This window comes from Mesocricetus auratus, unplaced genomic scaffold (assembly GCF_017639785.1).
Source record: "Mesocricetus auratus isolate SY011 unplaced genomic scaffold, BCM_Maur_2.0 Super-Scaffold_100014, whole genome shotgun sequence".
Classification (NCBI taxonomy): domain Eukaryota; kingdom Metazoa; phylum Chordata; class Mammalia; order Rodentia; family Cricetidae; genus Mesocricetus; species Mesocricetus auratus.
The window spans coordinates 48,964,792-49,036,880 of NW_024429197.1; the positions used below are offsets into that span (position 1 = coordinate 48,964,792).

The 72,089-nt window shown below is 39.3% G+C and overlaps 1 protein-coding gene across 1 annotated transcript; it reads right to left on the bottom strand.

Moving 5' to 3' along the window:
- Positions 1-14,147: 14,147 nt before the first annotated feature.
- Positions 14,148-19,630, bottom strand: Dmrta1 (DMRT like family A1). Its single transcript, XM_005074291.4, has 2 exons — positions 18,821-19,630; positions 14,148-15,554 (listed from the first exon to the last, which is right to left on the bottom strand). The coding sequence occupies exons 1-2, from the start codon at positions 19,452-19,454 to the stop codon at positions 14,713-14,715; spliced, it is 1,476 nt and encodes a 491-aa protein (XP_005074348.1). The 5' UTR covers positions 19,455-19,630; the 3' UTR covers positions 14,148-14,712.
- Between the last annotated feature and the right edge of the window lie 52,459 nt (positions 19,631-72,089).

Below are 72,089 nucleotides of genomic sequence, written 5' to 3' on the forward strand. Positions count from 1 at the left end.
TTATATAGAGAGTCATATCTTCTGTGAATAAAGATACTTTGACTTCATCCTTTCCTATTTGTGTCCTTTTTGTCTACTTCATTTGTCTAATGGCTCTAAGACTTCAAGCACCATACTGAACAGTAACAATGAGAGTAGAAATCTTTGCCTTGATCCTGACTTTAGTGGAAATGCTTTCAATTTTTCTCACCTTAACATGATGTTGTCTGTGGGTGTATGTATATTGCCTTTATTATCTTGAAGTATATCCCCTTATTTTATGACTGCTGAGAGAAGGAGAATAAATTTGCCTTAGCAATGTGACCCTTGGTAGGTAGACCACACTTCAAGGCAGGCCCAAGAGTAGGTGAGCAACACGAATTGAACTCAATAGGAAAGAAGAAGAAAAAGAGGAGAAGGTAGAGGAAACAGGAGAAGGGCCTAGAAGAAGAGAAAGAAGAGAAAAGTTGGAAGAGAGGAAGAAGAGAGTAACTGCAAGTTCAGTGGGTAGAGAGGAAGGATCTGGGAGGAGTTAGAGAAGAGAGGTGAATACAAGCAAAATACATTGTATGAGTCTGTAGCTACTATTGGTTATTCAACCAAATAGTCAGACTGAAAGCATGTGTGTTAGTAGACTATACAGACTGAGGAGGTTGTGTTTAGGAATATATATGTATGTACATATAGAAACTGGATAACATAAAGGAAGTAATGTTCTCCAGACACAACAGAGTAGTTGCACATATGAACTCAAAGCTACTGTGAGATTATGACAACACCTGTACAAGCTCAAGCCAGACAAAATCACAATATGGGATAGGCAAGAAATCCCACCACTAGCTTTGGAGCTATTGGGATTTGATCGTTGTGTTAGAGGGAGAATGAGTTTTCCTATACATATGCATATACATATAGACATGTAAGAGGTCATGGATATAAAAGAGAGCAAGGAGGAGTATAAGAAAAGATACTGAGTGAGAAAAGAGAGGGAAGGAATGTAATTATATCATAATTTTAAAAATGAAAGAAAAAAATACATTGCATGAAATTTTCAAAGAATTAGTAAACATGTTATTAAAAATAACTGCAATGAACCAAAAATTGTTCATTTTTTCTTCTAGAGAAGGGAGAGAAAAGATTTTTATGTGCCTAAGGACTCTGTGAAAGAAAATACTTATTATAAAGATTTTAGACACCTCGAAAAGAGGTTTAAAACCTTAAATATCTATTTGAAATATTAAATATTTAATAATTTTCTATCATTCATCTCATTACAAAACTTAAAATGCCTTAATTAAAATTTTGATAGGTTAATGTGTGAGTATACCGAAAAAATATCAAAATTTTAATTAAGGCATTTTAAGTTTTGTAATGACATGACTCTTTATAGTAGCCCTACACCACAGACAAAACTCAGTGGTTTTCTTTGTATTTCTTATTATAGATAATGTCAAGGTTTTTTGTTTTAATTTTTGGTTTTGGAATGTTTTCTTTTTGAACAAAGACAAACAGAAGAGACAGAGGGGGAATAAAGAGCAAGAAAGAGAGAGAAGATGAGAGTTGAAGGAGGGGAAAGCATGGTAAAATATATTATATAATTTTTAAATAATAAACTGTACATCATAGCTGTTAAAAATGAAATCTGCCATTATGATTTTTCACCTTGTGTGGCTAAGTATGATGAAAGAAAGAGATGTTGAAGGAAAATATTTTGTTTCAGTTGAGAAACTTGCCTTCTCAATTTTCTGCTTCAGCTGTTCAGCAGTCTCCCTACTTTCTGAAGTGTGTCTTTCCATCCCTTAAACACAGTGTGGAAGGGAAAGTATGAAATTATATTCATATTGATGCCAACATCTACGAAGAAATTAAAATTTTTAACTTTATTGTTTTACTTTAGTGTTCGAGACAAGGTCTCAGTGTGTAGGTTGGGCTTACTGGGAACTCAGTATATATCCCAAGCTAGCCTAAAATTAAAGAAATCTTCTTGTCTCAGCCTTTCAAGTGCTATGATTACAGTTGTTAGACACCACACCAGAGCAGAAATAAAGGCTTTCTAATCCCAAATCAAAATGTTAGTGAAATTGTGCAAAACTAACTTATTTGTAGGTAGTGATTATAACATCTTGTACTATGACTGCCTAACACAAACTGAACAAGGACAACACTGATAAACATACCAAAATGGATGTAACCAGTTGACTAATGATTTTTCATAATGCTTCTGGGCAAAAGAATATTAGGGAATGTTGCCTAATTATTCACAGAAAGGGCAAGAAAGAATTCCATCTGAGTTATTCAGTCATATTCATTTCTCTTTTTTGCAATTCTTCTCCCTCCTTTATTCCTATTATTCCTTTTTTAATAATTTTATTTAAATTAGAAACAATCTTATTTTACATACCAATTCTAGTTCTCTCCCTCCCACTCCCCCAACCAGCCCCCTATCCCATTCCCCATCCACTTCCCAAGGAGGATGAGGTCTTCTATGAGGGATCATCAAACTCTGTCAAGTCATTTGGGGCAGGGCCTAGGCCCTCCCCTGTGTATCTAGGTTAAGAGAGTATCCCTCCGTGGGAAATGGACTCCCAAAGTCCTTTTGTGCACTAGGGATGCATCCTGGTTCCACTGCCAGAGACTCCATAGACTGCCCAGTGCTCCAGGCTGACACCCAAGTTCAGGGTGTCTGGTTTGGTCCTATGTTGGTTCCCCAGCTGTCAGACTGGGGTCCATGAGTTCCCACTTGCTGATGTCAGTTGTTTCTGTGGTATTTCCCAGCATGGTCTTGACCCCTTTGTTCATCACTCCCCCCTCTCTGAAACTGGATTCCAGGGGTTTGGCTCAGTGCTTGGCTGTGGATCTCTGCTTCTGCTTCCATCAGCTACTGGATGAAGGCTCTAGGATGGCATTTAAGGTAGTCATCAATCTCATTATAGGGGAAGGGCATTTAAAGTAGCCTCTCCATTATTACTTAGGGACCTAGTTGGAGTCATACTTGTGGAACTCTGTACAATTCCCTAGTGCCAGATTTCTCTTTAAACCTATAGTGGCTCCTTCTACTGATGTGTCTCTTTTCTTGCTCTCCTCTATTCATCTCCCCACTCAGTCTTCCTGATACCTTATGTTCTCCTCCCCCTCCTGTTCTCCCCTCCTGTTCTCCTACCTCTGCCTCGCCACATGCTCCCCATTTGTTCAAGGATTCTTGTCACTTTCTGTTTCACTAGAGGACCGTGTATGTGTTTCCTAGAGCCCTCCTTGTTACCTGAGCCTCTCTGGAGTTGTGGATCGTAGGCTGGTAATCCTTTTCTCTATGTTTAATATCCATGTGAGTACATACCATGTTTGCCTTTCTGTGACTGGGTTATCTCACTTAGGATGATTTCTTCTAGTTCCATCCATTTGCCTGCAAATTTCAAGATTCCATTGGGTTTTTTTCTGCTGTGTATTACTTCATTTTGTAAATGTACCACATTTTCTGTATCCATTCTTTGGTTGAGGGGCATCTAGGTTGCTTCTAGGTTCTGGCTATTACAAATAATGCAGCTATGAACAGAGTTGAACAGATGTCTTTGTTGTGTGAATGTGCATCCTTTGGGTAGTTGCCTAATAGTGAAACTGCTGGATCTTGAGGCCATCATATTCAGTTCAAATGCTATGTTACCCAATTATCTTGAAATAAATTTATTATAAAATAAATAGAATGAAAAATGGAACATTTTCCTTAAGTTATTAAGAAGGATTAATGAAATCTCCAATATGTGCTGGTCGCTGCCAATCAAGATGGCATCTGCTGGAATATATATAACAAGAAAAACTAACATATCCCCGGAATAAACTGAATATTGGCCAAGGTTTAACCACAGTTCTAAGGGTTGTGAAATCATTGTTCCCACAGAAGTAGACAGCGCCCTCAAGTGGAAATGTTTTAAAAATTCACTCTAGATTTTGCCCTTTCTGACCAAGATAGAAACACCCAGTAAAAGAAGGTAACCTCTGATGCTGCCAGATGCTGCCTGAGGCCTGTGACTACTTCCATTTATAATTGTGCTGTAGAGCCAGAAAAAAATAGTTGTATCAACTAAATTAAAAAATACATACATTTTATTTACAGAGCCTGAAGGTTGTTCTTCATTGAAATAACTAAGGTATATTTGGTGTTTCTTATTATTTAATCTATGTTCCCCTCAACCCAGCAATCTCTGTGCTCAACATAACTATCATCATTATTACTGTCAGGTAAAGAGAAAGACATTAAACACTCAGCTATGTCTCCAAAGATCAAACCAACAGCAGAAACATCTAGAGGTGAGCCTTAGACCTTGATTTTATTTCAGATTTCTGTCATCCTACATAAATTAAGAAAATCACAGAACTCAACAAGGAACAAAGGCCCAAGAAATAGAGCTATTTTTCTAGCAGAAAAATAACAAAGAAATTGAAAAGATAACATAAAAATATCTGAATGCTTCCAAAAAGCCTGCCCACGAGAGTTGTTTCTTTCCCTGAATTGAGTGACAAATTACCACTACAAATGCAAACACAGATGAGTTCAGTGTTGTAATCTAAAGATTAAATCCCCATTTGGAACATGAAAAATCTGGTTTTGTTAACAGATTTCTAATTAGCAAACTGAGTAATTATTAGCATCCAATTTCTAAGGCATAAGATTTGAAGGACTGCATCTATCCACCTGACTGTGCACTCAAACCCCTGTGCCTGGCACCAGAGGCCTCTGCTGAATGTTAATTTCCTTGCACCTGATTTTATCTTCCATGATCACGTCTTCATTTCTATGAAGCTCAGAATATTGCTTTGTGCATGTTGATAATTGAATTTTAAAAATCATTTAACATTTATGTAAGAATTAAATCCCCAACAAGCTGCTTAGTCTCAGAATTCTTGATAATATTTTTATTCCTTTAACCTCTGCTTTTTAACATTTTTGACAATTTCATTCGAAAGTACCATATTTGCACAGTTCTGACCACATACTCTTTCCCTCCAAAGATTCCTGTGCACTCCTAGTCTTTTCCACATTGTAACCTCTTCTTTATTGTTATTACATACATATACACAAACACACTCTCTCACATGTGTGTATACACATTCATGCACATGTGTGTGTATAGATACAACCTGCTGAGTCCATTTAGCATTGTTTATGTGTAAGTATATTTAAAGATGATCACTTAGGACTGAATAACCTATCAGAGGGCTTATACCTAGAGAAGCCTGATCCTACCTCTCTTAGCAGCCATTAATTGCCTATAGCCCTTTATCTAGGATTGGGAACTTGTAAGATTTCCCCTGCCACATTGGAGTGTTAATGGGTATTGTCATTGTGTAGGTCTTGTTTAGGCGAGCATATTATTCAGATCTAACGTATTAACATGCAACTCTGTCATACACAGAAGATGCTATCTGACAGTAGGCATCCTAATTCTCTGGTTCTTAAAAATCTTTCTGCCTCCTTTCCATGGTGTAGCAGAGGGGCAGCAAATGCATCCAATGGGAAAGGGTAAACCACAGTCAGTTGTCCTCTGCAGTGTGACCAGTAGTAGATTTCTACGATGGTCTCTGTCTACTGGAAAAAGAAGATTCTTTGATGAGAGAAGAAAGCTATATTTATCTGTGGATATAATGTTGAGCCTAATTGGAGGCCCCTGAGTCAATGGAGGTATTTTCTAGAAGAGTACTATGAAAGGGATCTTGACCTCCTTCATGAAGTGGTCATTTTTCTAGGCACATGTTCTCCACGATTGCCATGTAGCCTTCCAGTCATAGAACCAAAACAAGCGGCCTGATGATCTCAGGCTGTAATCCCTTAAACTATAAGTCAAAATAAACCCTAGTGAAATAAATGAATTATGTCATGTATTTCATTACAGTAAAGGTGATCTGACTATCAAATTTATTGAATGTATTTTCTAGGAATGATAAACTGAGAGGTACCTCTGCATGGAAGAAAGGAAGGAAGGAAGAAAGAAAGAAAGGAAGAAAGAAAGAAAGAAGTAAAGAAAGAAGGAAAGAGAGAAACAAAGAAGTGAAACCCTGTAGATATGCATCATGTTCAGGGGCTGAGTCAGAGTGCAAGTTCCAGGATGCTGCATACCATTCTATTGGCCCTATTCAGCAATGACATGATCCCCCTCTTGGATGCATCAGTACAGGCTCAGAACACTGTAAGTTCTCAGCAGAAAGGAGGTTTATTTGCCCCAGAGGGACAAATGGTAGGGAATAAGGAGGAAACACAGGAGAAAGAGGATGAGGGAGAAGGAAAAGGAGAGAAAAGAAAGGGAGCAAGGATGTTTGGCAGGAGCAGGGAGACAAAGGACTGTCTCTGGAAACAGGAGACAGATGTGGCCCATAGCAAATACAGGCTATAAAGGTAAAAGAAGGCCCTGTATTAGGATGAGGTGTTTAATTTTAATTGGGCAAGTTAATTAGGTGAGCCAAAGAGGGCTTTTGATTGGGAAACTTCAATACTTTGAGAGCTGGACCTTTATAGTCCACCATAGGAGAAGGAAGTAACCAAATAAGAGAATAGACCTTGGTGGCTAACTTTAAGACCATAATCTAATGGGTTTTAGCAAGGCAGAGAGAATGAGGAGAAGGGCAAGGCCTGACAGAGCCATGTTTGCTATGCTTGGGCTTGCTGGAGTTCCTTCATCTCTCACATCTAGCACCACCATTGAGCCTCTAATTCAGCCTCTCTCCTTCACTCACTCACCCACTCTGTTCCTTTTTCTTTTTGACCTCTTCACTGAATATTTGTTTGTCATAGTGGCACTGGAAATTGCAGTATGTCACATAGCATAGATAGATGATAGATAGATGATAGATAGATAGATAGATAGATAGATAGATAGATATAGACAGACAGATAGAAATGTATGTATTGTCCAGATGTGTGTGTGTTTTAACCAATATTTTTTAATTTCTCTTTATTAATTATAATACTTGCATTTTTCTCAATTCTTTAGATAGATAGATATAGACAGACAGATAGAAATGTATGTATTGTCCAGATGTGTGTGTGTTTTAACCAATATTTTTTAATTTCTCTTTATTAATTATAATACTTGCATTTTTCTCAATTCTTTAAGCCTTAACATGTGCAAATCTTAACCTGTTTTACCTTTTTCAAGCAAGTATTAATTACTTTCTTCTATTTCTACTATCTTACACTGGCTAGCACTTTAGTACACATTTCAACTGAAACAGCAAGTAACCATTCCCATCTTGTTTCTTGCATTATCATTTCTGTTTAGAGATAGTATCAAGTAAGATATTTTTGTATCAAATAAATGAGTTTTATTTATGGTATAAGTAATGTCTTACCTAATCAAAAGTCATCTCTTTGAAATATCACCTAAGGTGCATATGCATTCAATTAAAGAATATAGCTGTCCTACACTTATACTAAGTCATGTGATAGTGCCTTGGCCACTGAAGCACGAACAAATTTCTGCAGGATATTTTTGGAATAATTTGCTTTCCCTGACATTGACACCATCCAGGCAAATACTAGTGCCAGTCCTTGCTTGTCAAGAGAGCATACAGTGTACATTCTGTTCAAATCCATTTAGTGACATCAGCTTAGCAATTTGAAATCCATGATGGCTCAATAATTTGAACCATGGACCTAAAAGTTATTCCTCCCTTGGAGAAGTCTGTTAAACCTTTACCTGTATATGATTAGCACCATAGCTTTCCACTTGTCCTATCTTCTTTCATACTACCAAGAACATAGATGTGATGGCTGAAACCATGATAGACATTCAAACCTGAAAACTATGTCTTCTCTAACATGAGGCAGACCCGGAGTGTACAGGAGCATACCCTTGTGAGTAATTATGTTAACAAATTTAGTGACATGATACCTATTTATCCCCAGAAATAGCATTGATTTTGTGTTCTCCATTGAATATGATCTTTCCCTGGTTGGGGGTAACAAAGACTTAGATATATACCATTTCTTAACTCATTTCTATTTCTTTATTCAGCCTCTTGTATAACACCTGTCATTCATCACTCATTTCTACTGCCACCTTTGAGAAAGATGGTCATCCTCATATTATCATCTTAATTCTTAGCATTATGCATAAGTGAAGCTGCATTAAAAACTTGATCAAATTCCCGTGGTCTCTACTCATACCCACTGCTTCCTTTCTTCTGTGTGGAGTTGTCAATGACAGCAGAATAAGGAAGGACTATTTTATCTCTCTTCAAAGATGGAAACAGGCTGCAGCTTTCAGCTTTAAGGAATGACCTGGAAGCATTATTGTGGCATTCATCTCTCCAGTGGTAATACTGAAGGAGAGATTGATAGTGACATAGATCTGGAATGAGTCATGAACAATGGACAACAGTTCGGTTGGCTAATAAGGACATTGAACAAGAATATGATTAGATCTAGAAAAAAAGATCTGTGAGGAGACTTCTCCAAATGATCACAAGTATATGGGTGTACTGTCCCACATAAAGCTTCAGTGAAGAGCAACCTCTGAAAAGTAGCATTTTAATAACCATGTACAGCATAACCTACTATGAGGGTCAATAACAGAAAGTTCATGGAAGCAGAGATAAAGCTTATGCTCTATAAGCAACATGAACTTCCATTCACCAAGGCCAATTTGGCAAAGAGTAGACATCAACACAAAACTCCAGACATGGCATCATTTCCCAAGGAAAGCAGCCAGCCACCTGATGGCAGGTTGATTGCATTGGACCATTTTCATCACTGAGGGAGCAGCTCTTTGTTCTCACTGGGTGGGGACAGAGCATGGGGACTTTTGCTAGTAGGGTTTTTACCTTTTAGAATTCCTTCCTCTGAAATTCCTGATAAAACTATCATGATGGTATTATATACAGCATTACATGTGACAAAGAAATTCATATGATGTCAAATTTTGGGTTTATGCCCATGGAATTCACTGAACCATCCTGTTCCCCTCATGCAGAAACAGCTGGTCTAGTAAAATTGTGAATTGGCCTTTGGAAAGTTCTATTATGGTTCCAGCTGGTGAGAGCATCTTCAGGGCTGGAATCGTATCTTTCTGTGGCTTTAAATCCATGTAAATACACAGAAATGATTTTCCTCAACTTAAGATTCAAGAGTCTGAGAACCATGGGAATGGTATTTTTTCAAATTGCTCCTAATGAATTTTGGGTTGTTTTTGTTGTTGTTGCTGTGTTTGTTTTTGCAACTTTTGGCTTCTGTTGGTTTTTAGGTCTTACTTCCTAAAAGAGAAATTGTGATGTAAGAAAATATTATTTTTGTGGAACTGGAGACCACTATAGGTCATTTAAAACAACAGTGAAACCACAAGAACAAACTCCACTAAAGAGCTGCTCACTCTTCCAATATATTTTTGTTTGTTTGTTTTTCCAGATAGGGTTTCTCTGTATTGCTTTGGAGTCTGTCCTGGAACTCGCTCTGTAGACCACAGCTGGCTTCATACTCACAGAGATCCGCCTGCCTCTGCCTCCCAAGTGCTGGGATTAAAGGTGTGCACCAGCAATGCCCGGCCCAATATTTTGTTGTATAAGTTGATGACGACTTGCAAAAATCTTATGTAAGTACAACTGTTAATGATGCAGACTCTTCAGAAATGAGGATTTGGGTTACTGTCTATAGTAAGCAACCACTGTTAACTAATATACCAGCAGGAAACAGAACAAAGTGAAAGAAGTTATAAATGTAATCTATTACCCCATGGCCAGTTACAGTTCAGCCTGTAGCAGACAGTAGTGTTTATTACTTTCTTGCTTCAAAGAAACTGTGTGTGTGTGTGTGTGTGTGTGTATTAGATATGTTTGTGTGTATGTGTGTGAATCCATGTGCATACATGCATGTGTAAGTACTAATGCTCCTTGACTTACAGTGAAATATATCACAATAAACCCACTATATGTTGACAATATCATAAATCCAATATATATCTGACACCTAAAATACTAAACCCAATAGTTTAGAAAAACTGTAGTGTATTGAGTGTTTGGCATACAGCATTTGAGGCAGACTTGGGAACCACAACTAGCTGTCATCACTCAGCATCTCAAGAGGTTAACATATCACTAACCTGGGAAAAGATTAAAATTCAAAACACCACCTCTGCCACTGAATGCCTAATATGCTAGTACTCCCATGAAGCTGGAACAGCCTAAGACCCATTGGGATCAGGGATCATCCTTATATAGCAATGTCCTCTTCTACTCTAACAAAAAAGTAATAAAAACTGTATCTCGGGATTAATTTCATAGGATATTTAAATGTGTATTTGGCTAGATGAAGGAAAATTAAGCACCTTGTCTCAAAGGTGGAATAGGTGTATCCTCCTTGAGAGAAAAGAAGATTCCCAGATTTGTCAGTGTCCTCCTCCAGCAAGATCTTTCGTCATCAAGAGGATAATTACCCCCTGAATCTGGGTGTCAGTGAGGAGGCCTAGGTAATCCATTGAGCCTTGGTCAGCAGATCAATACCCATCCCAAGTATACACACGGACTTTGGACTCCCATAGAACAATGTGAGGTGCACTCTCACCCTGAACTTTTGGGGAAGGGTCTAGGCCCTGCCTTATATGAAATTACAGACTATGGACACCCCCATGGAGGACCTCACCCTCCCTGGGGGAATGAGGGGATAACGGGGGGGGGTTGGGGGGAGGGCACGGGAGGGAGGAAGTGAGGGAAAGTGAGAGGGACCTGGAACTGACTTGTGAAGCAACTTTGTTTCTTATCTAAATTTAAACTGGAAAATAAAATAAAAAATAAAATAAATAAAATAAAAAAAGAGGATAATTACCTCAGCTTCGGGTGGAAGATGTTTGTTTGCAGCCATTACTTGGAGGAAACATGGCAGATATGAGTGATTATAAAAGCTGTGTTGACCAGGACTACACAAGAGTACACTGTGCTAAGCTCAACTTGCCTAAAATAAGGGACTACATTTCCATATCATTCAGAGTGAAAGCTGACCCAGCATTCTATGGAATTATGGGTGAGGCTTGTCAGGGATAGGCAAAACAGGAGTCTTCAAATTTGGGCACCTACATGTGTTTCTAGATTGGACCCATTTTTCCTGACACCACATTTCTTTCCCTCTGCTGACCTCACTGACCCACCATCTAAAGTCTGCATAAGACCCAGAGAGTTCCCAGATGCTCAGACTCTGGCCCCACTTGAAAGCTCTGTGAGGGTGAGACACGCTAGACTTCAAACATTTTCGGAAAGTTCCAACTTGTCTATCCAAACAGTGCTTTAGCCAGATCAGTTAGTCATTCCCACATTTGCCAGTTTCCTCCAAAAATATGTGTTTCCAAGATTCCCCCTTGGGAGAATGTTCTGTAACTCCCTTATTTTTTCATGTACTCTTACAAGGGCTCTGTCTTCCTAACCAAATCTTAACCAATTAAAGGTAGTATGAACACAGAGCTGTAGTAGTTGTGTTGGTCACTTCCTTCAGGTCCTTAAAAGATTCCGAAGTACACACACAATCATATGCTCACCATGGCATGAAAACCAAACAGGAAGCCTGGATCTAAGCCTGGATATTTGCTGGTAATAACCGCTCTTCAGTTCTATATCCACTAAGTGGATTAAGCACAATTACAGAGCTCTGTGTTGAGCCACTGCCACCAGGGGGCAAAGATAATATCTTAATACAAAGCAGTAACAGTGAGAATTGTTTACCTAATACCAGGGTATAAGCATTACTATACTCTGCAGTTTATTCGAGCTACTTCTTGTCTCCATGAATCTTGCATGTTAAATATTACTATCCTTGTTTTACTGAGAAGAAACAGATGCCCACCACAACACCCATCTCAACAGTAAAGTAAGCAATCCTTCTAGGAAGACATATGGCTATATACTTCATAAACAGTCTATCCATGTTTGTCTCCAGGGCTCTCCAGTCTCCTATCTGAGTCCTCTTCTTTCTGGAACATGTGTCTTAACCAAACTCCACCCTGAATCCCTTGTTAGCCACACTATGTTCTGCCCCCTCCTTTTTACATTCTACTGGGAGGTTTTCACATAGATATATTTGTCACGAACAATGTTTATTGACAAATAATATCTGCACACTTTCATTATTGTGGTCTTAGAATTGGAACTTGTTCATTCATTTATTTAACAAATCGTTCCCATGTTTGTGGATAGCTGGTAAATGATTCCATCCCAATGCTGAGGCAACAATGAAAAACCTATCAGCAAGGCCCCTAGTGTTCTCTATACAGTAATCTCAATGGAAACATTATGCTACATTAGGTGATCACTAACTGTGAAAAAACCACTCCCTTTTCTTCTGAATTCTCTCCGTAGAACTGTTAATGTCTCTGACTTCTACAACACATGGAGTAGAGACAGTTCAGTTTGTATCTACTGTGTTCAACCATCATCTTCCTAACTCCTTAATAGCAAGTTAAGTGCCAAAGCCTCTAGTAGTTTATAGGCATAAATGTCATGATTATAACTAACTCATTGACAAACCAACATTGTCAAATGGTGCCAACCTTAGCAGATTGGTTGATTGTTCTTAGAACATATGGGAAAACCTACTGTGAGGAACTTGAGACTGGCTTGTCTCTTAGTCCTTCCTCGATCCCTACATTCTAAAGTAAGAAACCACTCCTAGTAACCCTTGCTACTGGTAGTACCAGAGCTGAGTTTCAGTTTCCTCGTTGTCTAGCTATAAATAGGAAGAATTACATATTTTGTAAAGTTATTTAGGTCTTCAGAGTCTTAGGAAGAGTAGACTATATGAAGCATCATGGAAATTAACTTCATATTTATATTGTTAAATTAGTATGTCCTGCGTGATCATGTTAACCTTATGAAGAATCCAGCAACACTAGAATTACTGTTCTTTCAATCTAGCTCTCTGCTGTTTACTGTAACTCTCTTTACAACATCATATTCTGCGTTTGACACCCTGTAGTTTATCTCAAAAGTAGAATGTAATAAATTCAAACAATAGAAACAACTCAAGGAGCATCAAGAATCCTGATCAGAGCAATATTCAAGAGACAGACAACCTCATGAAATTCTATTCAAAACTGTGTGTCAATAGGCCACTTTGTAGAATTCTTTGGTTGAAAGATTCCCTATCCAAAATCATTCTTATCTCACTGTGTGTTGACTGCATACCAATTAGTTGCCAAGCATTGCAGTGATTTAGGCTCTGAGTCTGAAAGGTTTCTTGATTTTTGTTTTATATCAAAAAATTAATATTGCATCCCTCTAAATTTTACAGGACTTTTGCTCATACCCTGTCACATTAAAATTAATGCATATCATTAAACAAATTTGCATTCTAAATCATCACCAGAAAGTCTCCCGTAGTGTATTATGATATTTGTAGGTAAAATACACCGTGAAAAACCTCATCAGCCTCATGAGAAACACACACAAACATAAAGAAAGAAACTTCTGGTAAGTCCTACTCCCCAGATTAAGATACCTCTAATTCCTATCACATCTGGGTTTTCACTATTCCTTACAATAACAATACAGCTATTGGTCTTTTAAAAGTGATGACATATGATGAAGACTTTGTACAGATGTTTTGTGAGCAGTTTTCCTGTACTTCCCAGTGACTGAAATAACAGCTTGATATATGTCTTTTAAATTCTCCAGGTGGAGAATGAAATATATGTCTAAAGACTCCACAACAGCTCTGAATTTCAAAGGTAGTTACTGACCTTTGAAATTTTTGTCTCTCCGAAGTGCATTAAATACACTTCATACAAAATCAGTAGATATTTGTCTAAGCAGATATTTAGAATTCTTAATAACTTTTTTAACCTATGAGAATGTGTAACATAATATCTCAAGCAAATAAAAAGGACTGTTTTCCCCAGATACAAGCATAAGATACTCAAAACTTAAAATCACCTTCCATAGAAATTTATTTCACATGAAAGCTGAATGCAGCGTGATCCAAAATGGTTATTTCATAAACTTGTTCGCCTGTAACAGAAAAGCTGGAGTTTCTAATTTCCTCAGAACTAAGTTGCAGTTTGTGATAGTGGCCAAAAGAGGGCAGAGTCTTGTTTCTTAGGACTCCCTACTTTGTGCAATTACAATGTTAGCTTTAAAGAGAATTGTTTGAAAACATTTAACTTTTTACAAACAGTAGCTAAAGAGTGAAAGTCAGACATTCCAAAAATGATATATTCAAGTTTATTGGATCTACTTACTAATGAACATTTGTCTCCAAATGTTGAAATAACTTCTGGTCACTTGTGGTGGTGGGGTGGGGTGGGGGACATGGAGAAGGAGAGGGAGTTGTTTTAGAACAATGCCCACATAGAATTAAACTCAGTTTTTAATCTCCCCTTGGTTCATTGTCTATCATATGATGTTTTTACAAGTTTTTTTACAACTATAAGCCCAGCTCTACAATAAAATAAAAATAGGTATGTCTTTATAATAGAAATGATAATTTATGGAGAAAAATCAATAGTTTAAAATAAGATTATTTCCTGAAATAGGTTTATTCAAGGCACATATAATGTCCAAATGTTTCTTAGCCTTAATAAATGCTCAAAAAAAAACTCTTCAAGTCTAAAGTCTATACATTGCTTAAAAATAGCATTTAAGGCTGGCAAGCCACTTTTATACTCAATGACGAACATCAATATGTGTGTGTGTGTGTGTGTGTGTGTGTGTGTGTGTGTGTGTGTGTGTGTGATGGTTTCTGAAACACCAAAGAATGGTGGAGTTGGTATGTTACACATGTTCCTGATTGGGCCTGAAATACAGTCTACCACCAGTTATTAAGTGCTTGCTGGGAAGATGGGACGGCTCCCTAATCATCCCTGGAAAGGCATAATCCAAAGCTGGCCGAAAAGGCAATGCTGGAACCAGCCCAGGTGTTAGGTAGGGCGACACCAAGCCAGACAGCGCTCTTCCTGGAGAATATGCCAGGCGCAGTGGGCTGAAAGCTAGTCTAGGATTGAAACTGTAGAGACCTGAATCTCCTCCATAAACAGCAGACGCAGCTTCAAGTGGAGAGAGAGCTGATTTATTACCCAGAGTTCCAAAGCCAATGCCAGCAAGAGTAAAATCTGAAGCTCTCTGAAAGGCTGCATTTTCCAAGTCTGCGTGTGCTGGGTCCCTGCAGTCTGGTTTATGTTCTTTCCCGTTTAAAATGTGTTCAATGGCTTGGACTACATCTCCCTTACAGAACTGTAGAATGCCTTCTAGGCGGCTACGCCTGTAACCTGGAAAAATCCTGGTAAGAATTCCGAGAGGGTCTCGAGGTCTTGAGGTCACCGTCGAAAGGCTGGCTCTGGTAGCAATGTAGTCTCTGATCCACTCTCTCTCATTCCCTGATTCTAGATCAGAGGAAGAGAAGGACCTGGGACTGTCTTCTCCTCCAGATTGCTCCGTGGGGCAAGGAGACTGGATTATGTTGGGTTTGTCCGAGTATTCTGAAATAGATGACATAAAGCCCCGTTTCTGGATGGTACCATTACACTTAGGAGATGATCCCACTGAACGGTGGTGGGTGTTGGAGACTAGTTCTTCATGTCTACTCTGGCATGACCCACAGTTATTCTCTTTTGGTTCTGCAGAAAAGAAAACAGAAAATAATCAGCCACATGAAAAGTTTGCCACAACATAGTAATGCCCACTCAAAGATGGTGATGGATGAAATAATTCACTTGCTCATTATACATATGTATGTATGTGCATGTGTGTATATACATATACACATATAAATACATAGCAATTTTGATTCACGCAAAAAGAGCTTCATGAAAGTCACATTTTAAAGATTCCTCAGAACTAACATGTGCTAGACAGGAGAGAACGCTGAACACTGTATACATAATAAATAAATAAATCTTTAAAAAAGAGAAAGCAAGAATGCTGTCACATGCATTTCAGGACATAAGAGATCAAAAGAAGAGAGTTGTTGTTATTCAAATGTGTCAATGTGTCACCATCTTGGAATTAAAGATTTTCCAAAAAGATCAAGTTTTGCTTTTGTCGAAGTGAAGTTCTTTTTTTTTTCCCAAGAAGACTCTCTATATAAAGAACTAAGTTAAACAGAAAGTTGTGGATACAAACTCATTAAAAAGAAAAAGCTTATCTTAAAGAAGAATATTCTATTTAAGCCTTGATGCTAACTTTCAATAAGTGCTTTTAACACTCACAATTAAAGTTTGTTGAGTAACCTGAATAATATGGGGAAATAAACTGCCAGTGGTATTTCAGATGAGACCAGTTGCCTTCAGGGTGATGTGGCTGTAAACAGTTTCAAAACAAAGCAGTAATCTTCCTGGAGCATCAATCTCAAATTGCATGAGACCTGGGTGCTTCATTTTATGAGAGAGTTAATAATAAAACACTATTTTTCTAACTCTTGGTGAAAGATACATTTTCTATTTCAGTCTACACAAACTGTTAAGAAAAGATTTTTAAAAACAACTTCTAATAGAAAATTACAAACTTCATGACTATAATCTGCAGGGACACTATAGACACAATTTATTAAGATATTTATTACCTATTACAACCCCCCATTTCAATATTAAGGGAAATTTTCTTTAAAAATGTATTTTTCAATCTCAACATATTGAGCATAAGAATAAAACAAGAATATTTCAGTTCTATACTGGCAAGCTAATACCAGAAAACTAATAACAGTGTACACACACACACACACACACACACACACACATAATGCTATCTGCCTTTTCATTTCCTTTTGTCATTTACATATACTTTAACTCTGAAAAGGTAAAACTGTCCAAGACTTTCAACAGTACTTCTCCCAAACTCCCTGTCTCTACCACATTTTTAATGGTAGCATAATAATAAATTAAAAAAAGAATGACAATCCGCAGTATTCTTTGACGTTTCCCTATGTCTTGAAGAAATCATCCTAAACATTGTCCATAATAGTCTATGGTCTACTTAAAATGTAAATAGTGTCTAATTTAGCACTACAGGGGTCAAAACGCTGTCAGTGCTCCAACTATTAGATGAAAGCAAAGTTGTGACTTTTGTAAGATTGTATACTGGTATTTTTTTAATTGGCCACATGGAAATAAGTTTTCATGGTTCTTTTGTTCCACTTGCTTATAAATGTGATTCACTGAAAATTGTTCCTGAAACACATTAGTATCAAAGTTACATCTCTTCCATTTTGTCTAAAGATAATTTATTACTTTTAGGTGGGACTCCAGGACAAATACATGTAAAGAAATATTGGCTGCAAGCTGCGTGTGAGGGCACACATCTGGGATCCCAGTACTCAGGAGGCTGAGGTAAGATGGCCAGGAGCTTGAGGGCAGCCTAAGCTACATAGTTCTAGGTCATCCTGGGATATAAATATGAAATCCTGTCTCAAAACAAACACAAAGGAGGGCGGGAGGAATACTGGTTGCATGTGACTATTTGGAAAATAAGGTTTCTTTTAAATACTTGGTATAATTCCTTTCATCTCTATGCTCTCAACCTCTGAAGATTTTTTTTATTCACTGTTGTAGTTTTAGATCCTTGATACCCTTTCTTCTTTGGAACTCAAGATTTTCTTACATAGGGAAATCCCTGAATCACTGTAGGTCTTTGTTTTGTGAATGAATAAGTTCAATACAATATCTTAGTATAGTTTATGCATCTTGTGTAAGACAAGGTAGTCAATTTAGAAAGCCAAAGAAGAAACCTTTGAAATACAGGTTTGCTTTTTATAAGTGACAGAATAATCTAACAAATCATCAGGCCTGTATAATGAACGCTTTAGTACCAATGATTGCATAAACCCAACCACCAACCAATCTCATTTCCAGCCTAGCTGAAGGAACGGTGGCATTTGCTTCTTTTTGGTGGCGGTATTGTTAAAGTCTATTGGTCTATTGAAATAATCTAGAGCATGTGTCAAAAGCTGACGTAAGTGAACGCAAAGTTTCAACGCAGAGACGGTCTTCTTTCGAAATTACACTCTGTTTTGCTAAGATCTGCAATTTTCACAACCAAGGAAACTCTCTAATTAATAACTTACCGCCCGGTTATAAAATAAGTTCGTACGGTACAACCTGCTTGGGACTTTTATCAAAAAGATTAAAATGAAATATTCCAGGCTCATGGGCCTTGTGGAAGGTTGTGAAATTCACAGACATTAACATTGCAGGAAAAAGGTTAATTCAGGGTCCTTAGGAGATACTGTTGCCAGAAACTGCAAGGCAAAATACGACAACTAGTCCGATGAGATTTCTCCGGCTGTAAACTGGCATTCTTGCTATCTGCTTTTGCTATCTGGAAGACTAAGCTCATTTCCAATGGAAACTAAACTGCAGATCTTAAAGCTCTCCATGCCTTTGAGAACTGTGCTTAAAGAATTAGAAGAGGATGGGGGAGGGGGCGGGGAGAAGCAGGTGAGTAATTTCAGTTTCTTTCTAAGTTTTAGCTGGTGAGAAAACTTTGTCCCCAAAGCAAAGAACTTCATAATAACCACAGCCAACCGGTTTCCTGTGCAAGATCAGAAGGCCGCGGTGGTTTTCACAGCTGTAAAGAGTGCCAGCACACTGGGTAAGATCCTCTCAAGCCCCTCTTAAGTTCTGCCCACACAAAGTCCTGGCAGACTGCGTCTCAATCCATTCCCAGGGTGAGCCTGCGGATGTGATCACCCACATGTCACTTTTTCATTATAGTTCTCTATCAGCAGGGAAACAAACAGCTCTTCTGTTTCTGAAAGCTTAAGTCCTATTCCCCCTTCTAACCCCATCCCTGAACTTCGTGGCGTCTTTCAAACATGCCCACCTGTAAGGAGCTGCTGTTCATTTCAAAGCATTTTCTCCCACGAAAAATCAAACCAAATCGGACTCACCCTGCTTTCCCTCGGCATAATCTTGCTGGAAAACCTGGAAAGTGGGGAGCGCCTGGCTCCTGGCGTGCCTTGAAGCACCCGCTCCCAGCACAGCCATAGCCTCAGACCTGAGCAGGGCCTGGGGACTCTCGTTTCTGCCGCTGGTCCCCGACGCCTGAGCCCCGGACCCCGAAGGCCCAGGGCACAGGAGACGGTGCAGCCCACCGCCCTCGCTCTCCTCCTGCGCCTGCTGCCTGCGCAGCGCCACCTGCGCGGCCATGACGCGCTGGCGCTCTGCGATCAAAGTGCACTTGGCACACGTGCAGTCCCGCCAGCGGCAGAAGCGCTTGTGGCCCTTGAGCGCGGACACCACGCCGTGGTTGCGACAGCGGGCACACTTCGGGGTCCGCGCGTAGCCGCAGCCCACCGCCCCCAGCGCCCCATCCAACCCCGGGCCGGGAGCGCATCCTCCCCGACCCGCGCTGGCAGCCGATCGCAGGAATAGGCCGGGCGGCCGTAGAAAAGCCGCGGACACCGGGATCCCCGACGGCACCGGCCGCGCGGGCGAAGCGGATGGAGCGGCCCGCAGTCCCGAGGCCAGGTGAGGTCGGCAGCCGCCGCTGCGGTCCCTACGGCCTAAAGGAAACTGCTCCATTCTGAGAAGTCACCTCTGAGGAGTAGCAAGGGCACTGCCTAGAGCTTTACACGTGGGGTTGCAGGTTGCGAACCCGCCTAGGTCCCTCTGTCCAGCTCCGCACACCGAGTTTACTCTCCTGGCCTACAGCAGGAAACCGCTGTGTCCCTCCTGAACCTGTAGTGAGACACAGAGTTCAGGCGCTGGGGTAGTTGTCCCGAGCTCTGCCACTCTCCTGAGCCCAGGAGGGGCAGGCTGGAGAGGCCACCCCGCCCACCCTGTTAGCTGGCCAAGGGAGAAGGCCAGGGGAGGGCCTGGGGCGGAGAGTGGGAACTTTCTGGGAGGTGACCTATGGGAGAGATTAGACACTGTCCTGATGGGACTGAAAGGCCCATTGTGAAAAAAGAAAGCTCTCACCCCCACGGCCTAACCCAATCAGTCAGTTCCTCGAGGAGTGGATTAGAAAATAATCTCCCCGCTATCTTCCCTTTCGCTGTCCTAATTTAAGCAAGATTTGAAGTTCTTTCTCAAGCTCCGTATTTCTACTAAGTAAATTGGAAGATCTGTGGGGTTTTGTTTTTTTTGTTTGTTTGTTTGTTTTTTTTTGGTTTGGTTTGTTTTTAATTCTTGTCTTTCCCTTTTCTAGATGAAGTCAAGAGACCAAGGTGACAAAGAGACAAGGGTGACAAAGAGAGCCAACACATCTTGGAAGACGGTGGACACCACGTAGGAAACTTACTCTGAATAGCTCCTGAGACAGCACACAGACAGTGGATAAACAGGAGAATTGATCCCTAGTCCAATGCTTTGCTCACAATATTTATTTACATGTGCATGCTCCCATTGTAGAAGGGAGTAGTAGGCTTGAAACACTTGCTGTCAAGGTCACTGTGAATCTCTTCTCTGGAACTATTTATGGGTAGTAATTGTGTTAAAGCTCTCTCAAAAAGACACTTCACATTTCTCTTGCGAAACAGTGAGGAAGGCTGTGAAGATGGATCTTGGTGCTGTCAGAATGCATTCTTGAACTACACGTCTAAGGGTCTGATTGTTAAGAGGCGATCACATCGCTTCGAAACCAAAGGAGGATCTGAAGCAGAGAATTCATGAGTGCAGTGAATGAAAGAAAGACTCAGCCAGGTTGTCACGAAAAAGTCCAACTGCTTTAACCGGTGAACACACTCTAGCTCTAAAATGGCAAATTATCATGATATTAATTATTCCGTGATACTTCCAGGTCAGACTGTCTGTTTGACTCCCACCTGCCCACTCCAAGTCTTCACCACCGCTGCCATAGCCTCCTGCCATACAAACAGAGACATACTACACTGCCTAATCGTTGGCATGACCTTGGGAACTTAAAAACATGTGATTATCCCAGACCAAATATTCGGTTTCTTTTGTAGTGAATCTTACTGTCAGGGTTAGGGACACCCACAATCAATGCCTGGAACTACCTGAGCCCTCTGGCATTTGTGATGAACAAGCGTTTTCAAATCTGCTTAAGGTCTAGTGGTTCTCAGCTGTGGAACTAATAACCAGCACATCAACAATGGGTTTTTAATGTTACTTGAGAGATAATAATTATAATATGAATTATAATAGGAAGCCACCTTTTCTTCTCATTTGAAGAATCAGTTACATAAAGAAAAATGTTTAGTTGGAAAAAGTGTCTTTGTGTTTTCCTTGCTTGTTGAGTATGCCTTGTAAGGTGCCTGCAAAAATGCCTCCACATCTAAAGTAGCTACTAAAATATAATGTTTTTCTCTTCCTACTAGGTCCTAATACTGTGTGACAATTATAATATGTGTTAGTAGTTTCTATTCAAGAAACTGAAACTAGTATATTTTTCTGGGTTTTTTGAGGCAGGGTTTCTCTGTGGCTTTGGAGGTTGTCCTTGAATTAGCTCTTGTAGACCAGGCTGGTCTCAAACTCACAGAGACCCACCTGCCTCTGCCTCTCAAGTGCTGGGATTAAAGGCATGCACCACCACTGCCCAGCTGAGGTAGTTTTTTAAGTAAGTGTATTAAAATAAAATTCAGGCAATTTGAAAGCAGAACAGAAGGGATGCAGATAAACACACAAAGTATGGAAGAAACATATAGTTCTATTTTCGATTTTCAAGTCAGCCAACAGACACTGTTGGCCCTCAGAAAACAGCAAGGCTAACTCTGAATGAGTAAAAGCATTCTCCCTAAGACCAGGAACAGAATAAAAGAAGGAGGCCTACTCTCAGTTCTTAGGTTCACTTCCGCTGGAAATGGTGGTCAACACAATCAGACAAGAAAAATCATTCTGAAGTCACTCAGGTCAGGGTGAATGTCATAAAATTCACTCTATCTGCAGGTGACATGAAATGACATGAAATACACACACAAGCAGACACACAAACACACACACACGTACATACATATGCAAGACAGTTTTGGAAATAAAATGTTCTAAATCTAAGAAGTAACTTTTGAAAGTTTGTCAAATATAAGATGAATATTCAAAATCATTGCATTTCTATATGTTGAAATAAAGCCAAATGGCCATTAAGTTAATGGAGGAAATGAACCTATTCATAGATTCATGGTAGCACTCAAATCACATTTGAACTATTTATAATGAAATGTATGAAAAATTGAAAATTAATAAAGCTTTGCTAATATAAACTAACAACACTGCATCCGTGAGTAGGAAAATAGTTAAGATAGTAAGCAAATTAATCTCTAAATGAGTTTTCAAAATAAAAATTCCAGCAGATTTTTTTTCACAGAAACTGTCAGACCGTTTCTTAACTTCACATCAAAATGCAGAGGAAAAACTGTATTAGAGCCCAAAATGCCATTAGACAAGGATAAAGTTTCAGGGGGAAAAATTACCTTGCTGCAAGAATTATCGCAAAGCCGTGGCAGTAAAAATGGTGATACTGGTGTAAAGAGGAAAGCCAACAGGACAGAACAGTTTAGAAACACACCTACACATAAAGACACAAGCAGAGCTTGGCAAACACACTGAGATAGCTCAGCTGAAAAGGACTGTTCTCCCAGCATGCTTTGCCAGAATAACTGGGTTTCTGCATGCAAAGCATTAACTTTGATTTGTATTTCAAATCACAGATAAAAGGATCTGAAAGTGCATTCTGTGGCATAATGGTCCTAAAAATAATTGTTATGTGGGAAAAAAGAAGGCGAAAAAGGTGATATATGGTACAGTTTGATTTATACAAAATTCTGGAAATCAATGTGAAACCTCACCAGAACATGTTTCCTAGGATAAGCAAGGGAGTAGGAAAATGGAGAGAAGAGATTGCAAAATATCAAAAGAAATAAAAGGGAGATCATCAGTGTAGTATCATTTTAATTGTTGTGATGGTTTTTTACTTGTACATACATGTATCTAGACTCATCTAATTATGTATGTTAACTATCACAAATTTATTATACATCGGTTGTACTCAGCCAAAGCTACTGCTCTAAGCAGAAAGCACAGACTAACATGAGGGCAAAGTGAACAAAATTAGCCGAACTTCAAATCCAAAGCTGGAGTCAGGATTCCCATATATTACTCAAATATACTGGAAAGACTGAATCTTTTTGTCTCCTCCTTCCTTTACCTTCCCTTTTGCCAGGACCCCCTGTCTCTCCTCATTTCTCTTCTTATAATAATACTATGTGCTCTCTTTCCCTCAAATTACATACTTTTTTTTCCTTTTTGGTTCATCAGACAGCAATTGAATACTGACTGTCTCCTGTCTGGTAAGTCTCACTAAGAAGATGTTAACAGCTACAATTTAACAGTAGCATCACTTTCATCAAGTGAAAAGGTGACATTTTTAATTAAACTGTGTATTACAACTATTTCATTTTCCAATGTGCCCTAAATAATCGTCTAATAAATGAAAACCAGTGGACTGTATCAGAAGCTAGGAAAAGTCGCTAATAAATACAATGTTTCCCAACTCAAAAGCCTTCTCTTCTTTTACTTAAAGATCAGTTATATTGCAGTTCTAATTTCCTAGCCACCCTGGAACCAGGAAGTCAACTGATATTTTGTTGTTGTTATCCCATGCCAACAAAGAACATGGAGGGACAGGAGATAGGTCTCCCTCTGACACTAGTAGGAAAGTCCTGGGTGTAGCCATGATGTATCCACTCAGCTTTACTCTCCCTCTAACACTAACAGGAAGTCCTCAGTGCAGCCATGTGTATATTAGCTTCTCTCTCCCTCTGATACTAACAAGAAGTCCTGGGTCCAGCCACAACATATCCACTCAGCTTTACTCTCCCCATTGACAGGTGAATACAAGTCAGTTCCAAAGGTGCTTTCAAAACTGTGGTTCATTTCATTTGTCAGTCTAGCCTGTAGTTATATTAACGTTCTTGACATATACAAAGCTCCATAACTACCTATCTACAGACCTTGTAAAATGTCTCTCATTAGAGCTGTCTGAACTTCACCTAGCTGTATCCCAGCTCTCACAAGGGAATTGCTTCAACTATGTTTATTTTTTTTCTTCCACAGGTTCTTTCCTTCTGAGAAATGAGTCCAGAACAGGACAAAACATCCCTACTCTCAATTTTTCTTTCAACCTTCGCGTTTTACTTGGGGTTTTCGTGCTAATTCTCCTAGTGCTTCTAAAATTGTTCTGCTTATATAATCTACAACACAAATTTACAAACAGCCTTTTATTTTCTTTTTTTGATTATTATTACACTTCCAGACATTTTTCCAAATAGTGCTTTGGGAAGATTTTAGGACAAAGTACAGATAATCTTGAAAAGGAGAAAATGAGCCTAACTGAGAGTCTTCTTATGAATATACAAAGTAGAAATCCACTGAAAAATGAGCAGAGACTGCAATTGACTAAAGCCCAGGAAAGAAAAAAGAGGATGCCCTGTTCTCAGATATTGATAAAGGAACTGCACTAGACTTATAGAAGGTTTCAGAAGAGGACCGGGAGCTTGAATGGGAAAGTTGTTCATGGCCTAGTTTTACATGCATTAAAACATACAATCCACTCCTTTGCTTTGGAATACAAGAGAGGGTACCTTATATGGTCCATTTAGCCCAAGGCTTTCCAACCCAGACTACATGTGGCCATGTCATGGTTTGTAAGGTGACCAGAGGAATAAGGTGAATAGCACTTGTCCTATCCTGGATTTGTCCAGGCTGTTTAATAGTGAATATTATCATTATTGAGAGGCTACATTGTGCAGGATGGCAGAAAAGCTGACCTGATTTTTCACATTTAATCTTCCCATACTTAATTATTCTACCTTGCAATACTGATATTATTTCATTTCTCCCTGGTTTAGTGACAATGAATATATATCCCTCAAAAAATTATTTGTAGATCAAATTATTCCTTTAGAGTAAATCTTCCTAGGTATAAGTCCTGAAATAAAAGTTGCAAAAACTTTTGGCTTGTGTCACAAAATTCCTTTCATGAAGTGTTCATGGTTCATTTGCTCATCATCCCATATGTGTTTCTTGCTAAGAAACTGATGCTTCACTCTCCTGAAGTAAGAGTTATAAACCTGAAATTCCAAGAAGATAATCCTATAAAATTTTACCTCATCAAAGGTGATCAATTTATTTTACGACTTTTTGCTCCACCTGAGCGTGTTCAAGAATGAAGGAGACTTTGTGTGCTGCTGTCAACACCGGCGCGATTGTACAGTCAGAATGAGAGTGAAGCAGGACCCTGCCTTCGGCTGGCCTGTGACTATATAGAGAGCCTCAGTTTCTTCATCTGCAGATTGGTATGGTTACAGTGCCTTTCTTTTTCTTTTTTAGTATAAGAGTTTGAATTTATTCTTAGAGGATTTCGTGCGATGTATTTTGATCAATGCCTGCCCCTCAAGCTCTTTCTGTACCTCTCCACAACACCGTGATGCCTTTCCTATAAAATGCTTTCAAGACGTAAATGCAAGCTCAGCGATGCAAACAAAAAGGTGATCAATTTTCAGATCCCTGGTAGACTGTGACTGGGTAACTAAAGCAAGCTGTAGCAAAATCTCCATTCATTATGACATACCCTGATAGTTCTGTAGGAAAGCTACACAAACTGGTACAAAATTGCTGAATTAGCCAATCCTCTACTGAAGAGTCTATTGACTTGCAGACTACCAAAAAAATTAGGGCTGTACAATGATGGCACATGCCTTTAATCCCAGCACGTTGGAGGCAGAGGCAGGCAGATTTTTGTGAGCTCAAGGCCAGCCTGGTCTACAAAGTGAATTCAGGACAACCAGCACTACACAGAGAAACCCTGTATTGAAAACAAAGCAGAAGAACTGCACTGTTAAAAAATTAGGTGACACTGTAGTTACTTGTAAACTCATGTATTTAAACTCTATCCTCTTTTAACTCCAAAAACTCTAAGCTTATTGTGTGAATAATGTAGATAACTCATGGCACTTTTTTTAAGTTTTCTTTTTTTTGAGATTATAATAGAATTACAACATTTTTCCCTCTGTTTCCTTCCTCCAAACCCTCCCACATTCCTCCTTGCTTTCTTTCATATTTGTGGCCTGCTTCTTTATTAATTGTTGTTACATATATACATATATGTGTACACACATACATTTGGGTTTTTCCCCTAAACAAACCCAGATAAGCCCTTATAATGCTACTTGTATATGTGTTTTCACGGCTGATCATTTGGCATTGGATAACCAGTTGGTTATCTGACCCCCTCAGCACTCATTAGTTGCCTATGACTCTTTGTGTAAGGTTGAGGCCCTGTGGCTTTTGCATGTCTATTGGTATTGTCCTTGTTTAGTTCATGTTCAGTCAGTCATGTGGGTGAGATTTTATGGGCGTAGTTTCTGACATTTTGAGGAGCCAGAGTCACACAGCAAACTCTCTGTCCCTCTGCCTCTTACAGTCTCTCTCCTCCTCTTCTGAAATAACCCCCAAGCCTAAGGAATAGATACTGTGTGTTATAGATGTATTCCCTGTGACTGAGCTCCATAATTCTGCATTTTAATTCATTGTGATGGTCCTTATCTGTTGCAAAGAGAAGTCTCCTTGACGAGGGGTGAGGACTACACTTATCAGTGGGTATAAGGACAACTGTTTATAATGTAGTTTTGTACCAGAAGGCTACACGAAAGCTCATACACCCATAAATCACAGCAAAGACCAGTGTGGCATGATAATCCTAAGGCTGTAGTAATAGTACAAATACCTTGACATCAACCAGAGACTCTAATTGGAATTAAGACCTGATCAACAAGAGGTAATCATACCTCCTGGAAGCCTAACCAACTGCCCATGGTAAGTACAGTCATGGGTCTTGGAAGAGAACCTACAAGCCTTGCTTTTTTTGAGACAGGATTTTTCTGTGTAGCTTTGGAGCCTATCCTGGCACTTGCTCTGTAGACCAGACTGTCCTAGAACTCACAGAGATCCACCTGCCTCTCCTGAGTGCTAGGATTAGAGACATGTGCCACCACCTCCAGGCTCAAGCCTTGAATTCTTAAGCTTAAGCTATCCTCTCAGCTTCCAAGTAGCTGGGAGCTCTGGGCTCCATGGCTAATTTTTAAGAGCTGTTCATTGTGTATGATACACTGTGCTCAAGGCTCCTTATCAGGGACATTTATATTACCCTTTTACAAAAAGAAAACCAATTTTCTGAGAAAACTAGTCCACAAGATAGTATAGTACTCAGACTCCTCGCTACGTTCAAAATTCTCTCCAAAATATGCCTGGTGCCCACTGCAGTGCAAGTTAGAACAACAGCCTGCTAGGTAGCCCTGTCTGTGACACAGTGACTCAGAGTTGGCACTTGAAGGCTTTCTCATCAGAATCCAATAGTCCCACTTAACCACAGTACCACTTAAAAAGCAAAGCATGGGGTTGGAGAAATACCTCCATATTAAGAGCCCATTCTGTTCTTGCAAAACGCCAGAGTTCAGAGCCCAGCATCCATTCAGACAGGTCAGAAATGCCTGTAATTTCAACTCCAGGGGATCCTATGTCCATTTCTAGGCTCCATAGACAGCTTCACTCACACTTACATGTGCACACTTACACACACACAAGTAAAAATGAAATAAAAATAAACCTTTTTGTTTTTTTTAAAGAAAGGTAAAACCTTTACAAATTAACCATGAAAGTCATGAAGTCTAATTTCCATCCCTTCTCCTAGTAAACTTCGGGAATGTTCTCCTACTATCTGTTTGCTTTTTTGGTTTTCTTTGCCACACCCCACCATGTAAACAGCAGTAAGTCAGAAGTCAAAGCAAGACTTTTTCTGGTACTTACCCAACCAGAAATTTGAAACATCTTTTCCTTTTACTCTGCACAATACAGGAAGCCAAATTAGATACGTTTTTATTCCTGTCAAGCTGATTTCAAAGGCAATCTTTCTCTCTCAATGTCACTGTTGTGAAGCCTTGCCAGTTGGCCTTGGAGAAACAGTTAAAAGCTTTCCCAGGGAGTTCCTATCTGCAGGTTTTGAGAACCAAAGTGATTACCTTAAAACAAGATAGATGCTAGTGTTTATTCTTAATACATTCTGCTGACTGAACACAAAGAAAATATGTAAATCAACCCCTCAGCTATAACAAAATACCTATTTACGCTTCAGGGGGAGTGCTATAAGAACCAGAAACATTCTGCTCATTTGGGGGACGAAACAAGCTAAAGCTGACTTTGAAAGTTTTATGTTAGTGCTCTCTGTCTTCTGTCTTTTGCCCTGCCAGTTTGTGGTGCCTGAAGTAGAGGTGTCCCAATTAAAAAGCCATGTGAGTAAGAGAAACGGCTTCTATTCACCACAAGGAGCCTAAACAAGGAAATTTGGTACATCGGTCCCTTGTTGGCTCCTTGCCATTTGCGCCTCCTGGTTTTGAAACCCACTTCTTTGTAAGCATCAGGTGGCTGTGACAAGGTGTCCTCAGGCCTGACAGGATTATTGTGCTGGGTAGAGGGTGGTGGGTTTTGATCAGTGTCTTCAAAGTCAAAGCAATAGCTGCACATCAGAACCCAGAGCCATAATGCAGCTAACATGGGACTCTTTCAGGTGGCCCCAGGGATCGACTTAACTCTCATATGCAGCTTTGCTGTAATTAGTCAGATACAATGGGGTGGGAAGGTGCACATGAAGACACATAGCTTGAGATTCATTATCAAATGTGATTCTGGGAAATAATCACCAGAGGGAGAATGGGAAAATCTCTTTCCTGTTTTGTCTTGCTTTTGTTTGTTCCGAGTCTGATTACCTTATTACTCTTATGACATCTCTTATTGGCTCGATATCTCTATAAGAATGATTATGCTTGGTTTCTAGGCTATAATGTCGCTATTTTATAATATCCAGGATGGCAAACAAATACTGTCCTTAGGCCTTTTTGTGGGTTTTTTCTGTATCCTTACTACTTTTCAAAAAAGCCATAAATACTTTACATTGCTTTAAAGCTAGAATATAGTTATGCTTATTTCAATTTTCTTCTCCAAGAAGTCATTGACAGAAAACTAAGAATAAAGAGACACTTCGTTTATATATCCATGAAAAAACACAATTGTCATGCTCACATCTACAGACTTGACCACATAGACATGTATACAAACACATGGGGTTTCTTAAAGAAATTGAAATCACAGGTGGAAAATACATGATAAAAAGTCAAATAAATCCACACTTAAACATTAACTGTGCCATATGCTTCTCTAATATTGAGACACAGTGGGGTGCCTTAAGAAACTCATTAAGTCCATGGAAGTAACAGCTGGGCTCTGTCAAGATGTCTATTCACTCCACTTACGAAAGAGAAAAAGAGTGAACATGTCCTCATTCTTCTTGGGTTTTCACTGATCGTGACAGGACAGGGTCAGTGCGATGAAAAATGCAAGCATACTTCTTTCTAGGCACCTAATTTGATAAATGGCTTTTTAGTAAACATTTGTTCATGGTTTTTGATAAAGGCAAATACGTCTTTTTGTTCCTTTTTTTTTAATTTTTATCATGAAAAAGTAAGAGTTTCCCAGAATAGGTAACTCATCCAATTCAACCACACAGCAAACAGAGCCTGATAAATTTTGTGGGCAGTAAAGGAAGCTTCTCTTGTCTGTTTTAACTTTATGGATGTCAAAGCAAAACGAATGTCCTAATAATATCCATCACTCCTCGTGCAGTTTTGCAGGGTTTGGAGAAAGGCCTGCATTCCCAAGGCAGCAGCTTTCTCGTCTGTAAGATATAGCTTTAGATACTCCATTTATGTCAGTCACATCAAGAATCTAGTGAATACAGAATTTTACAAAGAATTTCAAACCCAGTTTGAAACTGAGAGCCATGAAATAAAAGGCATCTAAATTCTCTTCCTGATTTAAAGTTCTATGATGCCTTTTTAATATCACTAAAAAACACCCTAGTTCATGAAGCACCAATGCCAAACTGAGATAGTCTCTCAGGTTTACAGGAGAAATTCACTATAGCACCGTGCAGTATAGGAGTTCAGAGCACACTGGGTAGTTAGTAGTTTTGTCTGTTGATAAGTTACAATCAATTCAATATCGCATTGATGTTTGTATAAGCAGAATTCAAATAAGTCTAAGAAATATATAAACCTGCCATTTGGGTCCAAAAACCATCATTCATCTCGTGAATGCTACACAGCTTCAACATTTTTTGTTGGTTTGAGAAATGGCTAACAAACAAGGGAGAAGTAAATGTTTTTCCTTAGTTGATAGTCAACACACTGTCAATACCAAATTCCTCCTTGCCGATGCCTCAGATCTCAAGTAAATAATTCCCAAGCCACAGATCTTTGCTCCTGAAAATGAAATTCACATTTTTAAAATCTATGATAGCTTAAACCAACCTGAGGTTTAGATATGACACCTACAATTCATATTCCGGAAACTTGGTCACCAGCATGACAGTGTTACAAGGTGGTCAAGTCTTCTGTCGCGCATGGAACCCAGTGGAAAATGGCTAGGTTACTTTGGGCACCAACTTTGGAAAGATTTAATGTTGTTCTGACGGGGGTTCAGTTAGTCCTCGTGAGAGTGGCTGGCTGAAACAGCACACATCTGCCTGTGAATCACTGTCTCTCTGCCATGATCTGAACATGTTCTCCTAACACAGGTACCATCTGTGGGGAAATTCAAGCTCATCGGAAAGCCTGAGCTTGGACTTTTGGACTCTGGACTTGTGACCTACAAATATAAAATAAAAATTTAAAAAAACTCATTTTAAAATACTGAGTCAGAACGGCAAAGATCAAGAAAGCAACTGACAAAAACATGCTGGAGAGGATGAGTGTGGAGAGAGGGGTTAAAACCCCTTTCACTTTTGTTGGGATTGTAAATTGATACAGGCACTATGGAAATCACTGTAGAGAATTCCCAAAAAGATAAATGTAGATCTGGTTTATGACCCATCTCTACTACTTGGCACACACATAAAGGACTCTGCTCCAGAGATACTTGCTCAGCCATGTCCATTGCCATTTTATTCACAATAGCTAGGAGGTGGGAAACAACCTAACTGCCCTGAAACTCATGAATGGATACTGAAAATGTGGTTCATATACACAGTGCGATGCTATTCAGGATCCCTTAGTTTACTGTAATTCTTTAGCCAGGTTCGGAGCTCTTATGAGAGTTCCTCTTTCCACACTGCCATGCCTATTAGTGTCGTCTTTGTTCAAGTCTTGTTTTGGTAGCTATGTTGTTGAGGTATAATAAGTGAAGCTTCCCTGTCAATGCTTTGAGACAAAACCCACAGCAGATTTGCTGGTCCTCTTGCTCTTACAATCTTTCTGCCCACTCTTTCCTGGTGCTTTCCAAGCCCTAGATGCAGGAGTTTTGTGATAGATGTGTCCACTGTGGGTGGGCGACCCACAAATAGACTCTGCATGCTAACTGGTTGTCGGTCTCTGTAAGGATCTCTGCGGCAAAGACAAGCTGCTTTGGTGAGTTAGGCACAACATTTATCTGTGGGTATAAGAATATATATTCATAATGCAGTTAGAAATTATGATGGTTTAGGAAAGTGACAGTAGTATGTTCTCCTCTAAGATACATGATCCCACTAGCCTAGAGTAATTGGTTCAGTTTCCAGTACCAATTGTGATTTCCACTCTGTTTGGCAGGCCTTTTGTCCAACTACACAAATACTGGTGACTGTCAATACATGAATGCCACTGTTGCTCCTTTAAAGATATCTTACTATGCTGATCATCATTGTGGTTCACAGGTTTCATAGCTGGGTAGAACAATAGGTTGTTTTCCTTCCTTGGAAACTTTCATAGTAATTTCTGGTGCTGTGAAAGTTAAACCAAATGGAGAAGGCTTTCAGGTCAGATGCAGCTCTGATCCTCAAGGTCCTGTGTCCTAAGGTCATGGTGTCTTCAGTAATAAAGATATACTTCAATCCCTGGGAGGCAAGCAATGGTATTGGTAATCTGTATTGTTTAGGAGTCTCTTGAACTACTCAGACCAACAATTCGATCACGAATTTCTTGTACCTGGTACTGGATTTTTTTAATTAGGTAGTCTGTGCTTTAGAGGGTAGCATTATGAACCCAATGTCTTAAATTCATTCAACATGTGTGTGTGTGTGTGTGTGTGTGTGTGTGTAATTTTGGATACATGAGAAAAAATAAAATTTTATGGCTTTTCCCAAACACCCTTGTTATTTTCCCCTCCTCCACCCCTCTCCTTCTGCTTGATGCCCGCTTTCCCTTCCCCAAATAAAGCCTCTTCTGATCTTCTGTCTCCCTTTAATCTCATTTGTACCCTGCTATTCTCTCTTCGCTCTTCTCCTCCCTCAGAGTACTTTTTCCCTTATCTGATCACTGACTAGTTCTTTCTTAAAACATCTTACGTGGGGCTAGAGAGTTAAATGGGCAGTTAAGAGTACTGGTTGCTCTTCAAGGGGACTCTGGCTTGATTCCCACATGGCATCTAATAGCTGTTTATAATCCTGTTCTAGGGCATCTGATGCCCACCCTCTAGCCTTCAGTAGCACTCCATGCATGTGAGGCACAGACATAAAACATCTATAATGTAATGTACAACTAAATAAAAATTTAAAAAATCATTTAAATCAGCAACAACCAGAAAAAAACTCTTAAATTATAGACCAAAATAGTAAGCTGCTTACTCAATGATTTTAGCAATTGTTTCAGGTACCTTAAAGCTGAATAAAAATTTTCTTCATTTGTATACAAACCTCTCACATATGTGTTTAATAAACATTTATTAAGTATTCTTTATCCAAACCCATTGTAGTTGACAGTGAAAGCATCATATCTTATCCCCAACTCATTCCTATGGAATATCTACCTCACAACTATTTACATTAAAAAAGACACATGAGATTGATCTGTAAATCTAGATTTGGTTTCACATGAAAATCCATATTCTTTCCATAGCCCCTGGATATTCAAGATTGTTATGGAAATAGAAACACTTAAGGTGACCATATATCAGCAAATACAAAGTCAAAAATGCTAGAAAGGTATATTTGTTTCTACATCTGTGCTTAGAAAACAAATCCTAGAAATAGAAAAGCATTCCTACTTGATGTCTCTTGCTCTTGGTCATATGAACCAAGTATCAAAAGAATGTTTATCAAGCAAATTTCCCAAGCAAGGTCTTTCAGAGCTCATAAAAATGTCAGCAAGGTCTTGTGTTTTGAAAGCAGAATAATGATTTCTACCTGAATCTTTTGCTTTGGAAAAAATAAAATTCAGCCCTTACAAAATTTTAGAGCAGCAATATTTTAACATGAAAATAAAGCTAATAGTAGCAATCTCTTTAACTGTTGCCATCTTGTAGGTCTCAAGTGGCTACATTTTAAGCTCTGATTTCATACTTCATTAGTTTCAAAATAACTTATATTTTTAACAAATTCAAGTGAGATCTGATGGCAAAAATATCAACCCACATTTATGTATTGTTTCATATTATCAGATACAGCAAGAAACATGTTCCTATATGAGTTAACATATTTTATTACTTTAAGTAAAAACAGATGTACCATTTTAAAAGCTAAAGATTATGTCATCTGGACCCCTTTGTTTTTCTGAATTCTTCTTAACCTTCTCATAGTCAACTATTACAGCTCACAAATCTCTGAGAATACATGGTATGTTGACAGGATAAAACAGTAGCAATTAAACACAAAGCAACAGTTTATCCTTCAGTAGTTAATTTCAACAAATAGTTGGGGTCAGTAAGAGTAGAATAATAATTCTACTCTCAGTGAGCTCATGTTATTAATATAGTTTTAGAGAAGTAGCTTTTACCACTCAGCTACCATTATAATTCTTCATTCTAATAATCATTTCCATATATAGGCATTTTAACAACCCCACCCAAACTCCTGTCTCTTTAGATTCTTATGAAATATCCTTTTCCTCTGGAAGGACAAATAAATAATAATTATTTTCACAAATGAAGAAAAAACAACACCCATATGTGTAGCTTGATTATCAACTGTAATATTATAAGTCATAAGAACCAATTTCAAACCAAATTCAGTCATCCTTCTACTGATTTTAAAAAACCCTTAGTTCCCTCATACTATGTCTATTTGTACAAAAATGGCACAGATATATGAAAAGAGATGGTAGTAGGTGAGTGTAATATGAAAGCAATAGGAGACAACTCTAAGGAGAAAGGAGACAACAAGGAGGGGACCGTGGATGGGCCAGGAAGATGGTTCAGTGGGTAAAGGCATTTGTCACAAAGCCTAATGACCCGAGTTACATCCTAGAGATTCACATAGTAGAGAGAACTGACTTTTGCAAGTTGTCCTCTGACATCCACATATGCAATGGAGTACTTGTACAATGAGTGCTATTTACATACATCACACACACAATATTAACAATTAAAAGAATGAAGGAGATGAATGATGGTAGTAGGTGAGGGCTGAGTAAAAAGAAACAATATAGAGATATGTATCTGAAAATGTCATAATAAAATACTACTTTCTATGTATCATTTTGTGATTTTGAAAATCTATTAAAATGACATGTACATATAAGAATTTAACACATAATAATATATGTCAAAATACCTAGAAAATAATGTATTTAGACATTCAGAAAACATGACTTGGATCAACAGTGATGATTATGTACTCATCGTGTGGTTGCTCCCACACTTTTTTCAAAAGATGAGAAATCTCTTCTCTTGACTTTTCTTCATGTTTCCCGTTTCTCTCTATCCCAAGCTGACCTTGCAATGTTTCCACCTCAGAGTCCAGAATGTTGGAATTACAGGAATACACCACCCCACCACAACAGAAATTTTAGTCGTGTTTTCTAGGGTGTTAACATTGGTAAAAAACAGAATTACACATGTCATAGAAAAATCATTAATTGTTAATAAATAGTGGACAGTTTTGAGAATTCCACTTTCCAATTCAACAGATAGGATTCTTGGAAGTCATCACCCCACCTTAAGTAAGAAGCTGAAAAAACTGAAAATTGTGCATTTGAGAAGTGGCACCCTAGGGCAGACTATCAAACAATAGACACAGAGATCTAACTGCTAGTAGATGCAGAGAATCTACACACTAGGGATGCAGAGAATCTACACTCACTTGAGGAACCTAGTGTGGGTTTCTCAAAGGGAATCAGGGCCAACATAGCAAACCCACATGCCACCACACAATTTGCGAAGCCCAATGTGCACAAGTCTGAAAGGTACACATTCGAAGTTACCACACTTCTGTGACTTGTACTCCAGGATCCAGTGAGTTCACAGGGAGCATGCAGAACAATGGCATCCTGCTTTTGGGACAGGGGAGGGAATGCAACTGCTCTGAAAATGCAACAGAACGTTCTATTCTTATGGTCAGGTCCGTAAGGTTTATCCTTAGGACAAACCATTTTGCCCGAGGCTAACCTGAGTTTTAACTATTCCCAGTCAAGATAAAGAAAGAGAAGTACATAATTCCAGACTCATTTGGCCATTCTGTCCTGCATCTTGTAGATGAAGACTTTAGAAACATGAGTGATATTTACAGACCAGGGACCGAGAGTCATACAAGTCTGTACAACCCAAAGAACTAAAATACTGCCCATTTCAACACTTCTTACTGCACATTAATAAAGGCACAGATATTAAAGCTTCTTTGACCCAGAACATCCTACTATGGCTCTTTTTTAATGTCGACTTGTCATAAATTAGAATCACCTGAGTAGGAAGCCACTCTTGATGATTGCCTTGACTGATGTGGGAAGACACTCCCTGACTGTGGGCAGCACTGTCTGGCAATAGCCCAGATAAAAGTGGTATTTGAAAGGGATAGCTCATATTTTGCCCACTTGCCCATCTTTCTTGTCACCAAGTTGATTTGTCCAATGCTGCTGCAGCTGATTCCTTCGTTGACTTCAGAACTAGTGTCTCCAAGCAACCAGCATGGACTAGAACCAGAAGCTCTCGAGAAACCTTCTGGGCTTCTGGTGCCAGATTAGGACTACTGAAGCACCCCACCTTTTTGGACAGAGTGCCTTGCCACCTTGAGAGAAAGCTATTGTGGGACAACTCTGAGTATCAAATCATTACCCACAAAGACCAAGTAACTAACTGATTCTCAGTTTCTAGATGTGATTCTACTGTTCTGTTGTAAAGCTGAATTGATACACAAAAGCACACATATATGTGTGTGTGCATAGAAATACATTCATCATATGTATTCTATATAATGTATACATATACCTGTGTGTATGTACATATGCGTATATGTGTATATGTTTATATATGTGTGTACACACAAAGTTCTGTTCCTTTAGAGAAGCCTAGCTAATAGAATCATAAACTGACTTTCAGTGAAAGATCACATATTTAAAGGCAGAAGACACTTTGAAGAGATTGAGCACCAAAATCAGATGTAAATTTGGGAGGATGTTAGAATCAGAAAACTGAAATTTTATTTTTTATTATTTCTTTAATTTTTTGAAATTATAATTGCACCGTTATTCATTCCCCCTTCTCTTTATTTCCTTCAAATCCTTCCATATAGCTCTACTTGATCTTTTACAAATTCATAACCTCCTTTCTTATTAATTTTTTTAGCTATCTAAATAAAAAACTACAACATGACCAGTCACTATCATGTTACTTGTGTGTGTGTTTTCAGAATTAACCATTTAATATTGGATAACCAATTGTGTGCTCTTTTCTGCGGAAGACTATTTCTTCCACTCTCAACATCCCTTAGTTGCCTGTAGTTCTTTGTCCCCGGTCCTATTTTAGAAAGTCTGTTATTGTCTCTGTTCATATTTTATGGATGTAGCTTCAGACACCCTGACACAGCAAGCTCCTTGTTCCTCTGGCTCAGGTCTAGGAAGCTCACGAAACACCAAACAGGATAAATGCTGAACTCTAAACAAAACAAAGCTCAGAAGCAGTGCAAAAACTGTTGTTTGACTATTTCATAACAGAATGTAGCAAAATGTGCCTTTGTTTTACTAAAAATAGTTAGATATGTAATTACATCAATTGCCTGTCCTCCCTCCAGCCCTGCCCATGACCCCTTCCTCCACCCCTTTTCACATCCAACACTCCCTCACAAATTGATGGCCTCCAATTGATGATTATTGTTGCATACAAAGTTCATGCGAAAATATATAAATACGGCCAATCCCTTTACTATGGCTTGGGTGTATGTGAATTCAGAGTGAGTACATTGTATTGAACAATCAATTAGGGGGCTCATCCCCAGGTGTGGTTAATTTTCCTTCCCTCAGCAGTCATTGTTGCCATAGTTCTTTCTCTAGAGGTGAGAACCAGCAATCGAATCTTAATTGAGTAGATTCCATTGATTTTAAAAATATTCATTAATGGTTTATGTTTCATTATTCCATAGAAAGTACAATATATTACTTTTCTCAATTTAATAATAATACTTTGAAACATTCTTTTGAATCAGCAGTTTCAAGCCATGAAAAACACAATATCATGTTTATCAAAGATACTTCTTCTCTTAGATGTACCAATTACAAAAAACTTGTTTCTTTTTGTTGATGAAACAATATGACATCTCATTAACATTGAATTTCATTATGCATGTATGACTCTTGTCTTGTGGTGTTAGTTGTAGTCTTGGTCTTTAGAGGACACATCTTCTGGACTGAAAGGAAGAGTTAGAACAACCTGCCAAATTGGTTACAACTATAAGTACAATCGCTAAAATATAACATAGCCAAGCAACACAAGAATGGCTTAGAATTAAACAATGCTACATTGAAATCCATGAAAGAAAATCAAAACAAAAAATAATATTTGCTGTGGAAGGTGAGAACCACTGTCAACAAAGGTCCAAAGCCCAGGCATGAAGGACTTCCCCTGAGAGTTTCACTCTAGTTTGTAAGTCTTATTGTTATCATGCAGTCATCATGCTTAGTGATATTTAGTAATGGTGTTATTCACAGCAATCATCAAGTTAATTTCATTGTGTTCCTTTGCTATTGACACAGTTTAAGCTTTCATTGTCTCTTTGTTGATGTGCAACAAGCCAACTGAGATCAGTATTTTGTTCCACCACAGATGAGATGACTACTGTCAACTAACTCAAATGGCAATTTGTTCAACTCTGGAATTGAACTGGCATTTTTTCCACAGGTTTACAAAAATTATCTTTTTGGCTAAAAAGGAAAATGTATGTAAACATCCTAAATCTAATTTTTTCTATTATAGTCTCTTGAAGAAAAATTATTGTAACAATGCTACATTTCTTGACTGATTTACTTTGTCATTTTTGTTACATTAATTGTTTATTTTGTGAGCATGTGGGGATGGGTAGTAGCCATAGTGCATGTGTGGAGATCAAAGGACAACTGTCAGGAGTTGGTTTTCTCCTCCTGGCATGTCATGTAGGATTGATGGATCAAACTCAGTTCATCAGGTTTAGAACCAATGGGCTTTCCCTGCTGAAGCCATCTTGCTACCCACCATGTCCTCTTTGTTTTGAGACAGGATATCATGTAGCTTAAGCTGACTTCATACTGTGTGTTTGAGAATAGTCTTGAACTCCTGAGCCTCCTTCTTCCACCTCCAGAGTGCTGGGAAAACAGCCATGCATATACCATCATGCCAAGCTAGTGACAAAATTCTTAAAAGACATATTCCCCTCAAAATCAAAAAATACTTCTTGTGTCTTTAACAAACACACAATTTGCCTTGTAGGAATTTCCATGAATCAGCCTTCATCTCATCGCCTCTCAAATCACATTTATGTCAAATGTAACAGTTTTCATAAATTCCCACAAATCTCTCCAGAGGCCTTTTCAGCCATACACTTCCCTTTTAATTCTTTTTCCTTTTGTGTGACTCGTATCTATCTAATCAGTTTCTTCTGATATCTGAAAACTGACCATAACTCAATTTTTAAAACAGAAATCAAAGCTTTATCTGTTAGATCATAAACAAAATATTCCCACATTTCCCATTTTTGCCTAAAATAAAAAAGATTATAACCAACATAAGAAAAAATATATACAATAAGTACAATAACTATATATAATATATACAGGCAATAAGTATATCAACAATGTCTAGTCCTTTTGCACATGACAAATACAGAGAAAATATTCCATGTGTATCCTATCTTGTTGAGTCCAAAAGTGTTGCACCTAATTCACTTTCTACTCTAATTTGCACTATCCAATTGTTTTTTAATGTCTCTCAAACTTTTACACTTTAAACCTCTTTAGTGAGTTTCCTTTCTTAGTAGATAGAAACTTCATGCTTCTGTCGTGATTAACTAGCTTTGACATGATCCTTTTGTCTAGCCACCTTTCAAGATCAGAGCTGTGGCTATAGTTTCAGACTTGCGTAATGACTTGGGAAGCCATGCTGCTGCCTCGATTTTTGTGTACTTACCAGTTGTGTACTTTGATCTAGCTCATCTGCCCCCTATCTCACGACTCTACTTCACTAAACGACAGACTGATAGACACGGCTAAGTGATCCTTGTTAAACAGCAGCATTCTTGCTGATGAGTGACCTCCCTACACAAAGCATGGCCTTTCTTATCTTTCACCTAAGAATTCAGATGGTCTAATAAGAAAGCCGAAGGTCTTGGTGCACACTGACAGATGCCACTTGCCTTCTTCCAAAGACCACCATGGTAGCATAGGCATTCCACCATAGGCTTTGTCAGTGGCAAAGCAACTATCTGTTTAGGTACATCGCCACGTCAGCATGCATCTAGATGAGGAATCCCACATCCACAACCAACAATGGTGTTCTTCTGGAAAATAATTAAATGAGAAGTGATTTGTCTTGTGACTGTTGTGAGTGTGTTATGGGTCAGTTGCTGCAATTGTAGGATAGAGAGGTTGCTGGGACTGATTATTGGCAGACCTGAAACACAGCCTGGGAAAGTTTTAAGAGAGAAGAGCAGGAGGGAAGAAAGCAATGAATGTCACACAGAAATACAGAAAGCATGTGTTTCATAAAATAATCCAGACTTCTTCAAAATATATAATTGTGTTACAGAGTTTTGTGAAAATAATTTAAAATAAAGGATATTTAGGGTTCACAAATCAGGGCCAGTAATTTTGGATTTCATAATAAAAATGAAAATAATTATAGAATTGAAAAAATGCACATGTTTTTGCATTACAACACACACACACCTTAAAGTCTTTCAGGGAAAAAAAGTAAGTAACTCAGTTTCCCAGCAGGTTCATATTCTATGAAAACCAATTACATTAGTGCCTGTAATCCCAGCACTATTGGGAGCACAGAGTTGGTAGTGGCTGGGGCTATCGACCTGTTGGCCTAGATAGTTCCAGACTGAGCAGAAAGACCCTCTCTCTCTCAAAGGAATAAGGTGAAAATGACAGACTAGGATGTCCATTGTCCTCCTCTGACCTCTGTACATTGGTCCACAGCTGTAGTGAACCCTCACATATGTGCATACACTGCGATCACACAAGTGCACACATCAAAAGCAAACAAAAAATAAATGCTTTTTGAATGAAATGATGGTTGCCCAATGGATGTAAGAGGACATGGGATCGGATGTCCTCTAACGAATACTGACATACACTGACAATGAATATTTCATCATAACATAGAAGGAAAATCTAGAAAAGCAAAGGAAATAAAAGATGGAAAATAAAGAGTAAACAGAAAAAAACAAGTGAGTAGAAACAAAATAAGAAGTCATCACTTAGAAATCGCATCCACACAAAATACATAAAAATAACTGGCAACTTCCTTTCAAGAATAGTGACAGATGTGAGATGCTTGAATATAGGGAATAATCTCTTTATCTTTTGAACCTCATCTCTTTGCCCCCCATTGTCTAAACATCAGAGAGGTTCAATAAGTAATTGCAAACTGAACTGACTGCATTTGAGTGAGGTAATCAAGACTTACTGAGGATCTATTTAGCTTCTTCAAGGAGTTAGAAAATAGCCGGGCAGTGGTGGCGCACGCCTTTAATCCCAGCACTCGGGAGGCAGAGGCAGGCAGATCTCTGTGAGTTCGAGGCCAGGCTGGACAGACAGCCTCGAAAACAATACAGAGAAACCCTGTCTCGAAAAAAAAAAAAGAAAATAGAAAGGAAGAGTTTTATGCCCTTTGTGGGACATGTGCAAAGTAGAGAATCCATCATAGTACATACAGTCTTTCTTGGAATCAATCTCTTGTGTTAATGAGAAACTTGCTTACTGCTTTTCTCCAAGTTATGAAGTTACAAGCATGAGTACAAGTGTGTCTGTGTAAGGTCAGAATTAGCTTTCTTCACAGTATGCCTTGAAAAAATACTGCAAGATATCTCCCTAAATCACTCAGAGCTGAATGCCTCCCTTCCTCCAGAATAGACCAGCGATGGAGAAAGCACCAAGACACCTGGAGCTATTCAGTATTATCCCAGATCAAAGAGGTTCCGCGAGTCTCTGTGGTACCATGACCCTGAGTGGGGCTTTTAGTCATGAGATAGTTGAGGTATGGTATTTCCTGTGCCTGTGCCTGGGGTATGGTATTTTCTGTTGCCTCCTCCAGCTATCCTTATGTAAGTCACCTTCTGCTGAAAACCACAAAATCTAGAATCTGATTATATGTGAATTCATGATAGTGTTGGACAAGAAGTCCCTAAAAGCTCTCCAGGAGATTAGTTGCTCAGGAAACTGAAGTATGCATTTGTGATTATATTAGAAACATGTTGCATTTCGTGATACTTACTTTGTTTCTCAGGTTCACTGAACTATTAAAAATGTCATGAACCAGTCCTGTGGTCTGCAAACCCTATTTGTTCTTGAGACACCTTCCTGGAATAGTGTAGCTACCTCCCCTTGTCAAAGGAGCCTCTCTTTACAGCAAGTGGAGACCATCCAGAAAACTACAAATGGACACATGTGAAGATTAACAGGTCATGGGGATCCTAGACCCAACCAAGATACCTACATCACAGATTCTGCATCACTGACCCCAGAAATGTTACAGAAATGGAAGCAGAAAGATTGCAAGAGCCAGAATATCAGGAATCCACTGTGCAACACTCTCCTAATGACCGCATGCAAAAGGCCAGAACAATGGCAAAATCAAAGGAGTTATAAATGTGGAATAGAGGAAAGTTCATGGGATTCCACTGCTAGACAAAGAATTACCAGCAACTAATGACTACCTGGAGGAGGATTAGCACTCCCATGGATGAGCCTCCTTATTGGTTGCCCAATGCAGAGTAATCAGCCCTACAACTATATACATACGAACAACAAAAAAATCACTTAGCAAGTTATATGTGTATATTTGTGTATGCATTACGCACACCCATATACACAAGTATATATGTAACCATAATACTTAAAAAGAGGATATCAACATGACATGGGTGGTCCGCAAGGGGGGTGGAACGAGGAAACCTGGGACTTGCTAGAAGACAGAAAGTGATGTATGCTATTTCAAAAATGTGTCATGGTATCTGACAATTTTCTTTTCTTTTCTTTTTTAATTTTATTTTCCAGTTTAAATTTGGATAAGAAACAAGGTTGCTTCACAAGTCAGTTCCAGGTCCCTCTCCCATTCCCTCCCTTCCTCCCGAGCCCTCCCCCCCCCCGTTATCCCCTCATTTCCCCAGGGAGGGTGAGGCCCTCCATGGGGGTGTGCATAGTCTGTCATTTCATATAGGGCAGGGCCTAGACGCTTCCCCAAGAGTTCGGGTGAGAGTGCACCTCACATTGTTCTATGGGAGTCCAAAGTCCGTGTGTATACTTGGGATGGGTACTGATCTGCTGCCCAAGGCTCAATAGATTCCCTAGGCCTCCTCACTGACACCCAGATTCAGGGGGTCTTGATCAGTCCCATGCTGGCTTCCCAGGCTGATGCCTGGGATTCAAGAGTTAACCTCTATGTAGTCAGCTGTTTCTGGGGGTTAAACCAGCCCAGACTTAATCCCTTTGATCATCAGTCCTCCCTCTCTGTTACTGGCTTTCTTGAGTTCAGCTCAGTACTTAACCAAGGGAGTCTGCCTCTTCTTCGATCAGCCACTAAATAAAGTTTCTGTTTCCCAGACTCTCTGGCCATAGGATTGAAGGCTGGCACTCCCCAGATCTATGTCTAAAATCCATATATGAGAGAGTACATGCCATGTTTCTCTTTTTGTGACTGGGTTACCTCACTCAGGATGGTTTCTTCTAGTGTCGTCCATTTGCCTGCGAATCTCATGATTCCATTATTTTTTTCTGCTGAATAGTACTCCATTGTGTAGATGTACCACATTTTCTCTATCCACTCTTCAGGTGAGGGACATCTACGTTGCTTCCAAGTTCTGGCAATTACAAATAAAGCTGCTATGAACATAGTGGAACAGACATCTTTGTTGTATGAATGGGCATCTTTTGGATATATGCCTAAGAGCGGAGTTGTTGGGTTTTGTGGTAGGTTTATTCCCATTTTTCTGAGGAATCTCCATACTGATTTCCAAAGTGGCTGAACCAGTTGGCACTCCCACCAGCAATGGAGGAGTGTCCCCCTTTCACCACATCCTCTCCAGCATAAATTGTCATTGGTGTTTTTGATTTTAGCTATTCTGACAGGAGTGAGATGGTATCTGAGAGTTGTTTTGATTTGCATTTCCCGGATGGCTAAGGATGTTGAGCACTTTCTCAAGTGCCTATCAGCCATTTTAGACTCCTCTATTGAAAACTCTCTATTTAGTTCTGCAGCCCACTTTTTAATAGGGTCCTTTGGTGTTTTGGAGACTTGCTTCTTGAGTTCTTTGTAAATTTTGGAGATCAACCCTCTGTCAGATGTGGGATTAGTGAATATTTTTTCCCATTCTGTGGGCTGCCTTTTTGTCTTGCTGACTGTGTCCTTTGCTTTACAGAAGCTTCTCAGTTTCAGTAGGTCCCATTTATTAATTGTTGATCTCACTGTCTGTGCTACTGGTGTTATGTTCAGGAAGCTGTCTCCTGTACCAATTCGTTCAAGGGTACCACCCACTTTCTCTTCTAAGAGGTTCAGTGTGGCTGGATTTATGTTGAGGTCTTTGATCCATTTGGACTTAAGTTTTGTGCATGGCGATAAACATGGATCGATCTGCATTCTTCTACATGCCAGTCTCCAATTACGCCAGCACCATTTGTTGAAGATGCTTTCTTTATTCCATTGTATATTTTTAGCTTCTTTGTCAAAGATCAGATGTTCATACGTGTGTGGGTTAATACCCGGATTTTCAATTCGATTCCATTGGTCTACCTGTCTATTTTTGTGCCAATACCAAGCTGTTTTCAGGACTATAGCTCTATAATAGAGCCTGAGGTCAGGGATGGTGATGCCTCCGGACGTTGCCTTGCTGAACAGGGTTGTTTTGGCTATCCTGGGTCTTTTTTTTCATACAAATTGATTATTGTTCTTTCAAGGTCTGTGAAGAATTGTGCTGGGATATTAATGGGGATTGCATTGAATCTGTAGATTGCTTTTGGCAGGATTGCCATTTTTACTACATTGATCCTACCTACCCAGGAGAATGGGAGATCTTTCCATTTTCTGAGGGCTTCTTTAATTTCTTTCTTTAAAGATTCAAAGTTCTTACGATAAAGGTCTTTCACTTGTTTGGTAAGCGTTACCCCAAGGTATTTTATGTTGTTCGTGGCAATTGTAAAGGGTGATGTTTCTCTGATTTCTCTTTCAGCCCTTTTATCATCTGTATATAGTAGGACTACTGATTTTCTTGAGTTGATCTTGTAGCCTGCCACTTTGCTGAAGGTGTTAATCAGCTGTAAGAGTTCCCTGGTAGAGTTCTTTGGGTCATTGATGTAAACTATCATATCATCTGCAAACAGTGAAAGTTTGACCTCTTCCTTCCCAATTTGTATCCCCTTGATCCCCCTTTGTTGTCGTATGGCAATAGCTAGAACTTCAAGTACCATGTTGAAAAGGTATGGAGAGAGTGGACAGCCTTGTTTTGTTCCTGATTTTAGAGGAATTGCGTTGAGTTTCTGTCCATTTAGTTTGATGTTGGCTGTTGGTTTACTGTATATAGCTTTTATTATGTTTAAGTATGTCCCTGTTATCCCAGATCTCTCCAAGACCTTTATCATGAAGGGGTGTTGGATTTTGTCAAAGGTTTTTTCAGCATCTAGTGAGATGATCATGTGATTTTTGTTTTTCAGCTTGTTTATATGGTGGATTACGTTGATGGATTTTCGTATGTTGAACCATCCCTGCATCCCTGGGATGAAACCTACTTGATCGTGGTGAATGATTGTTTTGATGTGTTCTTGGATCCGATTTGCTAGTATTTTATTGAGTATTTTTGCATCAATGTTCATGAGGGATATTGGTCTGAAGTTCTCTTTCTTAGTTGTATCTTTGTGTGGCTTGGGGATCAAGGTTATTGAAGCCCCATAGAAAGAGTTTGGCAAAAACCCTTCTGTTTCTATTGTGTGGAACACTTTGAGAAGAATTGGTATAAGCTGTTCTTTGAATTTCTGGTAGAATTCTGCAGTGAGGCCATCTGGACCTGGGCTTTTTTTGGTTGGGAGACTTTTGATGACAGCTTCTATTTCCATAGGGGTTATAGGTCTATTTAAATTGCTTATCTGTTCTTGATTTAATTTTGGCAATTGATAGGTGTCCAGGAAGTCATCCATTTCCTTTAAATTTTCGAATTTTGTGGAGTACAGGTTTTCAAAGTATGACCTAATGATTCTCTGGATTTCCTCAGAGTCTGTTGTTATGTCCCCCTTTTCATTTCTAATTTTGTTAATTTGTGTGTTCACTCTCTGCTGTTTGGTAAGTTTGGACAAAGGTTTGTCTATCTTGTTGATTTTCTCAAAGAACCAACTCTTCGTTGCATTGATTCTTTGTATTGTTTTCCTGGTTTCTACTTTATTGATTTCAGCCCTCAATTTGATTATTTCCTGGCGTCTACTCCTCCTGGGGGAGTATGCTTCTTTGTGTTCTAGAGCTTTCAGCTGTGATGTTAATTCTCTGGTATAACTGTTCTCCTGTTTCTTCATGTGAGCACTTAGCGCTATGAACTTCCCCCGTAGCACTGCTTTCAAAGTGTCCCATAGGTTTGGGTATGTTGTGTCTTCATTCTCATTGAATTCGAGGAAGTCTTTAATTTCTTTTTTTATTTCCTCTTTGACCCAGGGATGGTGCAGTTGAGCATTATTCAATTTCCATGAGTTTGTAGGTTTTCTGCAATTTGTGTTGTTGTTGAATTCTAATTTTAAAGCATGGTGGTCTGATAAGATGCATGGAGTTATTCCAATTTTTTTGTAGCTGCTGAGGTTTGATATGTTGCCAAGTATGTGGTCGATTTTTGAGAAGGTTCCATGTGGTGGTGAGAAGAAGGTATATTCTTTTTTATGTGGATGAAATGTTCTATAGATATCTGTTAATCCCAGTTGGGTCATTACTTCTATTAGACCTTTTGCTTCTTTGTTGAGTTTCTGTTTGGTATTCCTGTCTAGTGGTGAGAGTTGTGTGTTGAAATTCCCCACCAAAACTGTGTGGGGCTTTAGATGAGATTTAAGTTCTAATAATGTTTCTTTAACGAATGTGGATGCCTTTGTATTTGGGGCATAGATGTTCAGGATAGACACTTCATCTTGGTGGGTTTCACCTGTGATGAGTATGTAATGACCTCCTTCATCTCTTTTGATTGATTTTATTTTAAAGTCTAGTTTGTTAGATATTAGGATTGCTACCCCTGCTTGTTTCTTGGGTCCATTTGATTGAAAAATTTTTTCCCAACCTTTAACTCTCAGGTAATGTCTGTCTTTAAGGGTTAGGTGTGTTTCTTGTATGCAGCAGAAGGAAGGGTTCTGTCTTCGAATCCAATCTGCCAGTCTGTGTCTTTTTATGGGTGAGTTAAGGCCATTAACATTGAGGGATATTAATGACCAATGATTGCTCATCCTTCTTCGATTTGCGATGGTTGTTGTTGGAGGAATTATGTGTGGAATTTCACCCCTTTGTTCTTTTGGCTGTTGGTAGAGAGGGATTCTCTAATGCTTATGTTTTTCTGGTTGTAGTTAGCTTCCTTGGGTTGGAGTTTTCCTTCCAAAATTTTCTGTAGGGCTGGGTTAGTGGACACATATTGCTTGAATCTAGTTTTGTCATGGAATATCTTGTTTTCTCCGTCTATAGTGATTGAGAGCTTTGTCGGGTATAGTAGTCTGGGCTGGCATCCATGGTCTCTTAGTGCAGGTAGAATATCTATCCAGGACCTTCTGGCTTTCAGAGTTTCCATGGAGAAATCAGGTGTAATTCTGATAGGTCTGCCTTTATATGTTACTTGACCTTTTTCCTTAGCTGCTCTTAATATTCTTTCTTTATTCTGTATGTTTGGGGTCTTGATTATTATGTGGCGAGGGGATTTTTTTGTGGTCCACTCTATTTGGTGTTCTGTAGGCTTCTTGTACCTTCATTGGCATGTCTTACTTAAGGTTGGGGAAGTTTTCTTCTATGATTTTGTTGAATATGCCTTCTGCCCCTTTGAGGTGGATTTCTTCTCCTTCTTCTATACCTATTATTCTTTGGTTTGGTCTTTTCATGGTGTCCCATATTTCCTGCATGTTTTGTGTTAAGGATTTGTTGGATTTAAGGTTTTCTTTGGTTGATAAATCCATTTCTCCTAGCGTATCTTCAACACTTGAGATTCTCTCTTCCATCTCTTCTATTCTGTTGGTAATGCTTGTATTGGTAGTGCCTGACTGTTTGTCCAGCTTTTCTATTTTCTGCCTTTCTTCAGATTGTGTTTTTTTTAATGACTCTATTTCAGTTTTCAACCCTTGCAGTGTTTGCATTGCTTCTTGCAATTTTCTGTTTATCTGTTCGTCTGTTTGTTGCCTTTCATGAATTTTTTGGTTTGTTCTTTCTTCCATTTCTTGCATTTTTTGGTTTGCTTTAGTTCCATTTCTCGCATTTTGTGCTTTGTTTCTTCTTCCATTTCCTGCCTTTTTTGGTTTGTTTTTTCTTCCATTTTTTCCATTTTTTGCTTTGTTTTTTCTACCATTTCTTGCATTTTTTGCTTCATTTCTTCTTCCATTTCCTGCCTTTTTTGGTATGATTCTTCTTCCAATTCTTGCATTTTTTGCTTTGTTTTTTCTTCCATTTCTTTGAGGGATTTTCCAATATCCTCTTTTAGGGCCTCTATCATTTTCATGAAAGTGCTTTTAAGGTCGTTCTCTTCTGCTTCGTCCGCATTGAAATGTTGGGGTCTTGCTGGTGTGGAGTCTCTAGAATCTGGCGGTGTCATATTTGTTTTTTGGTTGCTGACTGTGTTTTTGTATTGTCTCTTTCCCATCTCTTCTTCTAGTGGGTGCAGAAAGAGCCCCTTACTGGTCTGGGGACCAGAGTTCCCTTTTGGTGGGTGCTAGCAAGTCCAATAATCTGGTGGTTCTTCTATTCCTTGTCCGAATGCTGGTCCTGGTCTCCCTGGGTCCTCTGGTTTCCTGGTCTCGTTGGTGGGAGAGAAGACTTGGGGTCTGGGTGCTTGGCTCCCGCCGGGATTGGGAGCTCTGTGCAGTTCCCAGGCGATCTGCAGGCACTGGAGCACAGGCCGGGAAGCCGGCCTGTTTACATGATGCTGCCCGAGGAACAGCTGCCTCCCTGGACTCCCAGCCTCCTCTCCTTTCCTGGTCTCGTGGGTGGGAGCGAAGATCTGGAGTCTGGGGCGCTTGGCTCCCACCGGGATTGGGAGCTCTGTGCAGGTCCCAGGCGATCTGCAGGCACTGGAGCACAGGCCGGGAAGCCGGCCTGTTTACCTGATGCTGCCCGAAGAACAGCTGCTTCCCTGGACTCCCAGCCTCCTCTCCTTTCCTGGTCTCGTTGGTGGGAGCGAAGATCTGGAGTCTGGGGTGTTTGGCTCCCGCTGGGATTGGGAGCTCTGTGCAGGTCCCAAGCAATATGCAGGCACTGGAGCACAGGCCGGGAAGCCGGCCTGTTTACCTGATGCTGCCCGAGGAACAGCTGCTTCCCTGGATTCCCAGCCTCCTCTCCTTTCCTGGTCTCGTTTGACAATTTTCTTTCCTAAATAAAAAGCCAAAGATGGGGTAAAATATACACTTCAGTGGTGTACAATTTAAAAATTTGGATTGGCACATATAGTCATGTAAGCACCATCAGGATTCAGGTAGAGCATTTCCATCACGTCAATATATTCCCTTATGGCCCCTTCCAGTCAGTCCTCCAGTCCCGTCCATAGACTGAAAAGGGACACACAGCACACAGCTTTTGTGGATGCTTCCTTTTACCCAGCAATACTTTCCATATTTATTTTACTTAAAATCTAATTACATCACTTCACCTTTCCCTGTCTGCCTTCCAACATCTCCCATGTCCCCACCTCATTCTCTCCTTTAGTTATTATTTTTACCTAGCAATACTTTTAAGATGCACTCATCTTGTGTCCACAGAAGCTGTGTTAGCCAGACTTTCTGTCCATACTCGAGGGAGTCAGTTTAACAGAGGGTTTACTGTGTCTTCCAGTTTAAGGTGTTTCCGTCTGTGGTTGGCTGTTCTTATTGCATTGGACCTAGGATGAGGCAAAGTATTGCAGAATAGGGGTCGTGGTGGAGCACAGCTGGAAGACTGAGAAGAGACAAGAAGGATACAGAGATAACTTTCCTGGGCACACCCCAGAGAACTATGTTCTCCAAGGACCACACAGCTTATTTTCCACCACATCAACATGGCACCAAGCTAAGAACGTATCAGTAGGCTTTTCTGCTGACAAAGACAGAGCCTCCATGATGTAGATGTTTCCCTACATCCTCACCTCTGAACACTATAACACATTAGCCTTTGATGGGACTTCTCTAATGCAAACCACTTTGGAACTATTCAGACTATCACTATTTTAAATATTCTTTGCACAGTTTATGTGGACATTTGTCTTTGTTTCTGTAGAATTAGACTTAGAACTCATGGTCAGATTATTGAATTTAAATAAACCACACACATATATAATAATTATTATTTTTCTTGTTGAAATCACAAAATACTTGACAGAACAAGCATAAGGTAAAGGGCTATTGAGACTCTGTGGTACAGTCCATAATGACTGAGGTTATGTCAGCAGGAAGGAGTTTAAGGCAGCTAGTCACATTGCACCCACATTTAGGAAGCAGACAGCAGTGAATTCTAGTACACAGATTTCTCCTTTGTATTTAGTCCTGAACCTGAGTCCACAGAATGAGAGCACCTGGTACTCTCGCCCTATAGCAGTTTTTCGAACTGTAAGCCCCAAAATCATGACATGTAGCCTTCTTATTAATTATGAATGCTCAGCCTTATCTTATGCTTGTCTCTCTAGCTGTTATAACTTAGTTTAATCTGTTTCTCTTCAATTATGTTTTGCCAGATGATTTTTTTACCTTTCTTTCCTTCTGTATGTCCTGCTTTCCTGCTTTCTCCATGTCAGGCTGGCTGGCCCCCAGCATCTCCCTGTCTTTCTCCTTCATTCTCTCCTCTCCAGAGCCCAGAGTCCTCCTCCTGCTTATTTTCTCTGACCACCATCCCCACCTATCCCTCTCCTGCCTGCATATTAGCTGTTCAGCTTTTTATTAGACCAGCCATGTGCCTTAGGCAGGCAAAGTGAAACAAACACAACACATCTTTACATAGTTAAACAAATGCCGAGTAAACAAATCTAACACACTTTACATAGTTAAAGTAATATTCCACAATACCACCCCAATCAATTCCATCAAGAATCTCCCTCACAGTCACAGATACAGGATTGTTTCCTCTAGATCCTGTGACGATAGCAATCAGTATTAGCCACTCCTAATGAAAAGATCTTGGAAATAAGAAAAGATCCCTAACTATAATCAGTTTCATACAAAATAACCCCTCTAAAGTGAAGCCCCAATTAAAAAGATGCCATTGGCATCATTCAAAGTATCCCATAAATAAAATCTATGGAATTTTTAGAATGGGCTATTTTGTCTTTATTCTTTTTTATAATTGCTATTTTGCTTTGGTTTCTACTATCCAATTATTTTTCCAACCTAACAAAATTTGCTTTGCTTGACTTTGTTTCCTTTCCTGCTATAGCCATGGCTGCATTTTCTGCTCTTGGGTTTTACTCACAACTTATTTCCTCACAATGCTTAAATAGTTAACCAAATATATTATCAAACAATGCCTCAATGTAAGTTTTATCTCTGCCCTCCTCCTGTATAGTGAAAATATCTTGAAATTGAAATGGTCCACCATGCTCTTGCCTTGTTTTCTAATGTAATTACATGTGGTTTCAATTTCTTTCTAAACATCATGTAAGTGATCACTGTTGTTATATGTTTATCAGTGTGTGCTTTTTGTGGTCTCGTGTGTATTTCATGTCCTGATTCTTTTCCTAGATTGTTTTTTTCCCTGGGACAGTTCTGTGTCTTTTCACTGACAGTCTGCTAGAGTCCAGCAATGCCTCAGTCTCCACTCCAAATGTCCCATGAAGGTCCGTGTATTACAAGTTCAGTACCCAATATGTGGCAGAAACTCTGATAGGCCCTTGAAAAGAACAGGGGACCTGCCCTTCCCTCTCCTCTTAATTCCATCTGCTCTTGTTATTTATGAGACGAAAAAAACAAGCCCAACTTTTATATATGCAGAGAAAAGACATCCCCCTGCCACCTGAGATGTACTGGGTATTTTTCACTGTACCTCTTTGTTTCTGTAGACCTAGCTTGAAAAGGTTGTGCAGTTTTCTTAGCAGCTGAGATAGATTTGGGGAACAGGTCAAGACTGTTATAATGTTAGAGCCCCCTCCATAACTGGAAGGTCTCATGCCCATGCCACTACTGGTTACAGTGTTGTTTAGGAAAAGGTACAGGTGTGGAGGAGGCAGAGCTGCCCTTCTGGGCATAGCAAGCTGTGTGGACGTCCCCCATGTCTGATTTTTAACAACCGCATTTTGTATTCTCAAATAAAAACAGATTTTCTAGAGTAGTCTTTCCCTTTTCTGTTTTTGTTTGTTTGCTGCACAATAATGAAATGGTTTGAACTTAAAAATGAGCACAGTACTTACTATATTTTAATTGTCAATGAAAGGCAATGAGAAGTTCCTCAAGCAAAATAGATCTACTTGTTACCTACTTAATGTCAACAGCAAGTCTTAAAAATCCAATTGAACACTTACTCACTGCTAACTCTGTATTTTTCTTCGAATCAGGCAAGCCCAATTACAAAGCATAATTATATGTGTGCTGCACAATAAAATGTAAACAAATCCCATTGTCTGTATCATGTGGATTCAGTGGATCTGATGCTTGCACTCATAATTTTATCATCTCCTTTGTGTGCATTTTCAACACACATGTACCTACCCTGTGCTCCATGCGAAAGGTGAAGACATTTCCTATCTGAAGTGCCTCATGATTTCTGAAAAGACATAGAGTTACCATTACCAAAATCAAAAATTTAAAGATAAGGTCTGAGTAGAAATTCCTTGAGAATTCTGGGAAGTGGGTGGTGACATGGTGACCTCTCTATCGGGAGAAGAGCCTGTAGCCATGCTCCTATTTTAGATGCAGTGAACCCTGTGGAGTCTGGGGTATATATGCAACTAAGAGTTGTCATAATGATCTAACAGAGTATTGGGGACAAGGACTCTTGGTGTGCAAGATGTCCCAACCTAAGAAGAGATTTCTATACAATAAAGAAACCTACAGAGTACAGTTTTTGAAAGTCTGGAGACATAAATTCAACTATTTTATATATAATGACCAAAAAATGTCTTATGCAGAACTTATTTGCTAGATTTTCCAGAATTAAAATGGCTATACAAATTTTAAAAAGGTGTATTTTTTAGCTTTTCCATCATCCCATCAACAACCAGACTATTCACAATATTGATGAAATTTCATCATCCCTGTCTGTCTTCATTTACAGCTGCCCCATTCCAATTCAGTTCCTAAGTGTGAAAGTATGTGTTTTTAATTTCTTCAAGATGTGACATTTTCTTTTGACAGTATTCAACTTAAAATTAAAATCTAATTTTATTCATTGGGAACAAACGCAAGAATCCAACTACTTTATTATATCTTCAGGTTCGTATGGGCTCAAGTGTTCATATACTGAAATATGCGAGTACTATAAGTCCTTTTAAAATATAGGACACACTCTCGATATACTCACTTTATTCCCCTTGGTTGTCCATTCTCTTTTCTCTCTATCTCAAGGGCAGTTGGTACTCTGAGTTTTAGTTTGATTGATCAAGGCGACTGCTCTTATACTTTATATATTTTTATCTGATTTTAGTCACCATTACATTCTTTTAGAGTCATCCATCTTGCTTTGCATATCAATAGTTTTCTCCTTTTCCCTCCAGAGTAACATTTATTCCATTGTTCTAATTTTAAGGTTTGTGTCACATGAATGACATTATTCACACATAGCAAAGAAGTCTTTCAAATTTTTTAGAGAGTACTGCGTCTGATGGATTAAGGACCAGTGATACAATAATTAATAATAATTAAAACACAGCTAGAAGCTTCAAGGCTGAAATGCTTTTTAATGGTGAGTTACAAAACCTCTGTGAGCCCTTACTTCACTTGTCTTGCAAACTAGGAATCATAACATTCCCTGTTTCGTATATGGATAATGTATACATGCTTTTGCATTGGTCAGCTTCTGTTACTGTAACAAAATTTGAGATAATTAATTTATGAGGGGCGAAAGGTTATTTTACTCCCCAGTTTCAGATATTTAAGTTTGTGACTGGTCCTCTCATTCTTTTTTGCATCTGGTAAGAGTGCAAATGACAATCCCAGAGAGCACACTGTGGAGTAAAGCTATACTCCTCAAAGGCATGGGAGAGAAAGAGTGTGGGGTCCACTAACCCTTTCAAAGTTGCACTGCCAATAAGCTGAAGACCATCCACTATCCTGCCTCCCAAAGGTTCTGCCACCTCAGAGACAAAACCTTTAACAAATGGACCTTTAAAAGACACTGGAGATCCAAATTACAGGAGCCTGACTCACACACACCAACCAATTCCTTGAGAATACAGCACAGGAGAAAATTGCTCATCATGTGTGCAATCAACTTTGGAAGTGCCTTTTCTAAGTATTCCCTTCTTCAGCTAAGCGTATGCACTGACTGGATTCTGCCTAAGTTGCCAACTGGTGGGAGTTGGCTCCATTCCAACAAGAAGTCTACCCCTTTCACTCATCTAACTCAGACAGTTACCACATGCCAATATCATTTGGTGGCCGTGACTCCAATAAAAGTTTTGAATGGAGGTGATGCTCCTGTTGTGAGTGAACTGAAAGCCACAGCAGGGCTCAGAGAACTGTAGAAAGAGCTGGACTAGACTAGAAGAAAAGGGAGGCTCATAGGTAGCATAGCCCCAGCTCCCATGGCCAGCTGTTCACAAAGGACTGGGGACAAAGCCCTAAAGAATTCAAGGAGTGATCCTTGAAGAAAATATACCGATCAAGGTCAAAGTGAGGCCGGATTCTCTAGTGCCAGACAGAAGCAAGGATAATTGTGTCTTATGAGTGAATTTTATGAATGCAAAAATTCACTGAACATGTACCCTAACAAATAACTGGAAGTCATTGCCATTACTCAGTATAGCAGAGAACAGAAAATTTCACTGAAAGGGAAATCTAAGACTATAGTTTTGCATCATCCCAGGCTAGTTAGTATATGATATTAGAACAGAAGGCCTATCCCCAAATACTGAACTTTTGGGAATCTATATTCTTTCTTATATAGCCCAAGAAAGGTCAGAATTTATATCATAAGGCCAAGAAAACATAGCAGTCATAAAAGTCTATGCTCTATGACTTCTGAAGATTCCAGAAATAGACCATTAAGATCCCTTTTCAAATACTTACCTGAATCAAGTTTGTCTCTTTTTAACAGTAAGTGGGGTAGGCAGAGTCAAAGCAACCTGACTACACTTCAGTAGTGGCTCCCATTAGGAGGCTTAGCTTAAGAAAATGACCAGAAATCAGAGGAGTCTTCCAGGGAGGAAAAAAATCTGTGTGCCCATTTACAATATGTAGTGCTTGAATTTACAGAATTATGGGTAATTTCAGACAGCTAAGTGTAGTCAGGTTGCACAGACATGAAATCTCAAAGGCCAACAGGTGGTAACTGTATTAAAATGGGGATTGTCCAATTTTAACAAGTATGGGAATCACGTGGGTAAGCCGTTAACCCAGGAATTGTTGAACATAATCTCAGGGAACATGAGTGAGCAGTTACTGGATGAGACTGATAGGGGCATTTGTAGCAACATTTCAGATAGAGCAGGGCTACTGGTGTGGGAAAGCACACTATGAGAACCCCTGCCTAAGGATTATCTGTAGCTAAACACAGTCTTATTACATTGTTACTTGACCTGGAGGAGGGAACTATCCTGGGAACTTCTGACCACACCAGGATCCCATGAAGAAAGATCATGGCCAAGATCCAACTTGAAATAGGACCTGCTCTATGCTTGAGTTCTCATCATCCAAGACCCTGCCTTTTCATTTCCTATGGTCCAGGAGTCTTGCTTCTACTCAATGTCACATGCCACCTTCAGAAATTCACCAGTTTGGGGGCCTGCTTCCCTGAACAAAGTTCTCCAACTGGCCCAGGGCCCATACAACTAGCTATTCAATATTCCTGGCCACTCCTGGGAGCTGTTATTTAGGCCAAGGACAGTCAGTCTAAAAAGATCACTTTCCCATGGATAAACTTTGGGCCAAATTATCTAAAAAGAGACAATCAGAAGAGTTAGGTGCAACCTCCAACTTTACAGTAGATAAAGAAAAAGTAAAAGAACTACTTGGTTAAACAAGATTTTATTTGAATAAATCAACTTACATGAATATATACAGGAAAGTTATGCATTTTAAATGATGTAGAAACATATCTTCTTTGATGTTTCTGTATTATATGTAAAATGTATACCAAAACAGTAAGTCTGCTTGGGGAAAACAGCATGTGCTCATAAATTTTATTTTGAAGGTCATAAATGATCAAAATCAAAAGTGCTATTATAGCATTTTGTTTTCTTTTCACACAAAGGCCTCACATTATAGTTGAAATGCCTTTAACAATATGTGCCAATGTCTACACCTGAGACATCCACATTCAAGAACAAATTGCATTGGCTTTGGAACAAAATGAAACAATAAGTAATTCTTAGAACATATTCCATCTATTCTGTCCTTCTTGACTTGGAAGACACTTAAGACCGATGTTTATCTTTCCATTGTTCTTACCTGGAACCTATGTTCCACCTTTCAAGTTGGAAGCCACATCTGCCAAGATTAAAATTCACTGATCTTTGGGCCTTTTGTAATGTTAGTGAAAGTAACTTCCTGATCCCTACAAGTGAAAGCCAACAAGCCATCAGAGGTAGATACATGTGGGTTGGATTTCCTTCCAAAAATAAATACAGGCTTACATCTAAATAGAAAAGGGTTAGGCCAAAAGCATGACACTGGAGTTTCTGCTACAAGTGATAAAGCAATCCAAAATGTCCCTATTTACTTTCATAATCCTAACGAAGCCCCTCCCAAACAAAGGCAAATGTGTTCATTTCTTTTACAAAGAATCTAGGCTGTTTCACTGCCCTTTTGTGGAGAATGGATTTTTATGACTGAAAATGGCTACTGAATACACAGTAGATAGATATGAATGATCCATCTCACAAAGACAGGACAGGGTCAACTTGAGAATGAGTTATCCATTTTGACATAGAGAAAAGTAGCAAGTCCCCAGATCTAACCTCAAAGTACTATGTCAGAAAATCTTTGAACAGAATATAGAATTGATTTTAAAGGAAAACTATGTTATGATGAATGCAATTCAGAAAACAGAGAATCCCCTGAGTCACTGTGGTGACTTACACTATATGTTTGAGTGTTGGGTTTCCAACTCAAAACCTTAGGAATTTCAGATTGAAGTTGTATTTCCTGTTTCATAACCAATCTAACCCTTCTTCTAGGCTATGCAGCTGATGTTCAAGAAAAGCCAGAAAACCTAAGTAACAAGCAACTATGAAGTCTTCCTTTCTTCTTTTTGAAAAATCCATACCAGCATTTTCACCTTAGGCATCCCCCACATAGAGCTTTTTTCTGGTCTAAGCACTGAGCCATTTAATGTTTTTTTTTTGTCTTGTGTTACAATCTAATCTAGAAATGATTAGTTCATGTTTGGTACATTAAGAGAGGAGGGCAGTTCAAAATGACATCTTGGTGTGCTCAGATCATCAGGCACCCACTTACCAAGCTTTCCACCTTCCCATTTTGTATCAAATGCTGGACAACTATTGACTGCTTCGTGCTGCTTAAGAGACTTTAAATGTGGCTCTAAAATCAACATGGAGATCCTTCTCAGTTAGTCATTGCCAATTTACAATGACCAGCATCCACCCTCCTCATCTTCCAGGCGCTTGCCCCTCCTACAAAACTTTTTGAGCCACCATTACCCTGTATGTTTGCTAACAGTCCCCGGACAAAATACTTCGGTGACATTGTGAGTTGTCTTTGCTGCTTTATGACCCATTTTGAACTTGGAAAAGAAAAATCACTCCAATTTTCTTTTTGTCTAACATCATCCCACAGTATAATATAAATATAAAATAAACAACCAGTAATAAGCTATTGGCAAAACATATAAAGCAAAAATTTCCCATTAAAATGATATATGACATAATCATTTTTGTGAAGAATAAATTCCAATACTAAATGATAAATTTCAACAATGCAAAAATCTACAGCTTTTGCCAAAGACTCATATTATGATTGTTCTGAACTCTGTCTTTGTGAAAGAGGCTGAACAACTCATGAGGATCACAGCATTAAAAACTGAGTCTGTAGCTTTTTGATCCATAATTAAGTAACAATCATAAAAGCTACACCTGGACCATCTGTTTTACTGCTGAGGGAACCAAACTTTAGAATATCACATTACTCACTAAAACTTCCCAACCGGGATTAGAATCCTTAGCTCCCCTTACACCTGCTGTTCTCTCTCTGTCAGTTAACTCTGGTTTCACTGAAGATCAAAAAAAGAAGAAAAGTTGAGGAAAAGTGGCTGTGAAAGATAAGGAAGAGGATAGATACCATGGAGGAAAGCAGTTTGACAGCCTGCCACATGTGGGGGTTCTCAGAGCTCACGAGATAGTGAAGAGAAAGGCCGTTTGAACTAGATTGTGGTGGGATTATGAAGGGATGACTAGATTTCAAGTATTAACAGAACTGAAGAAAAAAATGGAATAGAACAGACAAGAAGCAGCCCTCGTTTATAAGGGGAAATAATAATAAGCCTCACAGATCTTGTGTGTGATATAACTGGAATGTCAGGCATAAAAGTGCCTGGTCTATCTCAGAAATGAGATGGACTTTCTCAAGTTGAGAACTGGAAGGCCAGTCTTAGGGAAGGAGAAAAAAACTGTGCTCTTGTTCTCAGACTATTAAACGGAGATTTTCCCAAACTATTATAACAGAATTGGGAACTATAGCCAATTTTAACATAACCTGTTGTCTGTAACGTAACAGATCATCTACTAATGACTTGTAATATCTCCTTTTGTCCCCATTACAAATTTGTCAAAATAGTTAATACTGCTGCCCCTACTTCTTATGAAAAAGCCGGGGCACTAAAATGCTAAGCAATGTTGTGTTGAGAGGTGAAGCAGGAATTCCAGCTTAGATCTGAACATAGAAAGCCACCTCTGCATTTTTCTTTGTCGCTGCCTGATTTTTATGCATCTACACGGGTGTAGTGTTATATGAACACTGTCTAAAACTTTGCTAGAACAGGATGCTAGCTTTCACTCTACTTTTACAACCCCGCAAGCATGCTTCGTGTTTTCTCCCCGTGTCTGGCTGCTGGCATCCAGCCTTGACAAGGGAAATCCTGCAAGCGCACTTCAGCTTCCTCCGCTTTCACCTACATTTTCTTCCAGGGTTGATGTAAGGATCATTAGGAGGCAATCAGTGCCAAAGATCGTTGTGAATTTTCCACTGCTTTGGCTTAAATAAACACAGTGTAAGCGAGGGGTGCTGGGGGGGGGCACTCGCATAGACGCACTGTTGTGCAGATGCACACTCTCACAAAGACACATTTTGTCGTGGTTCACTTGGAAAACTCCGAAAGGAAAAGGAGGAGGTAGATGAATACTAAAGCCGGGGAGAAAAGGGAACTAATTTGGAGATAATGAGTGTAAGACTGCCTCTATAAGGAAGAACGACTGTGTGTCATTAGATGGAAACTTAGCCTTTGGGCAGGCTTACATGAGAAGCCCTGCTCCAATTACCTGTTTTTAAGCAGAAGTGAAGGGGAAACATAAAGAGAGGGGGAAGGGAAATGCTTATCCTTTCCAAACTGTAGTAACATTCAGAGAGAACTGGCTACTGCTCTTGTGAAAAGATTTTTTCCACAACTGTAATTGTGAAAGGTAAGAACCTACCATGCGTATATGAAGCCCTGCATTTGGCCCTGGAATAGAGTCCACTTTCATCCAGTATTCAAGAAAGAGAGGCCATGAAAGTGTTTCTCCAGATTTGCATCTTACCTAAAACATCTGAGGAGCTAGAAGCCGCAGAGTAAAGCAGCAAGCCTCCATCGGGGATGACCTGTTGGGAGCACGGGTCAGTTCATGAGAATTGGGAGCACGGGTCAGTTCGTGAGAATGGGGCTCTTTTGCCGGTAGGCCTAATGACAAGGTGGGAAACCCTGCTGATGAGAAAGCCGTGAGCCTTGAACAAAGAATACAAAAGCCTGTTAGGGAGCACTTCCAAAGTCATTCCTTCTTCACCTCACCACTCTGTCAGAAGGTAGACCTGGGGTGGAAGGACGGTGATGATCAAGAAAAAGGAACCGTATTAAGAGGCTCGTGTGTCTCTGAGTGACTCAAACACCCTCCTTTCCGGACATCAACTCCGTTACAACCGATTGCCTTAGTTAATTCCCAATCAGTCTGAGCTTGACAGAGGTAAGCAGGACATACGCTTCCCATAGTTGCCTGCTTTTCTCAGATGGCCAGCTTCCTAAAATCCCCTTTAATAGGGATTCCTCAAATGTGAATCAGCTTCCTTTCCTGATGCTATAACAAGTATGCCTTCTAATCCAGCAAAGTACAGACTGTTTTGGCTTTTATAACCGTGTAGCTAGGCATGTACTTCTGGCCCACAGGTAAAATGGGCACCTGCCCCTTCAGACTCTAAAATACTTAAAAGCATGTCCCCAAGAAAGCTCGGGATGCAAAATCCTTCCATCACTTTGCTCTCCACAGGGAAAACTAGTTTGAGAAAGAATTGTCATGTGTCTTGGATCCTTTTGTCTTCACCTCCAGGGTCCTCTTAGGAGATGTCAGGGTGTGCAAATATTTGTAAACTTGAAATAATTGTGAAACAAATTTTAAGAATATTTTAACACAATAATGTATCAGTTCTTACATTAAAAAGAGGACATATAATTGCTATTGGCATGGCTTCAGAATGAAATGGTAATTTCGATATATACTTTTAGGCTAGTCTTCTCATCTTTATCATCTGTCAAAATATAACTTGAGTTTTATAACCTGTGCAAGCAAAGATAACATGGGGTTCATGTTCTCTCAGGAAGAAAGGAAGCATAGGGACTTCTTCAGGTTGCCTATAAATATTTATGCCCCATTCCTAGGCATGCTCTGTTTAGAAAAACATTCCAGAGCATGCTCAAGTTAAGTTCATGAAAAGAAATGACAGTAGGACACACTTTGCAGTTATGTTTTTCTCAAAGTCATGATACACATATGTAAAAGATTAAATTGTTGGAGATAAACTGTTTGTGCATGCTCAGCTTTTATTATGAGGTTTTATCTTGTATTAGAATAATAAAAGACTATTTTGAAGGTAAAAAAAATATAACTTGAGAACTTAGTTCTGAAGATATGCTAGTTCTATTTGTCTTAGCTAAGATCAGAACTCTAAAATATTTAACCAAATTGTCCTTAGTTCTACTAGCTACCAAGAATGAAGACAATAAGTCAAATAAGAGCCTAGAGGACTCTAAGTCCTTTGTTACAACATTACTATTGCCAAACTTCCTTTTCCAGCTCTCTCTCTCTCTCTCTCTCTCTCTCTCTCTCTCTCTCTCTCTCTGTCTCTCTCTGTCTCTCTCTCTGTCTCTGTCTCTGTCTCTCTCTCTCTCCCTCCCTCCCTTCCTCCCCCTCTCCCCCCTCCCCTTTCCCTTTCTTTCCTGACATGTTGTATGTAACAGATATCTCAATATTCTTTTATTATAAAGAAGTTCCTCGGGACTGGAGATATGGCTCAGAGGCTAAGAGTACTAAATGCTCTTCCAGAGGTTCTGAGTTCAATTTCCAGCAACCACATGATCTACAATTCAATCCGGTGCCTTCCTCTTGTATGTAGGCAGAACACTGTATACGTAATAAATAAATCTTAAAAATAAAAGTAAGTTCCTCATCACACCCTTCCAAAGCAGTCTCTATAAGGGGCTGTAAAAACATGAATCATTACCCTTACATAATCTTTTAATCATAAAAACCAGTCATTTATTTAAGTAAGAGCTCTGTATTGAGGGACATCTAGCAAAAATCTCAGTTATCTATTGGATCTGAAGTTTGTGATTAAGTCTAGAAAGTAAACTAGGTTGTAATCACAACTCATTTACTCATCATACCAGAATGTAGAATAATTTATAAAAATTCTGGGCCTCTTCTTCTTCAGCTGTGACATGAAGACACTCAAGCTTATATCAATAAAATAAAGTAATTTCTCAGAATAGGAAAAAACACCCTGTTCAACAAGGCAACGTCTGGAGGCATCACCATCTCTGACTTCAAGCTCTATTATAACGCTATAGTCCTGAAAATAGCTTGGTATTGGCACAAAAATAGATAGGTAGACCAATGGAATCGAATAGAAAACCCTGATTTTAACCCACACACATATGAACACTTGGTTTTTGACAAAAAAGCTAAAGTTATACAATGAAAAAAAAAGAAGGAATCTTCAAAAAATGATGCTGGCTAGCATGTAGAACACTGCAGATAGATCCATGTCTGTTGCCATGCACAAAACTTAAGTCCAAATGGATTAAAGACCTCAACATAAATCCAGTCACACTGAACCTGTTAGAAGAGAAAGTGGAAGGTACCCTTGAATGAATTGGTACAGGAGACCAATTCCTGAGCATAACATCAGTAGCACAGACACTGAGATCAACAATTAACAAATGGGACCTCCTGAAACTGAGAAGCTTCTGTAAGGCAAAGGACACAGTCAACAAGACAAAAAGGCAGCCCACAGAATGGGAAAAGATATTCACTAATCCCACATCTGACAGAGGGCTGATCTCCAAAATCTACAAAGAGCTCAAGAAGCAAGTCACCAAAGCACCAAAGGATCCAATTAAAAAGCAAGCTACAGAACTAAATAGAGAATTCTCGATAGAGAAAACTAAAATGGCTAGGAGACACTTAAGAAAGTGCTAAACATTCCTAGAAATCAGGGAAATGCAAATCAAAACAACTCTGAGATTCCATCTTACTCCTGTCAGAATGGCTAAAATCAAAAACGCCAATGAGAGTTTATGCTGGAGAGAATGTGGAGAAAGGGGAACACTCCTCCACTGCTGGTGGGAATGCCAACTCGTACAGCCGCTATGGAAATCAGTATGGAGATTCCTCAGGAAAATGAGAATCAGTCTATCACAAGATCCAGCAATTCCACTGTTAGGCATATACCCAAAAGATACACATTCATACAAGGACATCTGTTCCACTATGTTTATAGCAGCACTATTTGTAATAGCCAGAACCTGGATGCAACCTAGTTGCTCCTAAGCTGAAGAGTGGATAGAGGAAATATGGTACATTTACACAATGGAGTACTATTCAGCAGAAAAAACAATGGAATCTTGAAATTTGCAGGCAAATGGATGGCACTAGAAGAAACCATCCTGAGTGAGGTAACCCAGTCACAAAAAGACAAACATGGTATGTACTCACTCATATATGGATTTTAGACATGAATCAGGGGAATGCCAGTCTACAATCCCACTGCCAGAAAGGTAGGGAAACAGAAAGGACCCTAAGAGAGATATACATGGTACCCCAGAGAAAGTTTAATGAGGCAGGATCTCCTGAGCAGATTGAGAGCACAGGGTGAGGGAGGGGAAAGAGAGCCAGGAAAAAGAGAGGGAGACAAGAGGAAGGGAGTAGGACAGCAGTATGAGAGATACTATGATATAGGGAGCCATGCTAGGTTTGAGGGGAGATCTGGCACTAGTGATATCTCCAGAGATCTACAAGGATGACACCAACTGGCAAACTAAGCAGCAGTGGAGAGACTACATTAAATGTCCCTCCCTAATAATGATTTTGACAACTGTCTTACATACAATCCTAGAACCTCCATCCAGGGACAGACAGAAGCAGAGGTAGACACCCACAGGTAAACGCTGAACTGAACTCCTGGAATCCAGTGACAGAGAGGGAGGAGTGATGAGCAAAGGGGTCAAGACTGGGCTGGTGAAACCCAGAGAAACAACTGACCTGAACAAGGGGGAAATCTTGGACCATAGACTAATGGCTGAGAGGCCAGCATAGGATTGATCCAGACCCCCTGAATATGGGTGTCAGTGAGGAGACTCCGGCAGTCTATGTGGTTTTGGGGTAGTAGATCAGTATTTATCCCTAGCACACAAATAGACTTTGAGGACCCATCCCACAATGAGGTAAGCTTTCTCAATCTGGACACTTTGGGGAGGGCTGGGCCCTCCCCAGAATGAAGTGACAGACTCTAGAGATCCCCCATGGAGGACCTTACCCTCCCTGGGGAATGGAGTAGGGATTGGGTGGGGAGATTGGGGGATGGTGGGGGGGAAGAGGGAGCTGGAACTGGCATGGGAAGCAAGCTTGTTCCTAATTTAAATATATAATACAAAAGTGTTAAAAAATGAAGTAATTTCAAGAAGGCTCATGGATGGGCATGGTAGACTTGAAACAGATAGTACATTATTCCCTAAAAAGAAACAAATCTAACTTTTTAAAAGCTCAACTAATTATTTCTTCTCAGAAAGAAACTGTTATGAGCCAAGAGACACAGGAAAGAGAACATGAGCTCCTATCTCCATGGCCTGGGAAGGAAAGCAAAATATTAGAGAATTACAGTAGAGAACATGGGTGATAGTGTGATTTTATTAAAATCTGCATTTGAAGAGAATGAAAAGGAGGCTCAGCTCATTTTCCTTAACTAACAATTTGAGTGACAAAGCAGCCATGTAAGCATTCTACCACATTAAATAAATTGACACAAATGCCATAGCTCATGCTTTATTCAGCCTAAAACATAAGCATTTTATGAGAAAAACAAAAAGAACTATAAAAATTGCTAGGTAAAAAGATTAGCATTTTTTCATTTTAGATTCATTATTCTGTAATACTATATTTAATCACTAATAACATCCCTTTATAATTGCTATAAATATACTGCTTATTTTTAAATTTTTACATGCTTTGTTTTATTGCCAGCATCTTCCCTCCCAGACTATTAAAAAGGCATTTAACATAAATACTTTCAGTAGGAAAAAAAAAACTTCCTAGGAATACACAGTACTATATTTTACAGCTCACAAAATTAACAAAGCAGGCAGTGATAACAAATGATACCCTCTGAAACAAAGACACTGGCACACAATGTTCTCAATCTTCACAAGAGCAAAATGATGGCTGCGTGCCTACACAGGCAAGAGGGGTCATTATCTGGATACCCACAGAAATTTAAATCTTGTGTCATAAAACATGTGTGGGTCCAAAAATCCTTTCAAAAGGGGTCAAGTCTGAATGCACTTTTAAAAGTAAAACCTGTTCTCATGGGCCTGAGTCACTATCAGTGGTTGGGGCAAGTAAGAAAGAGTACTCAGGTCTCCTGAACACCTAAACACCTGAGGAATTACGGTGATTTGGGCTTCCTATCAAATCTGAGAAGAAGAAAAGTATTTCTCAAATATCTGCAATGCACCACCTGGTTTCATTTATCTGTCTCATTGGTCACAATGACCCTACTTGGGGAAATGCCATTGATCCTAGTCTGACAAGTAGGGAAACTAAGCCCAAATTATACAGATTCAAACTTGTTTTTTCCTGAACTGAGTCTATGCCTTTCCATCATGAGTCTAGTACCTTCCATCTTTGCTATTTTTTTTCACATCCAATTTTGTGGCCTTTTATAATTCTGTTGGTATGTTCTGAATCTTCTCCTATCCAATTTATCAGTAAGAGGAGCATGGAAAACAACTTATGCTTTTTATTTACATACATGTATATATATATATATGTATATAAAATATTTTATGTTATTAAAAGGCATAAATCACGTTTTGGGAGTTTTTCACACATAAGAGAGTTTTTACTTTACTACAAGAATTCTGCTTAATTAATAGTTGTCCTGCTTAGAATAGCTAAAAATATAATCAGGAGGAAAGAAAAGAAGCCAGTGTGCTGATCTGGTACCCATGTGAGCCTTTAATCTGCCTGATGACTGCAAGAAATAATCTGTGTGTCCATTTTTTACATAAGAAAACAAAGCTAAGTGATGGTTGTCACCAAGATCTGAATCCTCGTTTCTGTTTCCTAGGAATGCTTCTACTTCTCTTATGTTGTATTACCTTGCCTTCGGGACATGCTTGATCACACACACAGAGAGAGAGAGAAAGAGAGAGAGAGAGAGAGAGAGAGAGAGAGAGAGAGAGAGAGAGAGAGAGAGTGAGAGAGAGACAGAGACAGAGACAGAGACAGAGACAGAGACAGAGTCTTTGAAATACCTTAGACATTTTGGGATTAACCTGACGATACAGCTCCACCTCTCCAAACTTCTCTGACTCTCCTTCCTGGCATCTTTTATTGGTGCCACGGATCAGGAAAGTCAGTAGCCTCTTCCATCTGTGCTGTTTTCAGCTTAAGGAAATATATAATTTATACTGGGCCTTGAATAATATTTTAGGTTGAAATAAGTAGAAACCTCAGGGTGAATTGGTAGGGATACATGAGAAATATAGGTAAAAAACAAAGTACTGGGGAACTTAAGAACAACCAGTAACCTAGCCCACACACAACTGTGAGAGCTTTTAAGGAATAGTTAATTGAGGATAAGAGAGGAATGGGACATTCTCCTGAGACTGGGCTGCTTCTCTAAGTGCGTTCAACTGCAAACTGGTATTTACATGTGGGGTGAGAGCTGAGCAGACCTAGTAGAAGAACACCAAATTAATCATCAGGCTGTGGTATCCAAATTAATAAAAATTAACTTAGATAAACTTTCAATTGACAAGAGGAAGAAATCAGAGAGAAACACAATTGGGGCAATCTTAAAGGCAATAAAGATTTGCAGTTTGTGCTATTGATGAATTACATAAAGATGTACTACATGTTATAATGAGTTTGTCTATCTGGAATTAGTGTCATTTCCCCCAGCTAAATGCAAGTTTCATCTTAAACTACACTAATACAGAACCACTGGCCGCAAGCTGAGCCCCAGGTTGAAAATTTGACCCAGCCATTCCACAATGTACTTTCCCAAGGATGAGGCTGTCTTCCCTGCCTGCCTGCAAGACGCTCTTTCAACGAGTTCTTGATGGGAACAAGTTTCCAAAGTCTATAATCTCATCAAAGGAAGCCAAGTGGCAGAGACTTCTCCACGGGGGCAACTAATCAACAAGATGGCTTTTCTCTTCTTCTAGTTCCCATTCTTTGTTTTCCAGGGGACCTAATTCCTGCTTTTGAAATATCCTGAGCCTTCTTAAGCCTCCATCAGGTTTGAGGAAGTGATGGTCTCTCTGGGATTCTTTCTTTTACACTCATCCCTTTGAACTAAAGGTTTTAGTTGGGTCTTAGCTCAGGATGTGGACAGCATTTGGCATTTTGCGGCCTCAGATAATAGTCTGAAATGGGTCTTAATAGTGAGGAATCAAAATTAATTATCTTTATTCAGTAACTTTTACGTCATGTCCTGTCAAATACTCCGAATACAACAAGGTCATCTGGTTCCCTCAGCACACATCCAGTCTTGGAGACCAGAGTCCTATAGAGCAGACTGTATCCTATCTAAATAACTGAAAAACAAACTCTCTTTTCAGAAGTAGGAAAGAGCCCTGTGATAAATCTACCAGGTACTTAAGCAAGTTTATTAGAAAGGTAACTATGAACACAGGGGTAGGCCAGTTAACTTTTTTTCCTTACACTATAGTTTTGCAGTCTTCCCTTTTTCTTATCTTTTCAAACATTCACAGAAAAGATTCGAGAGGAAGGAAGGAAGGAAGAAAGAAAGAAAGAAAAAAGAAAGAAAGAAAGAAAGAAAGAAAGAAAGAAAGAAAGAAAGAAAGAAAGAAAGGCAGACAGACCATTGGCTTCCCAGATAAACAAAGATACCTACTTAATAGGTAAATCAGTTTCCTTTCCACAGCCATGACCTTTAGGCTTTGGCTTTCCATTCAAATGCCCATTAGTGAACCGGGTTGGTGTGTCTGCCATAACTCATGAGATAAGTAGCTGAGGCCTTAAATGAAGAAAAAGAAGAATATATGATCATGCCTTATTGAATCAAAAGTCTCAAATTTTTAACTATTACTTTAATCAATTGCTGTAGCCCGTTACCCTTTTGGATGTTGCTATCAAGTCAACAGTTGAGTCAGCACCCCCCCCCACCCTGTCTCTCCTTTGTGAAGAAATGTTTGCCTAGAAGTATTGCTGGAAGAACACACTGTTCCGTGATAAAAATGAAATGTTAGATTTTATTGTTGATGCCATGAATTAACCTGTCACCTGTTGTAATGTCAGCTATATCACAACACAGTTAGCCAAGATGGGCCAGGCATTGTGTGACTTCATGGGCCTTCTAACCTTGCTTTTCCAGCTCCCACTTAGGGAAGGCAGTAGCTGAAACCTGAGAAGGAGAAACACTTCTGAGTTGGTTAGGAGCCTCCAAAGAATGCCCAGTTGATTATAGTCTTTATAACTAGCACTGAGGGGTGTAACACTATCCCAGTCACACAATAAGTGTCAGTAGTTGTCAAATGATAAAGTTTCCTTTCCTTCCTTTCCAATGCTAGAAAAGCATCCTGTGTCTGGTAAGTTCTTTAAACAATGTATAAAGGACACATTTGGATACATCTACTTACAAGCACAAGCAAACAGCTGTTCAGCCTCAAGTGATAGATCTTGGAGTCTGCCAGAGAAATAAACACCAAACCATGGAATGTGTCTCATAAATAGCTGAATTTATCTCCTGGCAAATTTTCACAGCACCCTCAGCAAACTGAGCGCCCGTGCGTGAAAGAGAAATAATTAGGCGCATGCCCTTAAGTGACAGGCTTTATCATGCACACAAAAGACTGCCTTATTATTCTCTCGCACCCTGTGATCCACTGGTCCCACCCCAAATGCCACTTGAGATAACTATCTGTATATGGATTCCAAGCAACCTCCTTCTCTGAAGTAACTCTCCTTACTCCAAGAGCAAAGTTGACTTTCCAGTAAAACCCCTCAGGATTCACTCCAAATACATTCTGTGCTTGTAACAATAATACTATGTCATTCTTATGCTTAGTCAAAAGAAGAAAAATGGTGTTGTCTTCTATAAATCTTTATAGACCTGCATGGAGGAAGATGACATGACCTTCTGGTTTTCAGAATGTCTTGTCTTGAAGTCCTATAACTGTTGGTAGGAACTGTGTGCAGAGAGTCAGTGATCAGGTGGGAGGGAAATTTCTGAGCTCCAGATGGTTGGCTTTACAACTAGAAAAATGTACGGCTTCTAAATGGACAAATAGTTCCCTGGTCACTATTCTTTTCTAAATTTTACTGTGTGCATGTGCTCACATGTGTTCAGGTACATGTGTACATACATGTTTAAGTGTAAATGGAGGCCCAGGGACAACCTCAGGTATCATCCTAAGAAACACCATATGCTGTGGAATAATTCTTCTATACACTGTGAATATATATTCTAATTGGTTAATAAAATGCTCACAGGCTGGTAGCCAGCCAGGAAGTACAGGCAGGATAGCCAGTCACACAGAGAATGCCATGAGCCAGACGGCAAAGCATAAATAGAAATATGGGTTAATTTAAATATAATAGCTAGTAACAAGCCTGAGCTATTGGCCAAGCATTTTATAAGTAATATTAAGCCTTTGAGTGATTGTTTGAGAGTAGCCTCAAGACAGGAAAACTCTGCCTACAACCATATATACCTCCTTTAACACACAGTCTCCCATTTTGATGGAGTTTACCAATTAGAGTAGAACTTGCTGGCCATTGAATCCCAGTGTATGTCTCACTAGTATACTACTGTACCTGGTTTTTATACGTTTCTAGCAATCTAATTCAGGTCCTTGAACTTGACAGCAAATTGCTTTACCAACTAAGACAAAAACACAGCCTTAGGCCTATAATGAATATTTTCAGCACAGTTCAGAGAATAATTCTATCACTTACATGGTATTTGTGATACAGAAAGCATCAAATGATACTAACATTAAAGACAGGAGATCTGGTGAGGTTTCCCATCACCTAAAACGGCACCACCACCAGGGAATGATAGGAAATAGTGAAAGCAGAGGAGAGGAGAGACACCCAAGATTGGGCTTCGGCTAGCTGCATTCACCTTGAGGGTGTGACTTTCCCAGAAAACATAATATCTATCTTGAATGAATGTTTACTTCCCCCCTAAACTTCTGTAAATGGTATCAAACAATCTGCAACAAACTTTTTTCAAAATCCCCTGATAATTTCAAATTATCCAAACTGGGCTGATATGGATGTCCCTGAGACATCATTGTATCTTCCTCTGGGTTGAACTAGTGGGGAAAAAGGTGACTCATGGGGCTCGGGATATTTATGAAACTTAAGCTCAGAAAGTTACAAAATTCATGAGGTTCCTCTCCAAAATTATAAAACAGTAAGCAGGTGCTGGAGAGGGATTCGCTTCAGTAGACATTGTCTGATAGTTGGTCAGGGAAATCCAAGGATCATACTGCATCATCACCCACACTGGGGAGGGTTTTTCTTTGATGTAGATGCTTGTTTTGAATCTCCCATACACTTGTAAGTAATCTTCCACCAATATTTCTGTATGTATCCCCAATAAACTCATTGGCTTGCTCAGCTCCACTTGAGTAGAATCATTACATTGGTCTGCTGTTGAAGCCCTATCTAGGGTGAGTAGCCTTGCACTCAGATTTTCCCAGGAAAAGCCACACAACAGATTAGCATATTGCTGATGAAACAGACAATTGCCAGGGTTTGGGTCCCCTTTCATATGTGCTTTGGGGGAGATCATTGAATTCCAACCAGGATGCCATTTAGCTAAAGATGAATCTGTGTTCCAGTGTTTTCATCATCACTACACCCAGTGATTATGTGATACCCTGTATTTATAGGTAACAAACACTAATATAGATGAAGTCATATGTCCAAGGCCAGTGACAGACCTAGATATGCTCTCATAATTAAGTACTATTTTCTTTACCCCATGCAGGCTTCAGCAAACCATTCTTTAATGGCCAGTGTGGGAACACCAGACCTTGAGCAGAGACCCACTTCCCCTTCTGCCTGGGAGTAGGCAGCTGTAAGACAATGTTTAGTAAAAACATGTTTACTAAAAACGATACAATAAGTTCCTGGAAAAGGCCTTCCCACGGAAACCGCCCTGACCTCGACCTTGTCCAAAGACTAACCGCACCTTCAAAACCTACACACATCCACCTCTAGTGTCAGAGCAGAACCAGCCAGGGTAGAGGAGAGAGCAGAAGCTTCTCTGGTGGGAGCTTTTCTTAGGAGGTTTTCTTGAACCTTTTTGGAGCCTGTTTAAAGTTTTCTTTATATCGTTGAACGAGTCTCTGTGTTGTCAATCCCCGACACCCTCCGCACGTTCTCGGACACAGGCCACGCAGCAGACGTGACAGCCAGTTTGTTCCTTGTACATAATAAGTAACCAGCATGTTACCATACATATACTTAATATCAATGTTTCTTATTCTTTCTCTATTTCTCTCCTTGCTTTGATTTTTTTTTTGCATGTTACTTATTTCTCAGCTTATAAACAGTGAGCAGGAAAATATACTATTTTTGTTTTGCTTTGTTTTTAGTAACAAAATAATACTATCTGACATTTAGTATGTCCTTTAAGAGTGTGTCATTCATTTGATATACACCATTCACATGCTTCACAAGTATATTTATATACATCTGAATAGGTCCAAAGAACTTGCATGACTTGCTCAAGGTGAATAGTGAGGTGTGGAAGGCAGATTTCAGTCTATCATATGCAGCATTGCTTAAGATGTCTCACATATTTATATGCCTATGATATGAATTTATTAGCTAAAAATCATGAAATTAAAAAATGGAGAGTTTCTGAGTAAAATTGATTTTAAGAGTAGTTATTTAAAAGTTGTCATTAGTCCCTGTAAGAAAACACCAAGAAGATACTACCACAACTTCATTGAGATATATTGTAGAATTAAATTGGAGTTTTAAGATGTTATTAATTTCAAATTGGCATTTTATTGAAAACAAAGGTTTGAAGAATATCCAAAGTAGTGGAACTATTGAAAAGAGAGATTCTTCTTGTACAACAAGTCTGCTGTTTCCTCAGTCATTCCGGGGAAAGCCCCTGTGGGTGAACACTATCCCCCATTCTATGGAATGGGCAAATGTGTGTAATTTGATAGTGTTTCTGTATATGTGATATAATAGCATATAATGTTTAGCTGACACCAAAACATATAATTTTTCTCCTAAGTTGCTTTTCTCCAAAAGAAGAAAAAGGGGAAGCAGGAAAAATGTTGAGAAATGCAGAAAAACAGCCAAAGAAATGCAGAGTCATGAAGTTTAGAGAATAAAGGCCTGAGGGAGGAAACGATCAAAAGTATCAAACAGGCACCAAGGTTACAAAATGAGGACAAGGAGTTACAGTCATGTTTCAGAAGTTTGATTGGTCTCCATGATTAACAACTTGCACACTGAACAACAAGGCCGATAATTCATGTCTATTTACTACAAATAAGTCTTACTGAATCCACTAACTAGGCTGTTCACCTCTTCGGGTTCACCACCAAGACTATATTCACTAATAATTAGAGTGAAAGACAGAAACTTTCATAAAAGCAAACAAAAACTTTACACCGAGTTTTTAACATCAGTACTAATGGTATAACTTGCCTTTTATGTAATGTAATTTGTATGTTTAAATAGCTCAGTTATAATTTCTT

Bases quoted from the DNA above. Each gene is read 5' to 3' on its own strand.
- Dmrta1 (XM_005074291.4), bottom strand. From the start codon at position 19,454: ATGGAGCAGTTTCCTTTAGGCCGTAGGGACCGCAGCGGCGGCTGCCGA. The intron at 15,555-18,820 runs GTGAGTCCGATT...TCTTTTCTGCAG, and splicing joins TTATGCCGAGGGAAAGCAGG to AACCAAAAGAGAATAACTGT.